This window comes from Suricata suricatta, chromosome 11 (assembly GCF_006229205.1).
Source record: "Suricata suricatta isolate VVHF042 chromosome 11, meerkat_22Aug2017_6uvM2_HiC, whole genome shotgun sequence".
NCBI classification, from domain to species: domain Eukaryota; kingdom Metazoa; phylum Chordata; class Mammalia; order Carnivora; family Herpestidae; genus Suricata; species Suricata suricatta.
The window spans coordinates 59073305-59144654 of NC_043710.1; the positions used below are offsets into that span (position 1 = coordinate 59073305).

The 71350-nt window shown below is 41.6% G+C and overlaps 3 protein-coding genes and 1 pseudogene across 6 annotated transcripts; 1 reads left to right on the forward strand and 3 right to left on the reverse strand.

Annotated features, from left to right (window-relative positions):
* Nucleotides 1-6832: 6832 nt before the first annotated feature.
* Nucleotides 6833-9669, forward strand: THRSP (thyroid hormone responsive). Its single transcript, XM_029914869.1, has 2 exons — nucleotides 6833-7431; nucleotides 9004-9669. Exon 1 carries the CDS (start codon nucleotides 6960-6962, stop codon nucleotides 7410-7412), a length of 453 nt encoding a protein of 150 aa, XP_029770729.1. The 5' UTR covers nucleotides 6833-6959; the 3' UTR covers nucleotides 7413-7431; nucleotides 9004-9669.
* A 1511-nt stretch (nucleotides 9670-11180) lies between these two features.
* On the reverse strand, nucleotides 11181-19964 carry NDUFC2 (NADH:ubiquinone oxidoreductase subunit C2). Its single transcript, XM_029915114.1, has 3 exons — nucleotides 19626-19964; nucleotides 13650-13793; nucleotides 11181-11361 (listed from the first exon to the last, which is right to left on the reverse strand). Exons 1-3 carry the CDS (start codon nucleotides 19792-19794, stop codon nucleotides 11312-11314), a joined length of 363 nt encoding a protein of 120 aa, XP_029770974.1. The 5' UTR covers nucleotides 19795-19964; the 3' UTR covers nucleotides 11181-11311.
* A 7883-nt stretch (nucleotides 19965-27847) lies between these two features.
* ALG8 (ALG8 alpha-1,3-glucosyltransferase) lies at nucleotides 27848-55000 on the reverse strand. 4 transcript variants are annotated; one of them, XM_029914495.1, is made up of 13 exons: nucleotides 54875-55000; nucleotides 51079-51157; nucleotides 45174-45367; nucleotides 42274-42383; nucleotides 41199-41266; nucleotides 38546-38672; nucleotides 38184-38236; nucleotides 36608-36728; nucleotides 33843-33982; nucleotides 31975-32114; nucleotides 30577-30674; nucleotides 30182-30254; nucleotides 27848-28478 (listed from the first exon to the last, which is right to left on the reverse strand). In XM_029914495.1, the coding sequence occupies exons 1-13, from the start codon at nucleotides 54967-54969 to the stop codon at nucleotides 28247-28249; spliced, it is 1530 nt and encodes a 509-aa protein (XP_029770355.1). In that variant the 5' UTR covers nucleotides 54970-55000; the 3' UTR covers nucleotides 27848-28246. The 4 variants fall into 4 exon arrangements, with proteins under 4 accessions (XP_029770355.1, XP_029770354.1, XP_029770356.1 ...); XM_029914494.1 differs by having other exon boundaries at nucleotides 38184-38287; XM_029914497.1 differs by lacking the exon at nucleotides 30182-30254 and having other exon boundaries at nucleotides 28284-28478; nucleotides 38184-38287.
* A 12978-nt stretch (nucleotides 55001-67978) lies between these two features.
* LOC115272807 lies at nucleotides 67979-68138 on the reverse strand (annotated as a pseudogene).
* Between the last annotated feature and the right edge of the window lie 3212 nt (nucleotides 68139-71350).

Consider the following 71350-nt stretch of genomic DNA (forward strand, 5'->3'; position numbering starts at 1 on the left):
CAGTTTTCATTTATGCATTCTTTCAGTCAACAAAGGAAACTTTCTTAAGCTCCTGGGGCCCTAGGGTCACAAGGAAGGGTTCAACCACCTTCTTGCCTCAGGGGATCCCAGGTAGAAAAGAGACAGACAGGTTTTCTATATAAGTATCTAGTCTTATCTGGTCACAGAATTTTTAAATATAGCCCTATTGTAAATGATATATATGACCTTTTAGGGAAGTGAACAATACATAATTAGAAGTATAAGGCAGAGCCTCAGTTTTCTCATCAATAAAGGAAAGGTTGGGTGCATGATCGCTATACTACGTCCAGCTCTGACAATCCAGACTTGGACTCACTAGGGAGCACTTTGGCCTCTGCCTGTTACTCAGGGAGCCCAGAAGCCCTTAGGCTGATCCCAAGCTAGTTGCATCAGCTAGAGGAAGGACTAGGTCTTCCCAGAACTGAGGGAGGGGTATGACAGGGAAGAAGTTGGGAGTGGAGGCTGGATGAGAAGATCTGCCAGTTTCCTGGGTCTCCTCAGGCAGCCATCCACAGGGTGCGTTTGGAACAGTGGGGTTTGTGATGGATTCCCCCAAACTGCAGAGATGCCTGTATGGGTCTCTTGGGGTGACCTGAGGACTCCAGAGAAGGGACCCTTGCTGCTCCCTCAAATGGCTTTTTCTTAGCTGGTCATTTGACTCTTGTTGCCTTAAAACCCTCCATTCAAGGGGAGCCTGGGTGGCTCAGTCGGTTAAGTGTCTGACTAGGTTTGGGGTCAGGATCCCACGGTTTTGTAAGTTTGAGCCCCACACCAGGCTCTTCGCTGGCAATGCAGAGCCTGCTTGGGATTCTCTCTCACTCTCTCTCTCTCTCTTTCTCTTTCTCTCTCCCTCTCTCTCCCCTACTCATTCTGTCTCTCTCCAAATAAATAAATAAACCTAAAAAAATAAAAAAATAAATAAAACCAGCCCTCCATTCAAAAGATAGTGGGAGTTTTTCTGGTTGGTTGTTTTTGGTTATTTTTTGCTTGAAAGTCTCTACTTTCGATTTTCCAGTTAGTAAACCGAGGCCCAGAGAGGTGGAGTGACTTGCTTAAAGTTACCCAGTGAGTCAGTTGTGCCTTTATGATCAGTCGCACTGGCTGTTCCCTCTGCCTGGGAGATAGATCCTCCAGAAGCTGAGAACCTTCAGGTCCCAGCACAGATATTTTTCCTTCCCCAGGGTAATAACCATGTGTGGAGTGAATGCTTGACACCCTGGCCACAGACAGCCGCTGGGGATCTCGTTGAAATGCAGTTTCTAATCCTGTAGGTCCTGGGCAGGGCCTGAGAATCTGCATTCCTGATGAACTCCTTGGTGATTAGATGCTGCTAGTCGGCTGACCACGCTTGTAGTCAGAAGCAAGGCTCTAGTTTATTTCTAGTACATGTCACAATTTAGGATTATATTTATCTGTGCGTATATTCGTTGTGACTTTCTTTGCACTAGACATAAACTTCTTGTGGCTTTCTCCCCGCTAGATACAAAGTGCCTGAGTGAAGTGCTGTGTCTGCCTTGTTCCTTGTTTTATCCCCAGGCCCAGAGCAGTGAGGGCAGAGTAAGCTCTTAATATATGAGGTCCCCTGGGTGACAGAGGGAGCCGGGTTCTGGAGAGCAGGAGGCCAACTGCTTTCCCTGCCTCCCTGTGGCACCCTAGGGAATAGGAATTCAGGTACCGGGGGTAGGGGAATAGCACAGTTCTTGGCTCTTCAACCCTCGTGTTCCCCAATAGATCAGGTCTGAAGTAACAATGCAAAGAAAAGCAGCCTGAGGCCCATAGATATCAGATAATGATAATGATGATGATGATGATGTGTGTGTATAAAAGTCATTTTGGGGGTCCCTGGATGGCTCAATCAGTATAGCATCCAGCTCTTGATTTTGACTCAGGTCATGACCTCACAGTTTATGGGTTTGAGCCCCACTCATAGTGGAGAGCTTGCTTGGAATTCTCTCTCTCTTGCTGTCCCTCCCCCACTTGCATGAGCATATTCTCTTTCTCTCTCAAAATAAATAAACTTAAAAAAAAAGAGTCATTTTTAGAACTAGAAAACTTGGGGGCGCCTGACTGGTTCAGTCAGAGAAGCATGCAACTCTTGGTCTCAGTCGTGAGTTCAAGCTGCCTGTTGGGGGCAGAGATTACTCAATAAGTAAACTTAGAAAACCCATCAGCCTAGAAAACTTGTTGCAACCATAGTCTGAGTCCATTCTGTTACTGCATGGGCTCACGTCCAGCCAGGGTTACTTGGACACTGGCAGTCCCAGAGCACAGCATGATCATCTTACCCCTTGTACCACATTCACACGGTGTTCCTGGCCTGGGCTTTGGGGACCTTGAGCCATCCATCTGGGGTAATCAGCTTATCCAACTTGAGACATTCAGTTACCTTGAGGATGAGGCCACTGGCAGCTTTCAGAGGCCATGCCTCAGTTTCCCCACCTGAGACCAGGGAAGAGGGAGAGGGAGAAAGGAAGACTGGGGAGACTCTGTGACACTTGAGGTCTAGTCCAGCTTCTGATACCTCTCTCCTCTCCATGGACAGGACTTCCACACCTGCAGCAGCCCAGCTCAACCAGATAATCTCCCAGCCCTGGGATCCGGCATCTTGAGAGCAAGGACACTTGAGTCCAATGGACCTGGCGGATGCAATGCCACCTCTCCTGCCATACTAAAACCCCTGAAAAGACCCCATGTCCCTTCTTTCCTGCCTCCTTCCTTTCTGCTCCCCACTCCTAGAACTTTTCTGAGTTTCTCCTACCCCCCAGATCCTGTCTCTCTGTTCTCTAACTGGAGATGCTGGGGAGCCACTATTTCAGCAACATTTCATCCAGGGGCTTCCATCTGCCAGGTAGACCTGGAGGCAGCCTCAGAGTGTAGCTTGCTGTCTGGACAACGCTGGCTGTGTGGACCCTCCTCTTCCTTCCCAGGGCCCCTTGTATGGTCTGCACTTACTCACCCGCATGGCTCATTTGTTCTCCCAATTACCAATTTGTTCACTTTCTCCTTTTTTCACTAACACCCATTTGCTCACTTACGCATGCACGCATGTGGCACTCACTTGGTCCTTCTGGGCCAGGTCCAGGAATGCATCTGGAAACAGACTGGCCCAAGATGGGATTAGGACACAAACAGCAGAGGCAGAGTGACACAGAGGGGCATGGGAGCTCTGTGCTCAGGTGGAATCCCCCAAAGTCTGAGCTGGAGAGGCTAAGCCTCCTTATTGAAGAGGTGGGAGGAGGCCCAGGGAGGCCTCAGTTGGCCCCAGGCCCCTTGCAGGGCACTTCTGACCTGCCCACCATGCCAGGGCCAGCTCCCCCAGCTCTGACCACATCACAGTTTCCAGTTTTGAGTCGGGGACCCCAGGGCTGGGGTCAAAACACAAGAACTAAAGCAGGCTAATGCCCTTAGGGACCTGGACATGGGTTCAGAAGGAGTCACACAACGTGGGCCGGAAGGCCCTTCCTTGCAGAGAGCTCCCAACCCTTCATTTTACAGCTGTGGATCCTGGAGCGCAGGCAGCCCGCTTACAAGTGGCCCCAAACCCAAACCACAGTGGCCAGGCTCCTGGTCTTTGGCTGTACCCACTGCTCAGTCATCCTGGGTGTTTGAACACAAAGGAAGCCCATTTTTCTGAGGAGAAAACATTTAAAGAATGGGTTTTCCAATAAAGGGCAAAAAAAACCAACAACAACAAAAAACCCAGCAAAACTTTTAGAGCTGGAAGTGAATTAATCAAATATTTACTTAAGCACCCTGTTAACATTAAATTCTTTCACTTCCTTGATTAATTTAGAAAACTTGCTCTTTTCTACTCATCGTGTAGGATACAGCTTTATGCAAATTATTCACCCCCCTGCCTGGTGGAGGTAATAGTGGGCTCGTGTGTCCTGCTAAGAGTTTTGTTTGCAGTAAAGTATGGGGAATGCAGCCTGGATGATGAAGTCTGTCAGGACAGGAGAGTGGCATACCACCCCTTCCCTGAGGAGGGATTCTGGAAAGAAGCCTCAATGTTCGCACCCGCCGTAGCCGCAGCTGCTCAGGCTCACTCCCCTCCAGAGTCCTCGCTACTGCCTCCTGTTAAGCCAGGGACCCCGTTTTTCAAGGCGACTGGACATTATGACCAGTGGCCCTAGAATGTAGCAAGAAGTGAATCTTGTTTTAAAATTTATTTTCTAAAATTTATTTATTTATCTTAGAGAGAGAGAGAGAAGAAGCAGGGAAGGGGCAGAGAGAGAAAGAGAGGGAGACACAGAATCCAAAGCAGGTTCCAGGCTCTGAGTTGTCAGCACAGAGCCTGACATGGGACTCAAACTCACAAACTGCGACATCATGACCTGAGCTGAAGTCAGACGCTTAACTGACTGAGCCACCCAAGCGCCCCCACAAGAAATGAATCTAATAGTCATTAATCAGCTAGTATCTACTGAGCATTTGCAGTTCTGGGCCCTGGGACAGGTGCACAATGAACGGAAATGTATGTCGGAGAATGGAGGCATGAAAGGGAGGTTGGGGGAGTAGAAACGAGTGTAACAGAAGTGCAAGGAGGCAGTGTAAATTTATTGGGGTCTTGCAATATGCCAGATATTTCATAAGCATCGTCTGCAACATTCATAGTGACCTGTGAGGAGGAGTTATTACTCATCTCAACTCCCCCTTGCTTAAGATCTGATAATGTGTATTCTTAGGCTGATTACTTTATGCCCATATGCCTCAATTTCCTCAACTGCAAATGGGGAACTCCTACCACATGTCATTGTTGGGAGGATTGAGTTCTGTTCTAAGCACTTTGCTTAGAAAAGCAAGCCCTCAATCAATGTCATCATGATTACACCATAAGAGAAAGCTGAGGCTCAGAGAGGAGCAGTGACTAGTCCAGGGCCACACAGCCTGGGAAGGAAGAGCAGGCTTACGTTCTCTGTTCCACTCCACAATCTGTGATACCGAGAAGGTTAAAGTGGAAGCTTTGTCCTTCGCAGCAACCCTTTGGCTTGGACTTGGCTGCCCTCTCTGCCCTGGAGAAGCAAGGCCTCCTGTCCAATGCAGGATGACCCCAGGTTCCCTGTGGCTGTGTGCATGGCTAAGTGCCCAGAAAGGACATTTGGAGAGAGGGATGATCTTGGTTTTCCTCTGAGGGCTGGAGAGCTGGGCCGAGCCTCATCTTGTCAGGTCTGAGCACTCGGTCAAGTACCCTTCCCTGTTTGAAAAGAGGGCTACCAATGTTTTTCTGCCTCATAGAGCTGCCATGGGGATTGAGCAAGTTAAAGATTGGGAAATGGTGTTTCACACAACCTTGTTGTGCTAACAGAAGCATAGTGAAGGAGGGCAACTTCGGAGTGGGATGGGGTGAATACTATAATTTAATGGGGAGAGGCTAAAAGCAGGTAGAATTCAGTTCAAAATAAAGATGACCTTTCTTGTGGCTCTGGCCATAGGTGTGGGAGGGCGTGGGCAAGTGGAGCCAAGAGAGTGAGTTAAGAGAGTGCGGAGGGGGCTCCCACCCTGGGGTAGGGGCGAGGGTGGCTGAGGTAAGACAGATCCCCTCCCTATGCTCTCCTCCTCTCTCCCCATTGCTAGGGCAGAAGTACCTAACAGATCTTTCCACCCAAGGTGGTGTTGTGAGCAGGTAGCTGAACCAGAAGTTGGAAGGTCTTGTTCTCCATTTGATTCCGATACTTACTTTCTGCACTACTTGAGCCTCTCTTTGGGCCTCAATTTTCCTAGTTATCTCATAAATAAATAGAGCAAATACAGTGTGTCAACTGCAATAATGTGGTTTTGCAAAGGATCATTGTCCTCCAAGACTGCTGGTCAAAGGACTAGGTTGGTGGTGAAGAGGAAGCATTGTAACTGGTGGAATTGTAGGTTAAAGTTGAGAGGCACCTGCATTCATCTAGCAACTGCACAGATAATGCATCTGGGAACTGTGCTTTGTGGTTTGCAGAGCATTTCATTGGCTTTATCTTATTTAATCCTCACAACACCTCAAATTTACAGATAAGGATATGGGCCCATTTAACTTATACAACTTCTTCAACCTCATACAGTGGTCTAGAGCGCTGACTGGACGTGGGAGAGAAGTGGTCCTGGGCTGGTATCCCAGCTCTAATGGGGCCATGGACAAGTTACTTTAATTTAGTGCAGAACTTGATGTGAAGTAAGTTTTCAATAAGTGTTAACTGGCAAACAACCAGAAAGCCCAGCTGGGAAGTTGCAGGATTGGGCTTCTGGCTCCTATGTCACTGCTCTTTGCCCCATTCTGAGCTGTTTCATTTCATAACTCTTTTCTCTAGTTTATTTAGCAGCTGAGGCACCACAGGTTGAACAAGTGAACTGTGCAAGAGGAGGCAGGCAGTGAAGGGGCACCTGGGTGGCTCAGTTGGTTTAGTGTCCAACTTCAGCTCAGGTCATGATCTCGTGGTTTATGGGTTTGAGCCCTGTGCTGGGCTCTGTGCTGACAGCTCAGAGCCTGGAGCCTGCTTTGGATTCTCTGTCTCTCTGCCCCTTCCCCACTTACTCTCTGTCTCTCAAAAATAAACGTTAAGAAAAATTAAAAAAAAAAAAAAGGAGGCAGGCAGTGAAGGGGCAGCTTGGTCTCAGATAACCCGAAAGAACTCATGACTGCGCTGAGGTCAAGCACACTGGTTGCCAAAGGGAAAAGCTTCCCTTTAACAAGCGAGCCGAGCTGATGAAGGAGGAGGCAGCTCCTGCTGAGGCAGTTACAGAGTGCTGAAATGACAGACAGAGAGCTGGCGGGTCTGTCTCTGGGCAGATGGATCGCCTGATGTAGACGTTGGTGCCCAAGCCCAGGGATTGGTCTAAAACAGGTTTGTGTTGACCCACTGGCATCCTGTCAAACTGCTGTCACCTCCAGACATAAATAAAGTCTCCACATAGTGCTGGGGCAGTCTGCTGGACTCGGCGTGGAAGCAGCAGCCATCATGCAGGTGCAAACCAAGCACTACCCCCGGAACTGCCTGCTGACAGTCATGGACCGGTACTCGGCCGCGGTGCGCAACATGGAGCAGATGGTGATGTTCCCCAGCCTCCTGCAGGACGTGCCGTTTAGTGTGCATGGGCACCAGGCCCAGGGGGGGGCCCCCGATCTCTACAACTACTTCACCATGCTCAAGGCCATCCGCATGGATGTGGACCATGGGCTGCTGCCCCGAGAAGAGTGGAGGTCCAAGGTGGCAGATGACAAGGCCAGTGAGGCTGAGAATGAAGCTGCAATGACAGAGGAGGATGAAAAGGAGAAGATCTTGGGGCAGCTGGACCTGGAAGCCCAGCTCCACCTGCATTTTTCCAGCCTTCATCACATCCTCACCCACCTTACACTGAAAGCTGAGGAGGTGATGAGGACATACCAGAAGATAATAGAACAGGACAAGTAGGCCTCAGACTCTAGGGAAGGTAATGGTGGCTCCGTTGGTGGGCATGAGTCCACTGAGGGATATTCCAGGGGAGATGAGCTGGAGCAGTGCACAAGCCAGTGGGATGGGGAGAGCCTGGGTCTCAGACAGGCACCCTCACTGCAGGGTAGGGAGGCCATGACCTGGGAGGGCTCAAGGCCAGGCCTGTCTTACTCTCTGCACCCAGAATTGATAAGTTAATGGACATGAACTGCATGGTGATAACAGGAAAGGTGGCCTGTGAATGCATACCTTATGTGCACATATGTGTGTTTGTGCATGGGTGCATTTACTAGTAAGTATGTGAATGCTTGGGTTAACAGCTCTGATTCAAGTTCTGACTCTCAGTAAGGCCTTGGTTTCACTAGCTCGCTTCTCTGGGTTTCCATTTCTTCACTGAATATTAACAGTATTAGTAAAAATAACTACTGCCACTTGAATAGTTTTATAGTTTAAAAATCACTTGCATATGAGGCACCTGCATAGCTCAGTCGGTTGAGCCTCTGACTCTTGATTTTGGCTCATGTCATGATCCCAGTGTCGTGGGACCGAGCCCCATGTAGGGCTTCACACTAGGTGTGGAGCCTGGTTGGGATTCCCTCTCTCTCTTTCTCAGCCCTTCCCCCTGATGGCACTCTACCCCTCACCCTCTTTCTCTCTCAAATTAAAAAAAAAAAATCACTTCCATGTCAATTTTCTAATGGAACTAGCAATTCCTTTTACAGATGAAAAAACTGGGGGCCTGAGAAGTAAAAAGAGTCCTGGTTACTCATGAAATGAATGAACTCTGGCTGAACTCAAATCCAGTTCCCTTCCTCTGTGCTAGTGGATTGACCGAGCACTTTAGAGCCCTGCAGCCAGGGCTGGAGAGAAACGCTCTCTATGTGTGTCAACTATACTTTAATTAAAACAAACAAACAAACAAACAAACAAACAAAAACAGGGGCACCTACGTGGCTCAGTCAGTTAAGCCTCCAACTTTGGCTCAAGTCATGATCTCATGGTTGGTGGGTTTGAGCCCCCACATCAGGCTCTGTGCTGACATGGAGCCTGGAGCTTGCTTTGGGTTCTGTCTCTGTCTCTCTCTGCCCCTTCCTCCCTCCCTCTCTCTCTCTTTCTCTCTCAAAAATAAACAAACACACACACACACACAAACCTAGAACAAAAATTCAGCTTCTTAGTATCAACTTCAGCAACAAAAAAGAAACCGCACCCCTTGACCAACCCAACTCCTTCAAAGACCAGAGCAGCCATCCTGCACCATGTCTGAGCACACTGTAGCCTGATTTTTGTGGAGGCTATGTGGTACAGCAGAGGTTAAATATCTGGGCCCTGGTTTTGGTTCTACCACTGACTCTGTATTACCCCAGACAACTTCATCTGTCCGCATTGCAGTTCCGCTGTGAGTAAAATGTGGAGGTGCTACCTGTCACCGCAGCTTGATAACCTGGCTCTTACGGTGCTACTGCATTGCCAGATTTCCCTACAGTAAGGAGCTGCTGCATTATTTTTCCTACCTCAATAGGTGCATTGTATGAATTTATACTGACTTTAAAATTTCGGCTCTCCACAGATCCCTTTTAATGGCAGAGGGCAGACTCTGTGATGAGGATACGGAATAGCTCATTAAGCTTTGATGCAGATCAGAGGGGCCTGGACCTGCAGCTGGAAGCAAAGGCGACTTGGTTCTTTGGGATGCTTCCCTCCCTCCCTCTGAGCACCGGCTTGTGGACTTGGCACCAGGCCACCTTTAGGATGCTTGTTGTTATTCACAGCTCCCCTCACCCTCTTACCAGCTCATGGGGGTGGCCAGTGTTTCATGAGGGGCTAGATATTACCTGGCCAGTGTGGTATGGTAGAAAGGATGTAGGTTTTAGCATCTGACCAACTGAAATTCACATCCTTTCTCTGGGCTGTCATTCACCACGTGATCTTGGATGTTATTTAACCCATTGGAGCCTAAATTTCCTCATTTATAACATGGGATACTATTACCTCACAAGATAGTTATGGAAATTAAATAAGATGATGAATCAAAAGCACCTGGCATGTGAGTGCTATTATAGGTTGACTTTCTCCCACCCTTCCTATGTGTTTGCTCTAACCCTAGCTTTTTACCCTCCAGAACTAAGGGTAGCAATTCCCTTGGGATGAATGGCTCACACCCTTGTACCTGCCAAGCACAAGTGAACTATAAAATGTGTGTTGCAGTAGCAATAAAAAAAAACCCCAAAACTTTGTACTTGTATATCTCTTCATTAGCTTTAAAATTTATTTTATTTTATATTTGAGAGAGAGAAGAGAATGAGTGGGGGAGGGGCAGAGAGATGGAGACAGAATCTGAAGCCGGCTCCAGGCTCCGAGCTGTCAGCACAGACTGATGTGGGGCTCAGGCTCATGAGCAGTGAGATCATGACCTGAAGTCGGACACTTAACCAACTGAGCCACCCAGGTATCCCTATCTTCATTAGCTTCTAAAGTTATTTCTCAGACATCATTTCATTTTTAATAAGTGAGACCCAGGAGAACAGATGTAGCTCATCTGATTTTTTCCAGAAACCATGCACTTATATTCATTCTAATTTGAAATAATATATTAAGAAGTAATTTTATTAATCTTCCAAAACTAATCTGATTATAAAATCTGAGCTTTGAAGGAAAGACATTTTGGATAAACATTTGGACATGGGAAGTCATGAAGGATAACTTCATTCCAGTTAGGCAGGGTTTTTACTTTTAATCGCATCAAGCTCTGCTGTAGACAGTGTTAGCTGCTGAGCCTATTTTCTCCAGGGTGAGCACTAGCAAAGACTCCTTTGCAGGATGTGTTCAGTTCTGGTCTTCGGTCTCCTTCTAAACCACCCTCTATAGTGTTGCAGAGAACCCAGAAATACAAACCTGACTGTGCTATCCCACTAAAAAGCCTTTAGTGACTTCCTAGTACCTATAGACTCAAGCCTAAATTATTCTGCAAATTCAGAAAACCCTCCAGCATCTGGCTTATTTTGCTTTGTCCCAGCACTGGGAATGGGCAAGCTTTTTCTGTAATAGGCCATATATTAAATAGTTCAGCCTCTGCAGGCCATAAGGTGTCTGTCACAATGACTCAGCTCTGCCATTAGAGCACGGAAGCAGCCACAGACAGGTCAACAAATAAGCAGGGCTGTATTCCCATGAAATGTTCTGGAAGTGGACAACATCTGGTCCACAGGTTAGTATGCAAACTCATTTTACTTTTTGTTTTGAGAGAGAACAAGAGAATTTGAAGCAGAGTCCACACCTGGCACGGAGCCTAACATGGGGGTGGGGGGGTCCATCTCATGACCATTAGATCATGGCCTGAGCCAAAATCAAGTCAGCAATGCTTAACTGACTCAACCACCCAGATGTCCCTAAATTCCATTAAAATATATTTTTTTAATGTTTATTTATGTTTGAGAGAAAGAGAGAGAGAGAGAGAGAGAGAGAGAGAGAGAGAGAGAGAGAAGTGGGGGAGGGGCAGAGAAAGAGACACTGAATCTGAAGCAGGCCCCAGGCTCTGAGCCCAGCACAGAGCCCAATACGGGGCTCACACCCATGATCTGCAAGATCATGACCTGAACCGAAGTTGGATGCTTAACTGACTGAGTGACCCAGGCGCCCCACCTAAACTCCATTTTAAACCTGCCAGATGTCTTCTTAAAATTGGGTGAATGGAAACTGACCATTCTCTGATGAATTGTTTTCCTTATGACAAAAAGGAGCCAAAAGTGTTCATGAATACCATTTTAATCTTAAAGTGTTAACATACAGATTAACATAAACTTCAGATATGGAAACATGTTTCACAAAATTCAGAAATAACTGGTATCAATGAAACCAAAGTAAGCATTTTGGAGACTTCAACGCACTGGATGGAATTCTTCAAGACATTCACCGTAAGTTTTCTTATCTATAAAAGGAAAGATCACAAAAAAATTTATTTTTAAATTAGGTTTTATTTTTATTAAAAAAATGTTTTTAAATGTTTATTTTTGAGAGACAGAGCACACATGGGGGAGGGGCAGACAGAGAGGGAGACATTGAATCTGAAGCAGGCTCCAGGCTCTGAGCTGTCAGCACAGAGACCAATGTAGGGCTTGAACCCACAAACCGTGAGATCATGACCTGAGCCTAAGTCAGACACTTAACCAATTAAGTCACCCAGAAGCCTCTTAAATTGCTTTAAAAATTGTATTTCCTAAAGAAAAGTTAACACTTAATATTCTTATGTTCTTATCCTCAATCATAGCTTGGCAATCCCTGAGACTGTGGTGACATCCATATGGCTGCCTAGAGGGACAAAGAGCTGCCAGGAGGGTCCTGGCTGAAGGGGTAAAGAAGGAATAAACAGGGAGGAGCACAGGTCAGCTGGAGGACCCGGAGTCAAGGTGGTCAAGCTTTCCTTGTCCCTGCTGTCAGCACAGGAGGCTCTCAGCACACCTGCCCCTGATCTGCTGCTTAGAGACAGAAGGAGTCTATAAGGAGTGAGTGTAAACAGAAGGCAATGAGCCAGAGGCTTGGGAACGAGGACTGCTTTGCCACTGGGTCTCAGTTAGGAATCACTATTCCCAAGATTCCAACGCTAACATGCAACAGTTTTGCACACTTCCCTTCAATAAATCCATTATTCATAGCTTGTACTCTAGCCTTTGAATTCTTCATCGCTAAAGACAGCGATACCTTTCTGATCCACCATGAACATCACATACGTGACTGAAGGCTATGGGAATATTCAACAGAGTAATAAAATTTTAGAGCTAAATAGGACCTTAGAGACCATCATTCAGTATAATGAAATTTAAATGCTTAATATTACACATTTATGTGAATATGTAAATCTCTAAATGTCTATTTAAAATCTATAGAAGTTCAAAATTTTTCTACATTTGTTCATTCATTCACATATGTACACGTCTGTATTATGTATGTGTATGTAAAATACAAACAAGACAACAGTTATATTACGATCATATTCACAGTTGAAGAGTGATAAGTAGAGTGTGCTGAGGAAATTCTTGTCTGTAGCTGGACCAAAGCTTCTTTAAGATGATGAGTCTTAGGCTGGATTTGCTAGGTGAACAAGTAAAAATGGAGGAAGAGGACAATCAAGAAGGTACAGAGTGTACAAAGTGATACAGGGCAGATTTAGGACACAGCATTTCACAAGGCAGGAGATGAGGCGGGTTTTCGTGTAGATAAGATCAGCTATTATTTATTGCTTACTAGTACAGGCTTTGTCCTGGAGGCTGGGGAAACAAAGACGAAGCTACAGTCTAGTGAGGGAGACAGACGTGCGCGTGTTATGTGGCAGATAAAAGGTATGGGCAAAGTCTTCCTAGCAGGCAATTAGCTCAGCCTGGGGAAATAAGCCCTCCTAACGAGTCTGGATTTTGTCTGGTACACAATGGGTAGCTACTGTACACAATGCCTATTATGCACACCCACATTTATCCAGAGACACGATCTTCAGAAAGATTGAGGCAGAGGTGAGCTGGAAGCAAGTGTAAGAGTTCAAGCAAAAGATCACGAGGGCATGAACCGGTGTAGTGGCAGTAGGAAGTAGAATGGTGAGACTTGAGGGTGAATGAGAGATCAGAGAAAGACTGGGAGATACTTCCCAGGCTTCCGGCTGGGGTCGCCAGGTAGACAGCAGTGGCACTCACCGATACAGAATACAGAGCATGAGTCTGCACAGGCAGAGGGGACATAAAATCTGCCTGCTGTCTAGGGACACAGAGGTACTCAGCTAGAAATTGGATAAACAAATTAAAGAGAATTCGAATCCACAGGCAATGATGTGAGAGTCAACAGAATATTAAAGATACCTGAGGCCACGGGCATGTATAAGATTAACCAGGGAAAATGATACAGGGTAAGAGGTTCACTATAGGTAACTTGAAATACCTTTTTCTTAAAATTTTTTTTAATGTTTATTTTTGAGAGAGAGAGACAGACAGACAAACAGACAGAGTGTGGGTAGGCGAAGGGCAGACAGAGAGGCAAACACAAAATCCAAAGCAGGTTGCAGGCTCTGAGCTGTTAGCACAGAGCCCGATGCAGGGCTTGAACCCATGAACCATGAGATCATGAAGTCAGATGCCTAACTGACTGAGCTGCCCTGGCTCCCCTGAAATACCTTTTTTCAAAAAATAATAAATAGACAGATAGATAGATAGATAGATTAAATAAATGAAATACCTTTATCAGGAAAATCCTCTGGATGTGATTTTACATATGCAAACATATCATGGTCCTTCACAGCATACATATAGTCTTGACGTTTTAAAAGATAATATCCAATAAAGACAAAAGAAGTAACATACAGAAGCTGGCGATGTAAACCTGAAATGCAAACAATAAATTCCAAAGAAAGCAAAAACCCATCAATGTGTATTTAAAATCACAGCTTTGCAGTTCAGATATATAATTTATTGTATTTCTTCCACCATTCTTAAAAAAAAAAAAAAAAAAAAAAAGACTTTTCTACATGTCTCTTTGGCAAAAACACCCTTGACCCTGACATATCTTCCTAAAGAAATCTAGCAATTATGAAAACCAACATTAAATCTACAAACATAACTATTGATAGAATCGACGTTTATTTATTCATTGACTTATTTACGCAAAACAAACTCAAGAATTTTAAAATTTAGGTTTTATAAGTTTCTTCATGGGAAAAGGTGGATTAAGTACAAAAATCCTGAAGATCTAAACTAACTTGTATTCCAGGACTTGTTCAGGATGTGATGTGACAGAGATGAAATCCTTTATAAATGCTCAGAAAGCAGTTTGGTTTGTCTCCATAAACCAATTAATATTTGCATATGCCCTGGTTACCAAAGCAGCCAGATACACGATCAATTCTCTTCTTACCTTCTAATTTTGTACCATGTGTATGATTACCACTCAAAAATCAGATTTAAAAAATCATCCTATTATAATGAGACTGGAGAGGATCAAATCATGTGATCTAGGGAAAGTCAAAATTTAAAGTCTGAAGGGGAGATCCAAAGGTCTGAACCTCATACACAGAAATATCTTTTAAAAAAGGCTAACTGCAGGTTTGAGTTTGCCAGCCCTCTTCTTATCCCACACATATTCCTTCGAAGAATTCGTTTATTCCTATAGTCTTACTTACTGTCCACATTCTGGTGACCTGTAAGTATGTCCGACTCAGATACCCAAGGTGAATAACAGATATATCCAAATGTTGGAGAGGTGTGTTCACCTGAACACCCACCAAATGAACTTCCTTCCTTCCCATTCACCTCTTATGAGACCATTCGCGCAGCAAATGAGTCCTGGGTAACCATAGTAATCATCCCCTTCTCTTACCCTCTTCCCCCATAGCCAGTCACTGAGTCCTGTCAATTCTACATTGGGATTATTTCCTTGCCTCACTTCAGGGAACTCCATGTCTTATTCACACTAACTGGTCTCCCTTTCATCTCATTTTCCATGCTGCACTTATCCAGCCTGTGTCCTGTCACTAGAGGAATTTTAACTAAAATATGAACCTAGTTTGTCGCCCCCTCTCCTTCAATTATACCCAACAGGAGACCAAACTCCTGGATAACGACCTCCCAGACCTTTCACGAACTCACTCTTCCATCTTTATCTGACATTCCAGATATGCACACTGTGCTCCAGCAACACTGGACTGCTTTTATTTTTATTTATTTATTTTAAAATTAAGTTTTAGAGGTGGGGAGGGGCAGAGAAAGAGAATCCCAAGCAAGTTCTTTACCATCAGTGCAGAGCCCAATGTGGGCTCAAACTCGCCAACCATGAGATTACGACCTGAGCAGAAATCAAGAGACAGACGCTTAACCAACTGAGCCACCTTGACGCCCCATTATACTGAACTACTTTTCTTTTTAACTTTATTTATTTTTGAGAGAAGCTGGGCTTCTCTCAAATATTTAATTGAGAAGCAGGTCTTGAACCCACAAACTGAGAACATGACCTGAGCTGAAGTAGGATGCTCAACAGACTGAGCCACCCAGGCTCCCCAATACTGAACTACTTTTAATTCCTCACACCACCCACTGGTTATTTCTCTGTCCAGATACCCTATGCCCTCATCCTTCAAGATTCAATTCAGACATCACTTCTGCTAAGAAGTCATCCCAGAACTTTCCTTAACAGGGTTAAAACAGGGTGAACGCCTCTCTACTAATATATAAAGTGCTATATAAATTATTTCCACCTACTACCATGCAAAGCCAATGTTTAATTCATTTTTATGGACTGGCCTATAGACAGCACTTAATATTTAATAAATGGATAAATGGTCTTGGGGAAGTCAATTTACTACCCTAAAACAAAGATGATACCTGGCCTACCGTTCTTGTGGCAGTATTCTATCAACCAAAAGAAAATGCGTGTAAACACATTTTGGAAAATGTTTAAAACAATAAAAATGTAAAATAGTACTATGATCTGGGATTGGAGAGGGTTCGGGCTCTTTGGCATTCTCCCCAACCCCAAACAGCCATCACTGCCCCAGTGGCCACCTGCCATGTGGCAAACCAAAGCATGCTGAGGTCTACGTGCCACTGGAAAACACGGACGTAAAGGTCTAGACTCTCTATGCGTACACATATCCCTCATAGAAAAAGACGCCCTGAATGTTTCAGATGGTGAGGTTAGTGTGCCAGCCCTTAAGGGCATGCTTTGGCTCCTTCCCAAATCTCTTCTCGTCCTCTCAGCGGTGGGCCCCTTCCCACCACATGCGCAGCCCCTCCACAATCATTTTCCCTCTCTTTATTAAGTGAATCTAAACTTGGAAGCTGTGGTGCTCTTTGCAGAACACCATTAACTACTGATACATTAAACTAGAGATCAATAAATATACTTAACTTTGTGGGCTACATTTAGATACCAACTGACTGTAAATTTAGGGCAAGTAAGTGGTAACTACCATCAGTGGTTTAGAACTTGAGACAGGAGAAAAGCTTAAGCAAAAATTCTATTTAATACGTTCTGCAACCTTGAAAAAGATCTGCACAATGCCAGATACTTTCCATGGCTGTAGTTTGAAAATCCACCATATCTTTCTCCTTCCCTACTCCTCTGTCCCACCTGTTACTCAACATGCATAAACTTATACCAACCATTTGGCCTTTTACATGGATATGCTTCTTTGATTTGTGAGTCTTTAGAAGGCTGGGACCATGTTTTAGACTTCCTTGTAACCTACAAATATTTATTTATTCAATAAATACTTATTGGCTACTACTGTATGACAGTCATTAAACTAGACAAACACAATGTGCTTCAGTAAATGCTGCTGAGAGCTATTTCAATAAAGTTCTCAAGACCGAGGAAACCTGGGAAACTCAGGAGCTCTGACCCCCAGCCCCTAGGTTAAGGGCTTTATACATCATCTCATCTAGCTCTCGCAGCCAAACAGATAGATATTATCTCTATTTCATATGTAAGGAAACTAAAGTAACCTCCCCAGAACTGAATGGCTAGTAGGAAGGAGGTGGTGTCAAACCCAAAATCACGTGCTCTTGACCACTATGCTCCTCCTCTGGAACAGTATGTCTCCAATCTGTACTTCCTTTGTGCTCCCAAAGTGCTCACCTACTTCTATGAAAACACATGATCTGTCAGGCCTAGACCCATAATGGACTATTCGCTTGTCTGACTTGACTAGGAGCTCTTCAAGGGTTGGGACGGTATTCCCCACACCATCTACCCAGTATGTAACACTTCCTGGCAGAGAGAAAGACCTTAGTAAATGCTCAACAAACAAATATACAGTAAGCTGTTTGAATAATAACAGCTAAGGAATAGAAACTTTTGTCTAGTACCTTCTGTGAGCCAGGCATTCTATACAATCACCTTTAGTTCTCACAACAAATAGGCAAAGATTAATTACTCTCATTTTACAGATGGAGAAACTTTGCCTCTGAATGGCCTGGCCAAGTGACTTGTCCAAACTAACACATAGGAAAGAGTGGAGCAAGGCCATTGAGTTTCAAAGTGCAGCTCTGACAGGCTGGGGGGCAAGTGTGGAGTGGTGATGAAAAGGGAGAAAACCTCATCTCCCCAGAGGCAGAAATAGACAAAGACCACTCCTTTTTGGGGAGGAGGGACAGGTCTAAGGGAGATGGGATTTCAATACTAGTTGAGCACCGGAAATGCTAAGATTTGGTGAGCTGAAAGCTGGCCTTCAGGCGTGACAGACTGCTGGAAGGTGGCACAAAGAGGAACAAGTGAGGTGATTCCTGGTTGCCTGAACTACTCACTGAATTAGCTTTCTTAACTGATCTCCTAGGCTCTAATCAGTGCGTTGCAACTGACAAAGGTGACCTTCCTTTTAAAACACAAGGCCTGGTGTCTCTGGGAAGCCCAGTGGGATAAGCATCTGACTCTCGATTTTGGCTCAGGTCATGTTTTCCAGGGTTCCTGATTTTGAGCTCTACGTTGAAGCTCTACTCTGACTGCCAGGGACCTGCTTGGGATTCTCTCCCTGCCCCGCAGCCCGCCCCGTCCCTCCCCCACTCATGTGCATTCTCTCTCTCTCAAATAAATATTTAAAAGGAGAAGACACACACACAGACACACACACACACACACACACACACACACACACACACACAAGGCCTGAGGGACCTGGCTGGCTCAGTTCGTAGAGCATTCTGACTCTTAATGTCACAGTTACGAGTTCAAGCCCACTGTTGGGCATGGAGCCTACTTAAAAACAAAACACAAAACACAAAGCCTGCTTACTGCTTACCCCATCCCCCAACAGCTCTCCAAAGCTAAAGAGGTTCCTGTCTGCTGTGCCATGATATACTTAAATCTCCTTCTTACCCTTATTATCCTACTCTATACACTCAATCATCAAACTGTTCTCCATTCAGAGGCCCTTACCTCCATTTACTGCTACTAGCTTCACAAAGGCCTGAAAGACTCTCTCCTAGAATCTGATAAATCAAAGCTAAGTTCAAAGACACCTCTTCCAAAGCTTCCCTCCTCTCTTCCCTTTGGAAATCCACTGCCCTTAGCCCAGCTACTGTGTCAGCCATTGTCTGAAGGGAGACCAATGACACACTACTAGCAAACACAGCCCAGTGGTTTATCCTCTCCTACTCAAAGGGGGTCTCTAGACCAGTAGCATCAGCAGTATCTGGGAGTTTGTTAACATCAGGCTTCTCCCCAGACCTGCTAACTCAGAATCCACATTTTAAAAAGATTCCCCAGGTTATTAGTATGTACAATTAGCTTGAGATGCAATAGTTTCTCTCTCTCTCTTTTTTAAGATTTTTTTATGTTTATTTATTTTTGAGAGAGAGAGAGAGAGAGAGAGAGAGAGTGAGAGTTGAGTGGGGGAGAGGCAGAGAGAGAGGGAGACACAGAATCCAAAGCAGGTTCCAGGATCTCAACTGTCAGCACAGAGCCTGACGGCAGGGCTCGAACTCACAAACCGCGAGATCATGCCCTGAGCCGATGTTGGCTGCTTAACCGACCAAGCCACCCAGGTGCCCCGAGAAAAACTAGTTTCGAATATAGACTTGAAGTCTAAAAACAGGCTACTCAGGGCACCTGGGTGGCTAAGTCGGTTAAGTGTCCGACTTCAGCTCTGGTCATGATCTCCTCGTTTGTGGTTCGAGCCCCACAGGGAGCTCTTTGCTGACACTTCAGGCCTGGAGCCTGTTTCAGATTCTCTCTCTCTCAAAAATAAATAAAACATTAAAAAAAAATTAAAAACAGGCTACGTAACAATCATATGACCTTGGGCAAGCTGCGTTAACCCCTCTAAAGCTCTATTCCCTCACTACAGGTAATACCTCTCTAAAAAGTATTTTGAGAATTTAATGCTATAATGCACGTAGTGTCAGTAGTGCATGGCACAAAGGGTACATTCTCGCACACACCAAAGCGCGAACTGAGAGAGAACCTGGCAGTCCAGTCCTGGGTTCTCCACAGACTCCTTGTGGGGCTTGGGTTTCACTGTCCTCAGTTCTTAGGTCCAAATAACACTATGGCCCTATTGGGTTCTGAAGCTCACCGGACACGGATGCCCCAGGTAGGCGAGGCGGGGCCTGTTAGGTGAAAAGGCCCGGAAAAGCGAAAGCACCTTGAGCAGTCTGTGGGGGAACCACTCACAGCCCTGCGACCCCCTCTCCTCCCAGCCGATCTCGCCCGCGCAGCCCTCACCGGCAGTCATCACCGGCCTCCGCCGGATCGCGTTATCAATCAGGCCGGAGCAGTAGCCCAAGAAACCCATGTAGACGAGCCGCGGGTCGGTCAGCTTGGGCGGGGGGAGGCTCCGGGCCTCATCCGGCAGGAACTGTAAGGGCACTCGGCCCGGCCGTCCGCTCATCATGGTGAGGCCGTTCCCACTGGAGGCCTAGCCTCGGAGCGCCAACTACAAAGAAAACCACCAGGACCACTGCCTCGGCCCAAGCCGCGAGGTTTCCCGTCCGTGAACCCGGCTGAAGGGCATGGCGCAGGCCGGTACGGCGCCCAGACGCTTCCCCGTGCGCGCTGCTGCACAGACCCCGCACACGAAGTTCCGGGTTACTAAATGGCCCGTGCTGCTTGCGCTCCCGCTGGGGAGAATTCTGGCTGGTGGGGTTTCCGGGTCTTGGTACCGCGGGGTCTAGGATACACCAAACGAGCAGAACTGGAAGTGGATACTGGTTTTTTTCGCTCAACCTCCCCGCCCCACGAATTGCCTCTCTCTCCCCCGCCCCTGAATAGTGCTTTAGGCCGAATTTATCTTTGTAGATCGTTCTAAGTAACGTAATTAATCTAAATCTCATAAAAGTTAGTTTCATTTGCTGGATTTCCTCTTGTTCAGAGGTACACCTTCCAAAGCCTCAAATTAAGGTCCAGCCAGCAACAAAGAATTCAGAGAACACCAGGATTGGATCATTTAGCCAAACTCTTGAAATTAAGCTTGGGTGGCAGCACCCTAAAATTTTTCATACTGAGTCTTGAGGTCCTTGCACGTGGCTGAAGGAAAAGGTGTTCCCTACAGGTCTGAGGAAAGAGAGAAGGAATTTATAGCAATCTGCAAAGTAATTGTCCAGTCTCTGCTTCCCTACCTCCAGCAATGGGGAGCTTCTACCTTTGAACAGCTCTCTTTCGAAAACCCTTCCGGATTTGAGTGACAGTGCCTTATTTTTGTGTTCATTCATTAGTGAGATCAACATTTTACCTACATAAATGCTGATTAAACCAGAGGTTAATGCAAAGGTATATGTATCAAAGGTATTGAGCTCCAAAGTGGAAGAATTAAAAGAATGATTAAAGGATGGACCTTTTGTCCCTATAAAAAGCACTCCCAGATCTATAATATTTCAAGTTAAGATTTCCGTAGGTAATGTATATTGGGAGTTTCCTGCAAGGCAGGAAATGTTTCAAAGTTTCACATTCTTTGATCCAGTAATTACAAAGCTGGAAATCAGTCTTATGAAAATAGAATGACATATAATAAAGCTGTTTTACAATTTTTTAAAAGATGTTTTATTTTTGATACAGAGAAAGACAGAGCATGAGAGGGGCAGGGGCAGAGAGAGAAGGAGACACGGAACCAGAAGCAGGCTCCAGGCTCTGAGCTAGCTGTCAGCACAGAGCCCGAGGCAGGGCTCGAACCCACCAATGTGAGATCTGACCTGAGCCGAAGTCGGAGGCTTAACCAACTGAGCCACCCAGGTGACCCTGTTTTACAATTTTTTTAAAAAAAACCAGTGTTTATTTTTAAAACTACATCAAAAGAAGGAAAACCACTAAAAACTTTCCATTGTAAGATTATGTAAATTTTGAATACTAGATGAACTCTTGGGCAAACACTTAAAAATATTTAAATGATATTTATACATTCTTCTCCCCCACATTCTTCTAAGTCCAATTTGGAAAAGGAACAAATACCCATATTCTACCACCCAGAATTAACAACCATTAATATTTTGTCATATTTATTTTTAACTTTTTTTTAAAGGAAATAAAACTCTATAAATAAAGACTAAGTCCCCTCTCTCTTCCTCCCCAGAGGACCACTATCATGAGTTTAGTGTATATAGGTCCAATTCACTTTTTATATTTTTACATATGTTAAATATCGGTATGTGTTTTTTTACCCAAATAGTATAATTCATTGTTCCTCTTTTCTCTCACTTTTATCATTCCATGTAATGATTCATTTGCTTTTTTGTTTTGTTTTGTTTTAATTTTTTTTTTTTTGAGACAGAGACAGAGCATGAGCGGGAGAGGGGCAGGGAGAGAGAGGGAGACACAGAATCTGAAACAGGCTCCAGGCTCTGAACTGCCAGCACAGAACCCTATGTGGGGCTCGAACCCATGGATTGGGAGATCATAACCGAAGTCAAAGTCGGTCACTCAGCCTACTGAGCCACCCAGGCGCCCCAATTCATTTGTTTTTTGAAAGTTTACTAATTTATTTTGAGAGAGAGAGTGCACGGGCAAGCAGGGGAGGGGCAGAGAGATGGAGAGAGAGAATCCCAAGAACGGAGCCTGACATGGGGCTTGATCTCACCAACCAGGAGAACATGACCTGAGCCAAAATCAAAAGTGGAATGCTTAACCAACTGAGATACCCAGGCACCCCTAACTCATCCCTTTTGGCTACTGTATAACATTTCATCATATAAACATGTCACATTTAATTTATCCATTACCCTTTTGATGGATATTTAGATTGCTTTCAATTTCTTGAATGTCTATACTCTAAGCCTATACTCTAGTGTCCAGAGAAACTTGATTACATGTACTAGGACTAGGAGATGTACAAGAATATTTGCAGGAGTAGGGGCACCTGAGTGTCTCAGTCAGTTAAGTGTCTGACTTTGGCTCAGGTCATGATCTCATGGTTCATGGGTTCAAGCCCCGCATAGGATAGCTCAGAGCCTAGAGCCTGGAGCCTGCTTCAGGTTCTGTGTCTCCTTCTCTCTCTGCCCCTCCCTCCACTCATGCTCTGTCCCTCTCTCTCTGTCCCTCTCTGTCCCTCTCTCTCTGAAGTCGGTGCTTAACTGACTGAGCCACCCAGTGCCCCTAATATTCAACCAATTTTTAAATGCACATAACTTTCAACTCAAAAACCACTTCTAGAAATTTAATCCTATAATATGTGCAATCTTAGCACACGTGCAAAGAAGTATCAATATTTATTGCAGTATTTACACTAGCATATATACTGGAAACAACTTAAAGGTCCATTAAGAGAAAACTTCTTAAATAAATTATGGTCAATCTATGCAATGGATACCTTAATGGACAGACTTGAAAATAGCCCCCAATTATCTCTGCCTCCTGGTACTTGTGCCCAGTGTAATCCCCTCCCCTTTAGTGTGGGTGGGACATGTGACTTCCTTCTAATATACAGAATGGGGTAAAGGTGGCAGGAGGTCACTTCCATGATTACATCACATAACATATCTGTCTTGCTAGCAGACTCTCTCCCTTGCTGACTTTGATGTCTGCTTCTCTGTTGTGAGTTACCTTACGGAAAGGCTTACATAGCAAGGAACTGAGGGTCACCTCCACCCAACAATCAGCAAGAAACTGAGGCCGTCAGTTCAACAACCCACAAAGAACTGCATTCTGCCAAAAACTGTGAGTATGAAAGCAGATCCGTCCCTAGTCAAACCTTGAGATGAGAACATAGCTCCAAGGTGTCACTAAAGCCTGTGAGATACCCCAAAGCAGAGGACCAATAAGCTCGGCCTGGATTCCTGACCTACAATTTTGAGATAAGAGATATCCTTTTTTCAGGCACAAAGTTTATTATGCAGCAACAGATAACTGATACAGATATGCTGCTATTAAAAGCATGATGTATAGGGCACCTGGGTGGCTCAATCGGTTAAGCATCCGGCTTCCTCGGGTCATGATCTCACGGTTCCTGGGTTCGAGCCTCGCGTCGGCTCTGAGCTGACAGCTAGCTCAGAGCCTGGAGCCTGCTTTGGATTCTGTGACTCTCTCTCTCTCTGACCCTCCCCTGCTCACACTGTCTTTGTCTCTCAAAAATAAATAAAAAACATAAAAAAAAATTTAAAGCATGATGTAATTTTATATATACTGATGATGGAATGAGCTCCAAAATATATTAAGGAAGAAAAAAGCAAGGTCATAACAATGTGTGGAATGGTATTGTTTGTACGCATATAAACACTTGTTGATGCATAGAATATGTCTGGTATCTCTGGAATGATATAAGATATTGATAGCAATGGTTGTCCTGTTGGCAGGGGAACTGGGTGGCTGGGGACTTCTTGAATTTTGCTCCATGTATATGAACATGCAATTCAGAAAATTTTAAACCCTTTTGTTCCCATAGTACTCAAAATAAAAATTTAATTTCTTACAATGGCCTAAAAGACCCTGCATGACTTGGGCCTTACCTACTTCTCCAACTTCAGCCCATGCCACTTGTTCTGGCTTTCAGGACACTCCAATCACTGGAATATAAATTCCTTGAAGGCATTTATTTACCTTATGATCTCTAGCACCTAGCATAATAAAAAATACTCAGTAGGAATCCAGTGAATATTTTTTGTAATTTTTTAAAGTTTTATTTTGAGAGAGAGAGAACACAAGCATACACATCCGTGGGGGAGGAGCAGAGAGAGGGAGAGAGAATCCCAAGCAAACTCCTCACTGTCCACCTAGAGCCCAATGTAGGACTTGCTCTCACCAGCCGTGAGATCATGATATGAGCCAAAATCAAGAGTTGGATGCTTAACCGACTAAGCCACCCAGGTGCTCCAGTGAATTTTTTTTGAAGAAATAATAAATAAATTTGATTCCCAAAGTTTTAGGAAGGGTAAAAGAGGTAATGCCTGAAAGAGTACTTGACACTCAACAAGGCGACACAACATGGGATTGCCCCTTTGTGTATTACTTGAAAGCCTGTTGTAATGGGCATAGGACCTCATTATATCCCTCCAGAGACTGACTCATACAAGTCAGAGGAAGAAAAATATTAATTCAGCATTAAATGCCCTAAGAAGCATGGGAGGAGCTGTTTTATGAAGTGGCGAATGCTTCCATAATGCCCATTGTCAGGAAAACTGTTAAAAATGTGCCCTGAGTTACCCTCTGAGAGCCTTTCTAGGATCCTAGAGTTCTATGATTCTGTACATAGGTATATTTTGGGTCCTGTCCTTTCCATAGGAAACAGGTGTATTGTTTTTTTAAAAATATTTTTTATAGTTTACTTATTTTGAGAGAGTGAGCATGAGTGGGGGAGGGGCAGAGAGGAAGGGAGAGAGAATCCAAAGCAGGCTCCACACTGTCAGCATGAAGCCCGATGTGGGGCCCGATCTCATGGACCATGAGATCATGACCTGAGCCAAAGTCAGACACTTAAACTGACTTAGCCACCCAGGTGCCCCTATTGTTTTTATTTCTGACTCCTGGTACCAAATCAAACAAAAAAATTTGGCACATTTATCAATCTTTCTATTAAACGGGGATGCTGAATATGGGACTTCATTGTGAGATACTAATGGCTGTACTGATTCAAGTTTTTGAGGTTTTAAGTTTGTTCTAATCTCAGCTGCCATTAACACAGTAGCCTGTTTCTTTGAAGCACAAGAAATGGGATAGAGGGGTCAAAAGATTCGCTTTTTACCAGTCATGATGGAAATGTAATTTCATCAAACTACCATAGAGTAGTTTTTCAAAGGCCATATTTTATTGGAATGTGTTTCTGCTCCATTAACTGCAAACAGCCACGTAGACTATATGCAGGGGGCAGTTCTCTGACACTGAAGGGCTTCCTTCAGGAAGAGTAGCTTCGGGTAGAGGTGATTGACAAGGACACCATCCCAGGGTCAGGCTGGAAAGGCAGGGCATCTTCCTGGGAGCCCACTGCTGGTGGTGGCTCTACTCCCCTGCCTGGCTAAAGATACTGGGTCCAACAGTACCAAGTCCCTGTCATCTTTCTTTTCTTTTATCTTGTTAAGTCTTGGCACACTGCATATAAACAGCAGGTAAAAAAGGAGTTATTTATATGTGCTATTTAAATTTTGATGGTAACCTTAGCTTGCTCTTGACTTTACTTAATTCTAGATTTCAAAACATTCTGAAACAGCACTTTGGTTTATTTAGGAACTGCTGAAACCTAGGAATTTCTTGTTGAAAACCGGCCATATCTTGCAAAGTTTAAATATAGAAATACAAAGTATAGTACTTGGGAGAGTCCTGGGCCATAGGCAGGAGTGTGGGTTCTACTCTGTGTGGCACCAACAAGATATTCCTGTCTCTGGAGCAATTTCCTTCCTGGTAACATAAGAAGTTGAATTGCTTTATATTTTATATATATATTTATTTTGAGAGAGAGAAAGAGAGACAGCACAAGCAGGGGGAGGGGCAGAGAGAGAGGAGAGGGAATCCTAAGCAGGCTCCGTGCTGTCAGTAAGGAAATCAACATTGGGCTCAGTCAATCCCATGAGCCATGAGATCATGACCTGGGCCAAAATCAAGAGTTGGAGGCTCAATGAACTGAGCTACCCCAGGTGCCCCTTGAGGTTGAGTTGATTTAAGGAACCTCAATTTGGACTTTGAACTCTTTGGTCAAACAAAAATTTATGCAAAAACTAATATATGAAATAGATTAAAGAATAGTTGCTTCAGTGGAAGATGGGACAGGGCCCAGAGCCTCTGAGGCAACTCTCAAGAACATTCCAGGCTCTCCAGAACATCCTGGAAATCTCTGCACCACATAAGCTCTTCCAGTTCTGACATCGCAGAACAATCTACAAAGTACAATTAAATTTGGCTTTGTTGAGAGACATCCAAATTCAACTTCTAATTTCTTTTACTTTTTTTTTCTTTTTTGCTTGCACATCAGTTGGCCAAGATGTGAACTACACTGAGTCTCTCGCATTAATGCTGATATTAGTAAATACTTAGATTTTATTTTTTTTAAAGATTTTTTATGTTTATTATTGAGACAGAGACAGAGCATGAGTGGGGGAGGGGCAGAGAGAGAGGGAGACATAGAATCCAAAGCAGGCTCCAGGCTTTCAGCTGTCAGCACAGAGCTCGAATCCATAAAGTGTGAGATCATGACCTGAAGTTGGATGTCCAACCGACTGAGCCACCCAGGCGCCCCAACACTTAAATTTTAATCATGGCCTGTGTGGTATGCTTCATTCATTCAACTGTGCCAAAAACTGGGGCAATTAAGACAAGTGTGGTCTCTGCTCTCAAACTGCTAGTACTTCCTGGGGAAAAGAGATGAACGAGTTAATATTAGATGTAGACTCCCCAGCACGGGAGCACACACATGGTGAGGGTCCTCAGCTCTGGGGGATGGGGAAAGAAGGATGAGGCAGAGGAAAGGTATATTCATAAGAATATCAAGTGATATTTATTAAAGATCCATGTGTCAGGCTGCAGTCTAAATTTTTCGTGATTTTAGAGACAAGGGCGTTGAGGCAAAGGATGGCTAAATAACTTGGCTACAGATAAAAAATGACGGAGGCAGGATTTACTATCAGGCCGTGTGACTCCAGGGCCTCTATTCTTGATCACTACACTGTTCTACCTGCATATTCATACATAGGGTAGCGGTTAAGTTTAATCTTGACGAAGTATGTACAATCAGATGACAGGGTAGGAAAGTCAGCCAGGAGAGAGGAAGCAGAATGGATGAAAGGAAGGAGAGGCACAAAGCGGCATGGCACACTGGCAATTTGCAGCTGTTAGGACAGCTGGAACCTGAACCGCAAAGGGGACTGTGGGGAGGAAAATAGGCCAGAGGGGCCATGCTTCTTTGGCAAAATCTCCATCTTTATTTCCATAATGAGACTCAAAAGAAGTTTCAGAAAGTTGAGTGGACTTAAGGGATGGGATAGCTGGATTAGCATCCCAGGATGCCACTGAACTTGGACTCTGATCCTAGAGGATAAGGGGTAAATAACATGTGTGGAAAGTCCTGGTGTTGGCTAGATAAATGTTGGCTGAATTTGACTGTGCAGCAGATATTAGCCAACTGGGGACCTGGATAAAAAGGGTGTATGAAGGATTCTTCCAGAAGAGAGAGGACAAGGCCAGAATGTAAAAACCACTTAAGATTGTTCATATGATGAATGTTTAAGAAGTGGCAGACTTATTAAAACTGCAGAGTATGCTGTTAGAATAAGTGAGCTGTACAAGATGTCCTTAACTCAGTGCGAGCGTAGATGTGGTTTACGGCCTCCGCTGACAGGCCAAACCAGTTCATTAAATATTCCCCCCTGGCTTTGTGAGTATTGTCACTGTATAATTTCAATGGAAAAAAACCAAAAACCACCACCAACAAAAACCGTCTCCTGGAACAAGGTGTACAGAATGGGGACAGAACACCATCTGCTTATGTGCACACGCCAGTAGGAAAGTACAGGAGCGGATAATGATCCAGAACATTCTTGTTCAGAAATAAAAAATGGCATTTTATTTCTATTTCCCTTAGCACATGATTCTAATTTGCTTTATAGCTCGACAATGGTCATCGCAGGCTACGAATAATCATGGTGTTGGTAGACTCCCTGCTTGCTGTGAGCACGCACAGCAGTCGGAATGATCTCAGACGACTTGATCAGGGCAAGGCGAGATTTGTTTCAAATGTGCTTCATTGCTTACACAGGATAAGTGGCTTCTCACCATGGTGACAATCACGTTGCTAGGCTGGGCAAGGCCAAGTTTAGAAGAATGGTCTTCCAAACAACTATTGAATTGAATGGTTCGTGCCACCAGCAACTTTCTTCAAGTTCTGATTAATTTCCCATGAAATAATTGCTTGGACTACATCCAAGCAGTTCCTTTATTCATTGTTTCTTTGTCTTGCCGGAAGGAGGGTCAGTCAACACCGAAACATACAGTTTGAACCAAGCATATGTGATGCCCGCTGCACAATACACTGAGGTCAGTAACAAAGGGATAAAGGGGTACTTCAGCTTCCAGGAGGTGAAAGGGAATACAAATTCACAGAAGACTTCCAGAGGCCCCAAGCCAAGGAGGTAGAACATTTCCAACCAATTAAAAAGAGGTTTTTCTCTTCTGAAGACAAAAGGAGAGAAAAGTCTCATTTTAAACAAGTCATCCTGGTTTAGCACACATTTCTCAGCCAAAGCCACACGACTGGCTCCTGATGTGAACGACAGCCGAAGCCAGAGCATGCAATTTCACATTTAGAAAAAACGGATGATGATATACCATTGCATTAGCTCAGCAATCCAAATTCACCTACCTGTCATCTACCTCTGCTGTCGCCTCGATGAAGCCGCTGAGAGAAGGAGCTATGCAGCTGGGAGAGGAAAGGGAGCTGGATGCTGTGACACTGATGTAAGAACACGCTACACGATAGGTAACTGATGGTTTTCAAGATGCTTTTGTTTTGGTAAAGTAACATACAACTTGCTACGTGACCATTTTTAAGCATACTATTCAGTACTGGTCAGTGTATTGACAGTGTTGCGCTACTGTCACCACTATCACCTCAAAACATCTTCATCACCCCAATAGAATCTCTGGAAACATCAGGCAATAATCACACCCCATTCCTCCCCCTGCACCCCTGCTCTGTAACCTCTAATGTACTTTTTGTCTCTATGAACTTGCCTATTCTACGACATTTATACAGTATTTGTCCTTATACAGTACCTGGCTTATTTCACTTAGCCTAAGTTTTCAAGGTTCATCCATCTTGTGGCACACATCAGAACTAACTTCCTCTTTCTGGGTAACCAATACTCCAATGTCTGTATGCACCACCTTTGGTTTAGCCATTCATCGTTGAAGGACATTTGGGCTGTTCCCACCTTTTGGCTACAGTGAGTAAAGCCGCAATGGACACTGGTGTACAAATACCTGTCTGAGTCCCTGCTTTCAGTTCTTTTGGGTATATATGAAGAGTGGAATTGCTGGGTCATATGGTAAGAGCTGAGTTGTAATATAATTAAGTATATGAGGCTTATGGACACAATCAAAGATGAATCATAAAGAAGCTTTAAAAACCATATGGATAACATTATATTAAGTTTAGAAGAGAAAAAAAATTCCACCCATAATTCTGTAAAAAGCATTTTAACACATATTTATTAAGAAAATGTTTTTTGAAATTTGTTTTATTATTTTGAGAGACAAAGAGCAAGCAGGGGAGGGGCAGAGAGAGAGGAAGAAAGAGACTCTCAAGAAGATTCTGTACTGTCAGTGTACAGCCCATGGAGGGCTTGAACCCACAAACCGTTGAGATCATGACCTGAGCTGAAACCAAGAGTCAGACGCTTAACTGACTAACCCACCCAGGCGCCCTGACATATATTTTAGCTTTATGCATCTATATTTATGTGGTTTTATTCATAATGCATACTTTACATTCCAATATTTAGTTTTAATATAAGGTTTTAATTTAAGCTAGGCATCCCTCCTCAAATAGTCCTTCAATTAAAGACATGAACTATGTTGTCACATCAGAGTGATGGGATTATGGGTAATTTGTCCCTAAAAAAATTCTATCAGCTTTTTGGGCTCAGGTCATGATCTCACGGTTTACAGGTTTGAGCCCTGCATCAGGCTTTCTGCTGTTAGTGTGGAGCCTGCTTCAGATCCTCTGATCCCTCTATCTCTGCACCTCCCCTGCTTGCACACTCTCTCTCTCAAAAATGAACATTAAAGACATTTTTTTAAAGTCATAACTGACCATTTAGGAATAAACATTTCACAGAGCAAACATAATTTTAAATGTACTTTTTTTGGATTACCTGAACAGAGTCTTCAGTGAGGAAATACTATAGATGGTAAATAGTAGCATGAGTAAGATTTTAATGGGAAGCTCTGTTAAAAGAATACAAAATAAATACAGATGATAATTTAGTTGATGGGAGAATGATATATGATACTCAAGGCAATATAATAAGCACACTGGCACAGCTATATAGTGCTAGCAATGCTTTTGAGCTTAACAAATGAGATGTCATCTTTGTGACATCTAAAGATACTGAAGATTAGGGACAATTAGAGGCTTTATTAGAGCATGGAGGAGCTCTCTCCTTCCAAGAGATTTTAAGGTTATTTAAATGAGATATACTGATCTCTAGGCCCTGATGAAAAGGGCCAGGCAATCAAATTTCTCTTTCTAAAATAAAAAGCTGTTTACCTGGTGCAGTGAAGAGCAGAGGGAAGAGGGAATAATGTCCTGTTGTGGTCAGAATCAGAAAAATTGAAGCATCTCCTGCTTTCCCCACAGACAGAAGGCTAAAAATAAAAATTCTTATAATAATTCCTTAAAACAACTGAAACTTATACTTGCAGACAGCTTGAATAAACGGCACTGATTATTATTTCTAGAACTGGCTAAAGCATAAGCTAACATACTGATCTCTGCTACAAGTCTAATTTAACGGAGAACATTAATTTAGTGGGAAAACTTAAGCAATCGGTAGAAGAATGTACCACACTGAATTGGGGAGTATTCAAGAAGAGTCTTGCTTCCCTGAGTAACTGCCTTCCCCACAGAAAGGGATATGGTGGGACCGGGAGCTGCCTGGTGGTGGTAGCCAAGGAGACAGGCCTTGGGAGTTTAATTTCCAACCCTGGAGCTCTTCCCTCAGGCAGTGCCCCAGGCCTGATGGTGCTTATAGGAGTTCTAATTAAAGTTATTAGAAGTTTTGCTCTATTTCTTAATTTGGAAACTCTAGTTGCCGAATGAATCCAGATAAGCCATATACTGACAGGACAAATCTGCTTTAGCTCCCTTCAGAGCTTAATGATTTCTCTCAGGATCTAAGAAAAATCTCAAGGAAAAAAAAGGTTAATTCTAATACCATCTATCTATCTATTGGATTTTAATTATATGCAAAAAGGACACTACTGCATTTTTTTTAAAGCATGGTACAGTGAAAAGATCATAGAAATCAGCATCACAACATTCAGGTTTAAGTCCTAACCGTGCTACCTGCTAGCTGTGTGGCTTTGGATAAGTCACTTAAACTCTCTGAGCCCCAATTTCTGTAGACTTTAAGACAGGGGATGGTATCCATTTATCCAAATTACCTTAAAGGTTGCTGTGAGGCTCAAAAGAAAAAAAATACAAAAAGAAAAAAACCACCAAATCCCGGATCCCCCTGCCAAAAGACAGCCCAACAACAGTTCTGCAAAATGTAAGGTGCTGTACAAATACTAAATTTTACTCCACAATGGACTTGATCATTACTCTAACAACACTTAACAGGAAACCATGGAATCTTATTTTCACTGATGCGATGACACCAAAGCCTATGCTTTTCTGTACCATGCTGCCATTTGATATCCAGATCTAACAGCCTTGTATCATGGTTCTTAATCGCTCTAGTACCCTTGACAAAAAACTGCAGTAACTATGTGTGCAATTTCACAGGTCCAGCGATCCCAAGTTAAGCATCTCTGGCCTGTCCTAGTATAGATCTGTTCCTGTACATCTTTGCCTTTGCCTACCTCACTGAGCATGTCAAATGGAAAACAACAGGGTCATTACAAAATCTGCCAGAAATGCCGGCTGACTGAGTCATGTACTTACCTCATCGGGAGAACTGCGAGGAGTATGGCTTTTTCATGGACATGCCACCCAAACAGGAAGGAGCTCAAGGCACAAAGAATTAGGCATCGCAGAAAGCCTCTGGGCCCTTGGGGTTTAAACCAAAGACAGAAAACAGAGGGCTAGAAACAACAGGCAAAAATAAAGCTTCAGTATCATTCAAAATAGGCTTTACAGAAAGTGTTTAGGTGAATACAATTTATATCGTCTCTGCAAACTAGTACATCTTAGACTATTCTCCCTTACACCGGGTAACTCATCACCTTGTGAACACGCCACCAGAAGTTAAAAAGAAACTACTCAGGGAGACCCTGGATGGCTCAGTCAGTTAAGTGTCTGACTCCTGATTTCAGCTCAGGGCATGATCTCATGGTTGTGAAACCAAGCCCCACATCAGGCTCTGTGCTCACAGCGTGGAGACTGCGTGGAATATTCTCTCTCTCTCTCTCTCTCTCTCTCTCTCTCTCTCCCTCCCTCCCTCCCTCTCCCTCTCCCTCTACCCCTCCCTGGCTTGTGCATGCTCCCTCTCAAAATAACAAAAAACAAAAATCTGCTCCAAAAAGAAGGATTTTGGAAATACATACTTAACTCATTTATATTACTTTTGTTCAGGGCGCCTGGGAAGCGTGCGTTGGTGGTATAGTGGTGAGCATAGCTGCCTTCCAGGGTGCCTGGGTGGCTCAGTCAGTTGAGTGTTTGACTCTTGGTTTTGGCTCAGGTCATGATCTTGCAGTTTCATGAATCTGAGCCCTGCATTGGGCTCTGTGCATGGGGAATGCTTGGGATTCTCTGTTTCCCTCTCTCTCTGCCCCTCCCCTGCTCATGGTCTGTCTCTCTCAAAACAAATAAATAAACTTAAAAAATAAATTCTGTTCATCAGAATTAATAATGAATGATAAAATTAAGTTCTAGCATATCCAGTATAACCCCCTGTCACATCTTCAGAATTAATGAATTAGTAGATACTGAACCTATCACGTCAAACTACAGAAGTTCAAAAACATTTTGAGGCTAATAATAAATTAGATTTTACCATGTTAATAAATACATACCCAGCTTTGTGGGCTGGATTGTAATTTATAATAAAACTATGGCCATCCATAGACAGCTTATGAGGCTGACGTTTTAGGAAGTTTTAGTCAGTTAGAACATGGGAACAAGTAGGCCAGCAGAGCTTAATTACCCATCAGCACTGCCACTTAATTAAGCAGGGTCAGGTGCCTTACTAGGCTTGATCATTTAGAAACCAAAATTAAAGTTGAGTATAATTAAAGTAGGATTGAGTTATTTATATTGAATGCTATTAAAATTATATCATGAACTTGAGAGCATCATGATCACTAACAAAGAAAAACAGCTATGAACGAAGCCTCTAACAGCATCTGAGTCACGTTAGATTCAACGTTTGATGCTCAAGTGGGCACTGTTGACTCTCTTAACTCATTGTTGTCATCAAGACAAAATATCCAGGCAGTCCAGGCAACTTTGGATTTTTGACGAGTTAGCCATGGATGAAAACAACAACTGAAACCTGGATGTTCCCACTACACACATTTTCCACTTTCTCCACTTCCAGTCCTCGGCCCCTCCTCTCTGGGCTTTTCTTTTTTCCTCATCAGATGGGCTAACAGTCACTGCCAGGATCTTTCTCACAGAGGTTCTACTAGTCATCTTTCCTTGAGGTGTTCAAAGTTACTCTAAGAATTGCTATGAAACACCTCAGTCTGCAGCAGGATGACGGCCATGGTATTTGTCCTATAGCTGGAAGAACCTGATAGATGAAATTAACCAGCCACACAAAAGAAAAGCAGAGAAAACTCCAGAAATGAGTACTGTGGGTGAACTCTTACCAATATGGCAATCAGAGTGCAGATGAGGGTGGCCAAGGGAGTCACTGAGGGAAGGACTGTGTGTTGGAACTGCTGAACCAAACCACTTGTCATTGAGGCCTTGGGAATTTTGTTGGAATCAAGAAGTTTCAATTCCAAACCTACGGAATAAATAGATACTTGGTTTTATTTTTATCAATATTTTGCCAACCAACTCCTTGAGAAAAAAAATCTACTAAATCTTATTGCTGCTTCAAGGTTGAGCTGTATTAACTCAGCTCTGTACTATTCTACCTAAAAGGCCTCTGATCTGGAGACTATATGATGCAAAGCAGCTCTTTGCACTGGAACAGGGAATTCATGCAGACATCATGGACATCAACCTGCTCTCACCTCTAAAATGAAGCAGGGTTTTAAAATGCAAGTATGACCATATCACACCCCAGCTTGGAACCCTTCATTGCCTATAAAGTCATGTTCCCAAGTGTGGCATGGACTGTCTTCCACGATCTAGCCCCTTCCTCTCCAACCTCATCTCCTCTGCTTGATTAAGTGTGGCTTGGGCACAATGAATTGACATAGCACTCTCCACACTCGTCCCCTTAGCTGAGAACGGCCTAGTCACTTCTCTAATTTAACTCCTATTCACTCTCTCATCTGACTGAGCTTTTAAATAAAAAAGAAGAGCTGACTTTCTTGTGGGCTAGATACACACATATGGACCTTGTACATGTCTCTATCTAGTGTTCACCCCATAGCCCTATATCTGTTTATGCACTCATTTCCTCCACTATATTGTATTTCTTAAAGGCAGAAATGATGATAACTCCATTTTTATCTCCAGCACACAAGTATTCAAAGAATACTTATTAGATGAAACAACTCTGAGGATGATGATGAAAATCCCATCCCATAAAGCTAGTAGGCCAGCCAAGGACAGTCTGAGCACAGCCCTGTCTAATACCACTGAAAATCAGTAAAATGTGAGAAGGTGTCCACTGCTAAAATATTTTGTATTCATTAACCTTTTTCCTTTTCTTTTTTTTTAAACATTTATTTAGTTTTGAGAGACAGAGTGAGACAGAGTGTGAATGGGAGAGGGGCAGAGAGGGAGACACAGAATCCAAAGCAGGCTCCAGGCTTGCTTTTAGCACAGAGCCCGATGCGGGGCTCAAACCCACGAACTGTAAGATCCTGACCTGAGCTGAAGTTGGACACTTAACTGGCTGAGCCACCCAGGTGCCCCCATTTTCCTTTTCTCTTTAGTCTGTTGAGTCTCTCTTAAAGCTAATGCCACTGACTGAGACATCTTTGAGGAGACAGATATGTAAGATAATGTACAGCCTCATTTCCGCACTCAGACAAGGACAGTGACCCTTCTACCTCATACCATGCTGGTTATTTAAGGTTTCCGAAATATAAATGGTAAGAAATTCATTTTAAGAGTCCTTGGACATCAAGGCTGGATCATAGTGGGTGAGGGATAATACTAAATTATAATTTCCTGTAGTGTGCACCAAAACAGTAATAGCAGCTAGTTGTGCCAAGAGCTTTCAGACCCGTGAGGCACAGAGCGACGTGTGACTTGTCCAAAGTCACACAAGTGACAGGTGGTAGAATTAAACACAAGTCTGTCTGGCTTCAAAGCCCCTGCTACTAACAACCTAGCATTTCTTTCTTACTGCATGTTTCTCACAACATGGTGCATGGGTATAGTCACTTACATTATCCTCTTACTACAGTCAGTAGAAGAATCAAGTGACTTGATCAATGCCATACAGTCACTCATTTATGCAAGTGGCCTCCAACCAAGTCCTCAGAGTTTAGATCAGGAGTTGGCAAACTCTAGCCTGTGATTTATTTTTGCACAGCATGAAGCTATGAAGAGTTTTTATATTTTTAAAGGTTGTAAAACAAACAGACAAAAACACCTTATGTGATCTGCCAAGGCTAAACTATTTACTATGTGGCCCATTTTAAGACAAATCTTACTGACCCTTCTCTTGATCCTACCATTTCCCATCAAGGCTAGGCTATATAACTGTTATTCCAGAGTGAATTATTTTCAGTAAAACCATCTTAAAGATATACATTATTATTATTCTTTTAATCACAACCCAAACTTAAAAGCCTAGCCTAGGTTTCCATTTCTTTTCATCTCATGCACGGCTATCATTTTTTTTTTTACTGATAAAACACCTAGAGTTACAGCTTACACATTCTTCTTCCCTTCTGCACATATTTAAGTTTAAAAGCAGGGTTAACTGCTGAATAACACTTTACTCAAGGCAAAAATTACTTTTTAAAAATGTCTAAATAGGGGTACTGGGTGGCTCAGTTGGTTAAGCATCCGATTTTGGCTCAGGTCATGATCTCGCAGTTTGTGTGTTCGGGCCCCGCGTCAGGCTCTGTGCTGACAGCTAGCTCAGAGCCTGGAGCCTGTCTTCAGAGTCTGTGTCTCCCTCTCTTTGACCCTCCCCTGTTTGCACTGTCTCTATCTGTCTCTTAATAAAATAAAAAATAAATTAAAATGTCTAAATATTCTTTTCTTTTTTCCAAAGGAAAGGATCATCCCTGTTGGCACAAACAGCTTTTATGAGGAACACAGTACTGCACTGAAGCCTCAGTCCCTAGAACTGCTCCCCTGTTGATTCTGAAAGCTGAAATACACGGCCAGAGAACAAACAGTTCAGCCACATTTAAAACACAAAGCAGGATTTTCCATCTTTCAGTGTAACTCATCCTTTACAAATCTATTGTCTGAGTAAGAAGGCTGGCTACTATACCGAGGACGGAGAGCACTTTGTCCAAAGTATTGTACAAAGCCCAGAAGTTTGGAGCCCAATATGCATGGCAGAGACCCCTCTTGAAAGGGAAGAGTCGGGACAAGACTTGAGGCAGTTGGTTCTGTAGAAAAGAGATTAAACAGTGACCAATCTTTTCCAAATGCAACAAGTGAACTAAGGAACCATCTGTGACATAGTGTGTAGAAAGTTCCAGTTCTTGTTCCTTGGAGTAGTTGTGTGATCTTGGGCAGTTCACAGAACCTCCTCCTGTCTAACCTCCTCCTCTGTTAGGTGGGACAAGATAGGCTGAATACCAGTCCAGTACTGTTAAAACAAGGGAAGAATTTACGAGGTGCAAAGGAGGATATAGAGTACGGCCTATCTAAGACTAACGAAGACTAGGAGACCCCAGGGTGAGGGGAAAATGGGGAAAATGAAAAATACTCATTGAACATCTATAATATTCTAAGCACTTTGAATGTTTCTTGTCAGTGAGTGACCACGCAACACCATTAGTACTGATTTTGGAGTTACAAATAAATTATCGCAAGTAAGCGAATTAGCAAATAAGGAAGTCTGCGAACAATGATCATCAATTCTGTGTGCGAGTGTGTGTGTCTACATGTGTGAGAGACATACAGTTAAACATATAAATACACAGGTACGTATTTGAATATGAACCAAAGTGTCTGAAAGAATACCATCCTGTCTTCGAGGAGTCATACTGGTGAAGAATAAAAATTGATTTGCTTCTTTTATACATTCTTGGTTTTATTATTTTCTTTTCCTAAATAACAACAGCAGCAACAACAAAATGTAGGGGCCCATTCAGCCAAAAGGCCTGTTGAGGTCCCGCTGTAAGTCACCAAGAGGAACGCGCATATCTCCAGCTTGTCTGGAAAGTGTGACCCTGGTGCAAGTGAGGTCCCTCAGTTGAGGATCGGGATTGAGTCGCTCTCCTGGGAGACTGAGCATACAGTGTCATATGGCTTGTTGGGTCCTGCTTCCCTTTGTTTTAGAGAATGTGTGCATGACCTCTTGATCATGATGGATTAGAGACTGGAGTTAGTTTTCTATGACGTTTAATTAGTTTCGGTGAGTGGGCAAATTTTCTGATTGAAACTCCCTTCCTGGTCAGGGGCACTTTACCCGTAAATCATCATGTTCACCTTTACAGAAAAATAGCCCTGTCATAAGTTTCGGTTAATAGTACTACTATATACATAAAACAAACCCCTGCTGATGAATTTTGAGTGATGAATTATGTTTTTTTGATCTGTATTGTACCTCGTTTCTGTTTTGATTTTCTGTTTTCTCTACCGTGAAAATAATAATTTTTTTCTGGAAGTTACAAACAATGTAATCATTAGAAGAATGATGTAATCACCTATGGTATATAAAGATCCTAAGGATCACAGTAAAGTGCAATCTTGCCACCATTCACTTTGTCTGTGTTCTTCCTTATAGATACTTCGCTGACACCAACTCCCTACTCAGGGACCCTTAGACTCTGGTGTGTGGGCTGGTCCCCCACAACAAAAGACATGTATTAATTAAAAAAAAAAAGAAGACTTACCATGGCTAGGAAGGGACCCAGTGAAAGAGCAGAAACTAAAAAAACAATCAGTCCTAGAGAAAGAAGACGGACAAAGCTGAAACTGTTCCATCGGACAGACCCATCTACAAAAAAGGAACATCCCCGTTACTGGGAGCATGGAAAACCGTAACTTATACAATGTGCTAAAACCAGAAGTAACCCCTGATAGTACACCAGCCTTCATGGTGTGACAAAGAGCACAGAAAAGTCAGAATGGTCAAGGGTTTATAGGATCAATAAATGAGAGATATCTGTTGTGCCTCATAAAATCCCCTTATGAAGCAAGCTACCAAGTCACGGAAAAAGAAAAGAAAGGTTTCATTATTATCACTAAAACTTGCCTGGTTTATTTGCAGTGAAACAGTAAGACCGTAGCAGGTATGTCCCATAAGCCGGTGCGACATAGAGGTAGATGTGCTTGAAGTGGAGGAGAACAGCAAAGAGAAATGCTCCTTCCATATGCCTTTTCTAGGAGATTTAAAAGGGAAATACCACTTTAAAATTCAGGGTAAACTAAATATAGTAATGTAACATCCTGGTTGGATCCTGGAACAGAAAAATAACATTAGTGGAGAAACTGGGGAAATCTGAGTGCAGTACCAATGGTGGTTTTTTAGTCTTTTTTGTTTTTTAAGTTTTAATTTTAATTCCAGTTAGTTACCCATACAGTGTTATACTGGTTTTAGGTATACAGTAGTGTTTGTTTAGTCTTGGTGAAAGAATGAACTATGAAAGTGTCATAGTTATGTAAGATGTGACATGAGGGGAAAACAGGTGAGGGGCACTCTCTGTACTGTCTTTGTAACTTTTCTGTAAACCTATTTTTAAAAATTAAGTGTCTTAAAAAATTTTTAAAAACCCTGGAGATTGGCTGCATAACAATGCAAATATATTTAAAACAATACTGGACTGTACACTAAAAAACGGTTAAGATAGTTAATTTTATGTGCATTTCAACACAATTTAAAAATACGTATTTTAAAATTTACTGACATGCTTAATGAATGAAATATTACATTTGGGATAGGTTTCAAAATAATCCTGTGCATGTGTGTGTGTGTGTGTGTGTGTAGATCACTGCACTATTTTCTCTACTTTTGCGTATGATTTAAATTTGCTATAATAAAAAGTTTTTAAATTTCAGGTGAATATTCTACATGCAGTATAAGGAGAAAACAGGTAAGTGATTCTAGTTAGTTTTTAGACTGAGCCTAGTTCATTACTGCAACAAACATTTATTCAATACTAAGCTTGATACTACAGTATAGAGCACATTATCATAAGAACACACTCCAATTCTCCTTAAAGACCTGAAGCCCAGGGAAGTCGATCACCCTCACCCCCCTTACAGCTTTACAACAGCTGGAGCTGATTTCCAGGGAGGACCTGGGGATGAGAGCATGAAGGAATACATATGATGTTACCTACCAAAGAGCCACTTAAATCCGGTATTACAGATCGGGTAACGCAGAGTACTATCAGGCTGAAGGCACCAAGTACGGTACTTGATCCTAACAAACTACCCACAAGAGCTAAAGGTGTTCTGATTTTAAAAAATTTTTTTAAAATCCCCAAGCTGCGGGGCGCCTGGGTGGCTCAGTCGGTTAAGCCTCCAACTTCGGCTCAGGTCAGATCTCATGTTCGTGGGTTCGAGCCCCGCATCAGGCTCTGTGCTGACAGCTAGCTCAGAGCCTGGAGCCTGCTTCGTGTTCCGTGCCTCCTTCTCTCTCTGCCCCTCCCCCTCTCATGCTCTGTCTCTGTATCAAAAATAAATAAAACATTAAAAAAAAAAGACTTATAAAAAAAATAAATAAAATCCCCAAGCTGACTATAACTAAATAAATCTGAATTCCACCAACCTCACAGGAATTTTGGGATCAAATGAGATAATGTTCCTGCAGTTCAGCAAGGAAGCTGACAAAGGGACCAGGAAAGGCCGGGTTCCTTCTCTCACTGTCTCATCAGGGTGTGCTCCAGAACAGATGAGTGAGGAACGATAAGGAAAAATAATGGGTTGCTTCCAGATCTCTCATCACCAATTTTTCAATTTAAGATTCTGAAGTCTAGCTGGTTCTATAGCTAAACTTTATTTGTTCAACCATCATTCACTGAATGCCAAGTATGCTCTATGTGCTATGTGGCTTTTTATGGTTAAAAGACAAAAACTCATCCAGACATTTACAGGTGACAACGAACTTTAACGCAGATTATCAAATTTGATCTTTCCAAAGTCCCTGTGAGGTAGCGAGCCCCCATTTTACAAATAAGAATATAACAAGGGGTACATTTTATTTTATGGATGCAAAAACTGAAGCTGAGGGAGTTAACTGACTTGCTTTGGGTTAACGGTTCCCAAACCTGTCAATCAAAATTCCCTATAAATTTCTAAACCCCAGTGCTAAGGATTCTGATCCAGTATTCAGAGAGGTGGCCCCAAAATCTGAACGTCTGATTTCTTCCTCTATAAAGAGGAGGAAAATAATGACAATATGATAGAATAGTTGTGAGGTTTATTCAATAGAATATTATATATAATGTACTTATCCCAAAGTAGCCAATGTATTTGTGTGAGCCCTGTCTGAGTCAGTTTATTCAGGCCAGTCAGGATTTCAACTTGTCTTCTGATTCCAAATCCCATACTTTCTATTACACTATGCTGTATACTTCTGACGGTGAAACCCCACCATCAGTTATCATGTTGTAAAAATTGGAGATTTCATTCCTAGGTAAATGATTCCAACCACATACAGCAACTCAAGTTTATTTCAGGCCTGCCACCCTCTAACAAGTTTCCAGAGTCTATGCATAAAAGGAAGAAAATTATTGTCAAAAGAAAAGATAGGATTTATGAGAAGTACTCAATAGAAGTATCTATCGTGCTTGACAATTCAACACTGTTCATCAAATAAGTCTACCCAGCACCCAATACATTGTTGCCTTTCAAAGCTCAAAGTCAGACTTGAGGGGGAAAATCTAATCCTATTTTGTATTTACCTGAAATAATCGTGCAATTGAGAGTAGCATTAATCCAAATAAAAAGCCATTGTACTGGAAATGAATATCTGGACTTAGGTTAAGGAAAGACAACAGAGGATACCAAATTTAAATTGAACTGTGCCAGCAGATGGAGTATAAAAATGCAAATGCTTTCCTAACAGGTAAACTAAAGACAAAAATATTTCTCCCAGTTGGAACTTCTCATAAATGTGTTTTCTATAAACAGGCTCAAATCTCAGACAAAAAATGTATATAGTGCCAATGATTATATAGGGTTTTAAAAAATTACGTTTAAGAAGAAAACCAGGAAACTTTCCCATGTTTTTTCTACCTTAAAGATCCAGTAGCTACAGGGCAGGGAGTTTTTTGAATTAGGGATGAGAAAGGAACGTACCTAACGGCTACTGGAGGCCCCTGGCCTGCAGCACCCCATCGTGTATAGTATATATACACAATCTTAATAAGCCTCACAACAAACCTTTGAGGACATCAGAGCTCAGAGCCATTAATCTACACATGGTCCAAGGCTACTCCAATGCCATAGCTAAGAGCTGAGTCCAAAGTCTGGGTGTTTTCCTCACCCAGAAATTGTAAAATATTAGGCTCCTATCATTAAGGTTTTAGTTTCATTCAAACCTCTTGGATTTAAGAACTTTGCCTGTTAACATATGTTAATCTAAGATGGTAGAAGAGCATGAAGGTCTATCCAGTTCCATATGTAACAATGAGATAGGCCTTTTCCTAGAAAAGGTATTTAGAATAATATGTTATAAAACTATGTAAGATATACGTATTTGATTAATCTAAAGACAGTTAACAAATCTTAGTATATTGTTTTACTGGTGATTTAACTGGTTCTTGAAGATCACCACTAGTTTTTCAGAAGTAAAGTGCTCTAAAAATCAGAGTCTGGTATAGCTGGAGAACTCACAGAAACCACAGTTTCTGTCCCACCCACACCCACTTTCAAAATCAACTCATATTTCAGAATTACCATTGAAGAAAAAATTACTCTTATACTTAGTATATATCAGAGTAAGTAAAGAAATAGTGCAGACAATGTCAAGGATACGGTCCACAATTAGCAACCCGAAGTTCCACAGCAGTAACACTGATAGAATAAACTTTGGCTTCTCTGTAAGTTCTTTACCTGCTTTTTTCCCATCAATGCATTTACAGCACCTGCAGTGGAACATCAGGAAGGAATCAGTAAGAGAGCTTTTATCTTCACTAGAACATCACAATACTATGAGAGAGTACACTCTGATACACTCAAAACACATTTTATTAGCTGTTCCTGATAAACTGTCCATGCTGCTCTGAACTGCTTAAAAAGGTGATGGCAGAAACAAAGACCTCAGAGTCAGTTTCATGTCTCTTTCTCAGCTATGCTGATTTGAAACAAAGTCTTCATTTAGTAAAATCAAAGATAAACAGCCACCATAAACTCCAAGGAAAGGATTTTGAAAATTGAGAAGGCATATACCATTTCAATCCTTAAGTGTAAAAATGCACACCATACCTGAAACTAATACAACAATGTAACAGTGTACAGCAACTATACTAAAATAAAGATGCAGACCAGAGTGATATGGTACTCTAAATTATATAGCATACCAGCCAAATTAAAAATAGAGCCATGAAGAGCCTCCGACTCTTGATTTTGGCTCAGGTCATGACTGACCTCACAGTCTGTGGGTTCGAGCCTGCACTGGGCTCTGTGCTGAGCACAGAGTCTGCTTGGGATTCAATCTTTCCCTCTCTCTCTGCCCTCCCTTATTCTCTCTCAAAAATAAATAAACATTTGAAAAAATAGAGCTGGAGCACCTGAGTGGCTCAGTTGGTTAAGTGTCCAGTGTTGGCTCAGGTCATGATCTCATAGTTCGTGAGTTTGAGCCCAACAGTGGGCTCTGTGCTGACAGCTCAGAGCCTGAAGCCTGCTTCAGATTCTGTGTGTGTGTGTGTGTGTGTGTGTGTGTGTGTGTGTGTGTGTGTGTGTCTCTCTTTCTGTCCCTCCCCTGCTCGTGCTCTGTTTCTCCCTCTCAAAAATAAAAATAAATAAATAAATCCTATCAGACCTAACATCCCCTTAAAAAAAAATAGAGCCACATACTCATAGCTCCTGTCTAAATAATTTTAAAAATACTTATTAAAAATGTATATCATTTAAAGGTCCAGATCTATTATTAAAGGACAATAGCAGATGACAAAAAATTATGATCCTATTTTTATTTTATAAAAATTATATTCAGGCGTAGAAACAAGGCTGAAATAATATGGACCAAAATGGTGATGATGATAGTTGTTAAGTGGAGGAGTACGGGTCACCTTTACTTTGTGTACATGCGCCATTTTCTGTTTTCCAAAATTTTGGCAAAGATGTTTAATCTTACAAAAAGGATTTTAAAAAATATGTTTGAGTATTGATAAATCCCCAAAACAGAAATCTAAGCCAAAAAAAAAAAAAAGACAATAAAGATGCAATTAAAGAGGGGTTAGCAAAAGGTGTTCTGCTTTTCTTTCATGGAGCCTGTTTCCTCATCAACGGAGATAGTAACTTTACAGGGTAATTGAAAAAATTAAGTAAGTTACTATCTACACTTTTTTATTTTAAAAATATAACTTACTGTCAAATTGGCTAACATACAGTGTGCAAAGTGTGCTCTCGGTTTTGGGGGTAGATTCCCGTGGTTCACGGCTATACTTTGTGCCTGATTCTGGGAACTGGCACATAGATCTCAACAATTTATATCTTATTTAACTGCTCCCTCTACGCTGCAGGTGGAAATGAACTCTACTCTCTCTTCTTTCTGCCTATATACCTCCTCTGGATGCTTCAATTCAAATATTTTGAATTTAAAAGAGTATATCACAAATCACCTTCTCTTCCAACTCTTGCTAGGTCAGAAACAGACTGAAAGTTAAGGTGTTAAGTGGGAATGACTCATTGAGAATTAGTAGGGGTTAAAATATTGTCAAGGGACTCCTTCCAAAATGGGGCAGGGGTTTAGTGTAGAGGGCCTTGCAAATAGAAATGATCCATTTATGACAAGGGTCATGAAGGGACACAGTTAATGGTCTGTCACATTATACCAGCATGCTTAATTATTAGGACAGAGTAAGAACCAACATTAGCCAAGAACTTACAACTTAGAAGTCACTGTGCAAGACATTATGTATATGTGTATTCAACTTAATTTATAAGTAAAAGATGCAAAGCATAAAAATATAAAACATAAACATAACTTAAAATTAGTGAAGAGCTAGGGTGCCTGAGTGGTTCAGTTGGTTAAGTGTCACGCTTTGGCTCAAGTCATGGTCTCACGGCTTGTGTGCTAAGAGCTCAGAGCCTGGAGCCTGCTTCAGATTCTGTGTCTCCCTCTCTTTCTGCCCATCCCCTGCTTGCACTGTTTCTCTAAAATGAATAAATATTAAAAAAAATTATTTTAGGTTAGTGAAGAGTCTTCATGAAGGAAAGAGTCCAGAAACAACAACTAAAAGCACTAAGGTTTCCTGAATTTACTGGAACAGACACTCCATTGGTGGTCAGCACAACAAAAATGTGTATATGAGTGTGTGTGATGTATGCTTGGGTGTGTATCCTAAAGAATAGGGTAGGTCACAGAAGCCTCTGAAGTCTGGATACAAGAAAGGAAAAAAAAGCATATGGACCCATTCTGAGCAGAAGTAGTCATGGAACTCTGCTTTAGATGACTTCTCAGAACACTCAAGATCTTTTTCTGCCTGTGCCTTGTAATCTCACCTTATTCCCATGGTCTTCCACAATATTTGGCTAGACTGCCTATTGTAATTACTCACTGTACAGTTTAAAACACAGTATCAGAGTTTGGGACTATTCTGGCATTTGCTATTATGTGAACTGTTTCCCCCAAAGGATGAACCAGTGAATATGACTTAATACTACATTATGTCCTCAACGCTTTCCACACAAAATGACACTCTCAGACTTACTCATGTACAGCATACACAAAGAGTGCATCTGTAAGGATGACAGAAAATCTCTGGAAAAGTAAGGTTCTTGTGCTGGAGTAGTTCAGGTTACGGACATTCAGCATCTCTTGATCAAAATATTTGGCAACATGTGACAGGGCATACTCAAACCATGCAAAAAAAGGGGGATAATCCAAGGTCCATTCTGAAGTTGCCTGTAAAAATCAAAAAGAGAACATATCCTAAATAATTGAATCAACAAAGTGGGTGTAAAGACTGAAAATCCTCATTCTCTAGTCTTTTACAAGCACATGAAATAAAATAGCATTCAAAATATGACCTAGGGGCGCCTGGCTGGCTCACTTGGAAGAGTGTTTGACTCTTGATTTTGGGGTCATGAGTTCAAGCCCCAGTATAGAGATTACTAAAAACAAAAACAAAACAAAAACTGTAAAAAAAAAAAAAGACTAAATTATAGAGTAATTCCTATGTAAGACTGAGCAGACCACCAAAACTTGGCTCCTAAGTTATTTAATATGGTCTTCAATTTTCCTTAAATGGAATTATTTTTCAAAGAAAATTAATGAAACTTGCAATAATAAACTTGGTTCTGACATAGGGCTATTCATCTAAATATTAAAAGGGAGCTTTGGTATTATAACAAATGCTTCACTAGCTTGGGTTCAAGTTCTGTCTCAGAGACTCAATTTCTCTCTATTTGTAAAATTGAGGTACTGTGAGGGTTGACAGAATACATATGAAACAGTTATAAATGATAAAATACAACACAAATGCTATTCATTTTTTGTTCCAATAGGTTATCAGACACTGAGGTTAAGAGAGCAAAAGTCACTCTTCACCCTTATTGTATTCTGAACTTTTAGTAAGTGCCTGATATATTAAGTATGAAATAATCATTAAATGAATGAGCAATCACTAATGAGTAAACGAAAATACAGATCACATGAAATAGTGTATGAGATACATAACGTCAGGATGTTATGTTTTGTTAGGTTACCCTAAGTCTCCGTTCCCTCACCCAAACAACAGGGATGGTAGTACCAACCTCATGGGTACTGCATTAAATTAAAAAAAATTTTTAATGTTTTATTTATTTTTGATACAGAGAGAGACAGAGCATAAGAGGGGGAGGGGCAGAGAGAGAAGGAGACACAGAATATAAAACAGGCTCCAGGCTCTGAGTTAGCTGTCAGCACAGAGCCTGGAGCCTGCTTCCAGTTCTGTGTCTCCTTCTCTCTGACCCTCCCCCTCTATGCTGTCTCTCTCTGTATCAAAAATAAATTAAAAACATTAAAAAAATTTTAATATGCATATGAAGTACTATTTAGATAGTACTAAACCAGAAACAAAGTGTCAGTAAATATTATTTATCATTTAAAAACTTATTACTATTACATAGTATGTCCCTAAAATTAAACCCAGACTTTGTTCCTCCAAGAGTTCCGATGCTAATGATAATCTCCCTACTCTGTATTTGTTGCTCTTTTCAATGGGAAACTCCTTTCCTTCTGGAATTGCACTGAGGGTTCCCTGGGTACTAACTGGGTGCTCATGGGAACTACTATTTAGGGTTGCTCTGTGATATGAGGTGAGAAAGACTCTGACAAACTACTTGTTAGCTCTTTTTTCACAGTAAGAATAAATGACAACTTTGGGTCCAGAGAAGAAGTAGCCTGTTTACTCCCCCTGCAGGCACCGACAGGTAGAAGCCTCAGCTCTAAAGCAAACCCAGAGGCTCTGAGTCTCTGTCTCTGAACCCACCCATTAAGTTCTCCTTTATGAAGGGGCACCTGGGTGGCTCAGTCTGTTAGGCGTCTGACTTCAGCTCAGGTCACGCAGAGCCTGGAGCCTGATTCAGATTCTGTGTCTCCCCCTCTCTCTGCCCCTCCCATGCTCATGCTCTGTCTCTCAATAATAAACAGATGCTAAAAAAAATTAAAACAAAAAAGTTCTCCTTTATGAAAAGTTCCTTCCCTAATCCCAAGTTTCTAATGTGGAGAGTAAACAAGATGAGCTATTAAACTGGATAAAGAAAAATGAGAAAATTCTATTTTTAAATTTCATCCTGTTTAATGTCTACTTGTAATAGTATATTAACAAGGCAGTACTTTTATAATTTATAAATAAACTCACACGGAGTAGTAAACGATCAAAATGTTTTCTTGCAGGGTGCCTGGGTGGCTCAGTCGGTTAAGTGTCCAACTCTTGATTTTGGCTCAGGTCATGATCTCACAGTTTGTGAGTTGGAGATCCACACTGGGCTCTGCATAGTGCAGAGCCTGCTTGGAATTCTCTCACTCTCCCCCGACCCCTCCTCCCTTGTGTGTGTTCTCTGTCTCTCAAAATAAATAAATAAACTTAAAAAATTGTTTTCTTGCTAGGGTACAGACATTTAGGAAACAAGTTTAGAAATTACTGCTCCGTGTAACTCCAAGAAAGTCAACATCAACTTAGGCTTTATTAACATCTGCAGTTCCCAGCTGCAGTTTCTATGTCAGAGTTCATTCTATCCTGAAAGAGCCATTGATCTATAGAAGTGTAAAAGGTTTTCTCCTACTTTATCTTATTGACACATTTATTACTTTAAATAAAAGGGAGAGTAGGAAAAGCATTGAAAAAAACTGGGAGGTGCTGCCTGGGAGATGGCCATTTTTCCAAAACAAAGTGTCCCTGTCGTTTCTTTGCTAATCTCAATCCCATACCACTCAGCGGCTCTCTACATACTGCTCCTCTTTCCCACACAAAGACTTTTCAAATCTAGCTCAGAAGGTTCTCTTGACCTCAGGGATTTCCATCTGGGAACATTTTCTTACCTCAACAGCTTCTGGGATAGTTAAGTTATTAGCTATCATTTTCTCCCAAGTAAACAGTTCCATCACTTAACTAACACTTGGCAGAGGTGAACTAAAATCTGGGTCTCCTGACTCCAAATCCATTAGCTCGGTAAGCTACTACTCAAAGCTGTAGAGAGCAAGATGGAGTCACTCATGTCAAGCAGCATGATAAGCAGCCAAGGGCATTGCAACTAAGACCAGATATCATGAAACCAGCACAGGCTGACAGCTCCTAGAACTGATAACCAGCAGAACCAGAAAAAGCCTGCAAAGACCCACTGACCCTTTCACTGTACTTAACGTCTGGAGAGTCTGACTGTTTGCTGCAAAAGTCCTTCCTTTTTAAAGGAGCTTAATCAGTTTCGGGTCTTTGCAGGCTTCCTCTGGTTCTGCTGGTTATCAGTTCTAGGAGTTGTCAGCCTGTGCTGGTGTCATGATATCTGGTCTTGGGGGCAACACCCTTGGCTGCTTACCATACCGTTGACATGAGTGACTCTATCTTGCTCTCAACAAGAGTTATTTCTTCAGATATAGAAACATCCAACTTCAGGGTGCCTGGGTGGCTCTGCTGGTTAAATCATCAGACTCTTGATTTTGACTCAGGTCATGATCTCAAGGTTTGAGAGTTTGAGCACCATGTTGGGTTTCTTGTTAACAGAACTGAAGCCTGCTTGGATTCTGTCTCTCCCGTTCTCTCTGCCCCTCTCCTGCTCATGTGTGTGCATGCATGTGTTCTCTATCTCTCAAAATAAACAAACTTTAAAGAAAAAAAAAAAAAGAAACATCCAACTTCTTCATATGAAGATCCAAAACAACTGTGTTCACTCCACGAATATTTATTGGGAGTCTCTTTGGTGTCTTTCCCAAACAGTCGACCAATCAATCTAGGCTGAAGCCAGAGCAGAAAGGTAGGTTAGAAGTCAAAGTTAGGCAGTCCACTGCTCACATGTCCACTCTACTTCCACGGCAGAGAGACTCTGCCAGACCGACCTCATGTGCCTCTCTAGCCCTATTTCCTCCTGTGAGGCTGTTCTCTCATACAGTCAAGCCTTGCCCACAACTGAGTTTTGCTCCTTGTTGGCTCTTGGGATTATCTTTGAGGAGAGCAGTAAGAACAAAGAAGTATACCATTACTAGAATACTTTTTTTTCTTTAGTAAGCTCTGTGCCCAATGCGGAGGTTGAACTCACAACCCTGAAATCAAGAGGTGGTGAAGGTTATAGGAATAAATGAGAGAGAACATCCAGAAAGAATTATAGAATTGAAATTCTGTACCACAAAGAGAACCCTAGAGAGTACCAGCTGTTTAAAGGGTGTACAGATGAGGGAGAGTTAACAAAGGAGACAAGGAAGGAACGATCGGACACAAAGGGAAGACAGAGGGCTGCCTTTTTATTTACAGTCGAGGGGTCATGATACGAATAATTTTAACTATTAATAACTCTTAATAATGTTTACTAAGCACTTCTGTTCCAAGCACTGTGCTAAGTATTATAAGCATTATATTCATTTCCCTCTAATATGCATTATCATTAAATAGCTATGGATGTTGAGGCTTTGAGAGGTCAAGCCGTTTGCCCATGGTCCCTCAGCATGGGTGTTAGGTGGCAGAGCTGAAAGTCACAAAGAGGCGGTCTGGAACCACAGCCTAAGCTCTTGACCACTAGGCCACACAAAATGTCTTCTAATGGATATACATACATGCAAACTGAAATACTTTATACTAAAGTAATTACTTAAAGATCCTTAGCATTCCTATCCAATACTTATGTTATTATGTGAGAAGGAACTTTGTCCCTTAGGTCAATTTTTTTTTATGTATAATCTTTATTTATTTTTTTAATTTAAAAATTTTATTTATTTTTTTTACTTTATAAAGTTTCATATTTTTTTTAACATATGCAATTATTTTCCATCATTTACAATACAGTAGTTGCAATGACACGCAAAACAGAAAAGCAAAGTAAAAAATCAAAACACCAACTTCTGTTTCATGTAATTAGACTTATACAGAAATTAGAAGGTTAAGTAACAACTAGTTAATCACCTAATTTCACAGCTATCTGAAGTGGCAATGGTTATATAGCAGCTTATCTATGATACATTCAAGATAAATGATACAATATATTACTTGTTCATAGGCTACAACACAGCCTGCTTAATACCTTTCCTTAAATTCCACCTCTATACTACAATATGCTTGAGGTCCATGCAAAAAAGTAGCTACCTTTTATGTAGGGAATGGATGATTAAGTCTTTGGTGTTGTAAAAGCAACTTCATTTAAACATAACCACCCCCACCACCAAAGAAAAGAAGAGGAAAAAAAAAAAGTAAAGAAAATAATAAGGGAAAAGCCCAAGACACACTTCCTATGAGGTCAATTGTTCTTAAACTTTTTTGCTACAAAGGACTATTCTGATCTGGCAACAAATACAGAAACACAAAACGCAACAAGGAATTGAGAGAAAACCTTACAGATTGTCTTAAAAAAACCTTTTTGCAGCAGAGTGCTATTTTTGATCAAGATACTTCTGAACTGATGTCAGTTTTTCATGAAATATCATATGCAACTTAGTAATTCGTATCAGAAATAAAAATACATAGTTTTTATACATAATAGAAGAGAATGGTTTGTATATTACCAGAAGCCTATATATCCCCCTAGATTATTCCTTTTTACATAAATACTGGGGAGATAGGATCTCAGAAAAAATTCATTCCAAATCTTTATGTGCCAGATGAGAAACTAAGGCTCAGAGAAATGAAATCTATTTTCTATGTTGTCACAGAGCCAGGCCTGGAATCTAATTTTTCCTCTTTCCCAACCCTAAATTTTTTCAAAAGGGGTGTGGCAAATATTATAATTTCTAATTTATTGTTTGGAAACTCATTTTGAAGTACAGGGATTCCCTAATAGTGCCAGAGAACAGAACTGAGGAAAAAGCACAATTTTTATAAAGATTAATGAAAGCTATAATCACATAGAAAACTTTTAATATCAGTAAGACTTACATGATTTCACATATCATTGTAAAAGACAAGACACCAAAAAAGTGAAAATTAAACTTACCTCATAATACCACTGTGATACTGGCAAACTGTGAGTGATAGCAAGCCAGTTTCGGTGTACTTCAAAATCTGTGGAATGGCTGCTCAAAATAATCAGATGAGTAAAATGAGATTTTGTCACATTTATCAATTTCACATTTCTAAAATTATGCTTTTAAGTGGGCCAACACACCGATATAGCCACAGCTTATGATCCTATAAAAACACAAACAGGCATTACATAATCCTGAAACACCTCACTTATCTGAAGGCCAGATGTCCTTCTGGAAAAGTTGGGCATCTACAAGTAAGTGAAAAGGTTCTTGGGAGTTATCTAAAGGGCTGACCAAAAGCCCATACTCTTTCTTAAGGGAGGCCCTCTGGCTATTGCTCAGAGGTACCTTACTCTTGTTCACAAAGAATTCTAACAATATTTGTTATCTGGAAAATGCTTCATACACAAGCTACATCTTCAAGGATGAGTAGGAGTTCATCAGACTTTTCCCTTTTCATCAGGGAAAAGGCCTCTGCCCTGCCTTTCCCATGTCTCCCAATTCTTCACTATGTATAAATACAGTCAAGAATCTCCTCTGCAGGGGAAGAAACATTTTCTCTCCTACCTTTCTAAGTTCTGTAGCTGGTCTAAGAATTAAACTGACATAAGACAGATTAATAGGAAGGGGAAAAAAAGCGCCAATTTTAATAATATAGGTATATATGGAAGCCCCAAAAGATACAAGAAAGGCATGAGGCTTAGACAGTGGCCAAATGATTAAAGTTTATATACTGCCCTGAACTAAGGACAGGGATATGGGCCTGGGGCTTCAAATGAGGGGAAGGCAATTCAAGTAAGAAGATGATGTTTGGTGCACAAAGGTTGCCCTGCCAGCAGATAAGTCTCTCAGGGGGAAAAGTGATCTTTGTAACAGCTCTCTTTCTGGTACAGGCCCCCTTTCTTTTGTAAATTTTCCGTATAAAAAGGAAAACTTACAAATCTTATAAAAAGGGTAACTTCTACTGTTTTCAGAGCTTCTCCTGTCTACAGTTCCTCCAAATAATCAGCCCCAGATAATCCTTATCCAAAGAGACATATTTTTTGGCACATTTTCTGTGCCTTTCTCCCCTCTTTAGAGTAATTTTTTTCCCATTTGTCTACTGCTGTATTTTCCTTCTATGTCTTGAACAGCACCCGATATACAGATGGGCTCAACACATTCCTGCTGAGTTAACCACTCATCAAAGCCAATGAGTTAATCAGCAAAACCTGATTAACACTTCCCACCATTTTATACAACGTTTCCAGTGACGGCTATCTCCTGAGTTTCCTAGTCAACTTTCATGGCTTTCCATTCTAATATTCACAAAGTAAACGCAGATGTTCCCCATATTTAGTTCTTGTTCCTCTTTTTTGCAACTTATTCTACATTTGGCAATCTTATTCATTCTTATTGCTTCCAATATTAACTGTATAATGATGACTTCCAAACCACAGTACAAACTTGATCTCTTTCCTGAGTTCTAGAAACAGACATCTCCAAATTCCTGGGGACAATGTCCCCTTAATATCCTATGGATTCCTCAAAATCACAATTCAAAATTTATCTCATGACTAGCATTTTAAAGTATATTCAGTACTCAACAGAAATACATTTACATATATTTATCAAAAGCCATGTACAAGGCAGGTCTTCAGGCCTCCAATTACATGTCAATTTCTGAGACTTTCTTGACACCCAATCTAAGTAAGTCTCCCTAAGCTAGTCCCCTTATAGAATACCATTCTTTTCCTTTATAATACTTTTTAAAAAATGGATTTATCTGTTTAATATAGGGATATAACATTCTGTCAATACTAGGTACCATAAAATGTAAACACAATTACTTGTCATCAACCTGGACATTCCTTCACAGATTGAGAGTGGCTTTGTTCAGTTACCATTTGCATATAGTGCAGAGAAAGGTCTTCATATTATTAGCACTATATATATAAGAGGTCCAAATTACAGGAGAGACAGATAAAGTTTGAGTTCTTTAAACATTTGTTAAACTAAGTTTTGTAGTAATGGCCAGGTTTATCTTCTTTCACTAACCATATTCCCTGTTCAGCACATTAAAACAACAGCACAGTGAAGTGCATGATGAAATAAAAGAATTCTGATACACTAGAAAACAGTGCTCAGTGACACATATGTTCTATTGATATGATTAAACATTTGATCATACAGTACCTTTCTACAGGATGACTGGCTAATTTCCTTCATAACACTTAACACAAGTGTAGTTGTGTAATCACGTATTTACTTTGGTTTGTTTCTGGAACTGTTATCCTACTAAACTATACTCTTTATAGGGTTAGCGATCATATCCATTTTGTCCTCCCCTGTAGTGTTAGCCTAGCTGGTATATAAAAAGCAGTTAACAAACACTTTATTGACTATATTTACATTTATCCTGTTAATACTGTAATGCTGTAACCCTTCCCTCTCACATCCCAGGGTTTTACAGTTTGAGAAACAGAATATTAATTACAACTATATACATTCTTAATCCTGGACTAACAGCGGTATTCAAAGTAACAACCTTTAAGTAACTAATGCAAGAAACATCACTTTTATATACACAGATTTACAGTTAAAAAAAAGAATTCCCTTTCACTCTGACTTGAAAGGAATTTCTTACATTTTACAAAGATTTTTTCCAATTTGCTTTTAAGATGGAGAGATGTTGCTTATTTATTTTCAGTTACACAGAATGTTCAACTGACCAACTCCTTTTTCTAAGTCCCTGGAAGTTATGTTGCTAAACCTACACACATTTCATTTTTTATACAATTACACAGACACATCAGTATAATGAACACTCTATACATATAGTTCTTCCATACCCAACAGGATATAACCAAGAACTTGAACCAAACAATACCAGTAAACCAAAACCTAAATTGGGAAGGGGTAGGGAGATATGGAGGGAAGGGAGACAAGGAATGATAGGATAAATGATAGGACAAGAGTTAGGAAGGATGAACAGATGGTGGAAGCTAATATTATATTGAGTACCCCCGGTATACTCATTACTTGGTGGATGCTTCCTAACTGGTTTCCATGCTTTCAGTCTTGCCGCCCCTATTTTTCAAACAGCAATCTAACCCTGTGTGATCTGGCCACTGCCCACCTCATCCTGTGCCATTCTCCTCCTCCCATAATGCTCTTCAGCCACAACGGTCACCTTCTGTTCCCAGAATGCTCTGAGTTTTTTCCTACCACAGGGCTTTTACATTTATTCATTCCTATGCTTGAATTGATTTTTACACATCTTATTCTCTTTCATACTTCAAATTTTAACTCAAACATCACCTCCTAAAATAGGGGTAAAGTCTTGACCTGTCTTAGTCGCTCTCTTTCTTTTATACATCCTATCAATCTGAAACATTCGTTTTTGTCTGCCTGCCCCCACTAATCTATCGAGGGCAAGAACCGGAAATGTTTTTCTCACCACTGTATCTCCACCACCTGGTGCCTAGTCCAGCAGACAACTGTTAAATACAGCTGAACCAATAGTGGAGGTGGGTGTTCTTAATCTGCATATTAAGGACGAGGACCCAAGGCTTAAAAACATTTAGTCAGCGCCAAGCCTGAACCCAGCTATCCAGGGCTGTGATCTAGTTCTCAGGTCAAGTAACAATAAATCGGCAGAGCGGGAACCTTAGCAAATGTATAGCGGCGCCCACATGAGCGCTCAAAGTTCCCTTTCCTCCTCCCACCCGCGGGCATCCACGTTTCTCTCTCCCGCTCTGACCAACCGCGGTGCGGGTCCCTTACTAGGTGGGGATGAGAAGGCATTTGAGGAGAGTCACTCCGAGCGCCAAAGCCGAAAACCAATTACCACCGCCCATCGTAAGTCGGAGAGCTGCCATTACTGCGGCTCCCCACGCTTTCAACCAACTGGATCCGCATCCGGGATCCCGCGCATGCGGGGAAGGCCGTCTGAGGCGGCGCCGAGGCCGCTGCGCGCATGCGCTCCCCAAGTCCGGCGGTAGTACTTCGTGGCTCTGTCCTTTAAAACTCCCGCTAACTGTTCTTTCACCGCCCCTTCTCACTCCGGGGCTCGGCTGGGCGTGACAGCGTCTGCGCGGGTTTCTTACGGTGACCACTTAAGTTTCTTTAGGTCCTTCATACTTACCTTTAAATGTTGCTGGGTGTCTGTTCTGGCGTTTCCTGTAATTTGCCTGGAAAACCTGGCGTTGGGGTACCTAAGCGAGAAAGGACTATCTCTTGCCCTGGAGACGTAGTGGAGGAGACAGCATTGTAACCCGAAGTTACTATAGACAAAAGCGCCTCAGAGTACTGGAGGTGCCTAATTAATGCACCTGAACAGAAATATTAGCTCCAGGTAGAGAATGGTGTGAGCAAAGATACAAAGGTGGAAAACGTCCGTGCGGAGCTAGGCTCTTGTTGCGGCACCTGCCGGAGTGGAACCTATTCTGGAAACAGGCTAGAGTCTATGCTCGTCACATAATGTATAAATAACTTGGGGGATCTTGTGAAGATTCGAATTCTGATTTAGTAGGCCTAACAAACTCCTAGATCGTGCCAGTGCTGCTGGGCATGGGCCATAAGGGCCAAGGCACGGGGTATGGAGTTAGTTTTATTGCGTAATGTACTGTCTGATCTTGGACACGTAACTAATCTCTCTAAACCTCAGTTTCCTGTTCTGTAAATAGATTAAAATGGTGTCTACCTCATAAAGCGGCTGAGAGTATTGAATGAGACTGCACGTAAATAGCTCTGTATGGTGCCAGGATAGAATAAAGGCTCAATAATGTTTCAGAGAAGTTAAATACCTTGCTGAAAGATGCACAGGATGTAGGTAACACTGTCATTCTCCTCATGGGAGCTTATGCCCTCCTACATTTTCAAATGCTACCCACTTGAATATGACCTTAAATGTAGACCTGAACCCCGCTCTCTTCTTTCACCTCCAGACCCCTATATCCAATTGGCTAACTGAGCTCTCTTAGATGTTTTAAAGGCAACCTGCATTAGTTTCCTATTCTTGCTGTAACAAATTACCACAAACTTAAAGCATAAGCTTAAAACAGGACGAATTTATTCTCCTACAGTTCTGGAAGTCAAAAGTCTAAAATCAATCTGAGTAGGCTAAAGTCAAAGTGTCATTGGTTCCTTCTGGAGGCTCTGAGGGGAGAATCTGTTTTCTTTTAGCTTCTAGAAGTTGCTTGAGTCCCTTGGCTCCTTCATCACATCTGTAACCTCTTCCTTCTATTGTCACATCTAGTGCTTTTCTGGGGTCAAATCTCCCTGTGCTTCCGTCTTGTAAGGACACATGTGATTACATCTAGGGCCCACCTGGATATTCTAAGATAATCTCCTTGTCTCAATATTTAATCATTTTTGCAGAGTTCCTTTTGCCATATGCATTAATATTCACAGGTTTCAGGGATTCACTTTACCATAGAACTCAAGTTCAGTATTCCCCAAACTGAACTCATTATGTTGTGATATTATCCAGTCAGAATATCAACCATCCAGTTGTTCACTTCCCCTGCCCTGTACCTGCAAACTCACTGAGAGTTGACTAACTCAACATCCATTCCTAATCCTCTTTTCCCTTCTCCACTTTTTTCAAAGGGCATAGAAAAGCTAAACAGCTGATCTTCCCGCTTCCCTGGCAACTAGAAGTGGCCTGATGACACAGTTATGTCTGCTGGGGGAGACATAAGGTTTTCCCTTCCTGATAAAAGAGACTGTTCTCTTGAATTTTGCCCCTTTTCCCAATTCTTCCTGCCTTGGACTTGATCATGAAGCATGGAACTGGATTTAGCTGTGAGGAAAAAGAGCTTCATGTTGGCCCTGGACTAAGTGAACTGCTATACAAATCCCCCCTTACTTCTGGAATTCTTACTATCTTTTTGTTGTCTCAGGAAACTTCTTATCTGAGGAGAGGTCCACACACATACATGTACACAACACTCTGTGTTTAAGCCACTGTTGGTCAGGTTGTCTGCTCATTCCACGGAAGTATTTCTAACTGCTATTGCCAATTGCCAATTCCTGTCTTTTGAACTTCATATCTCTCACATGCATCCCCTCCTCTGAAACCTTCTTCAGACCTCACTGGTCTGCTTTTAGGCTCTGGCACATGCATGTTCTCTCCTGTCATCATGCCTTTATGCATTCTCTTCCTTCATCTGGAATATTTTTCCTTCTCCCTACTAAAAAACAAAATTCAACTCATTAAATTTTATTTTATTTTTTAATACTTTATTGTCAAATTGGTTTCCATTAAATTTTATTTTTTTATGTGTGTTTATTTTTTGGAGAGAGAGAGAGCAGGGGAGGGGCAGAGAGAGAAGGAGACAGAGGATCTGAAGTGGGCTCCACGATGACAGCAGAGAGCCCAAAGCGGAGCTTGAACCCACAAACTGAGATCATGACCTGATCTGAAGTTGAACACATAACTAACTGAGCCACCCAGGTGCCCCTCAATTCAGTAAATTATTAAGCTCTTATACAGTGATTCATGAATCAAGCAGCAGCATCCAATCTAGCAGACTGAAAAGAGGTCTAAAGAGTTGTATGAAATGACTTTCAGAGGCAAGTGGGAGCAGGAATCAGAAGTTGTACTAGGCAAAAAAAAGTAGGTTGGTTATTGCTAGGTTACTTTCCTTCAGGGGATGGCATGGGTCTAGCAGGCAGATTACCTAACTAGTGCTGATTAGGCAATTGCTGATTTACTAGTTTCAGATTCTATTTCTGGGAGAGCTGACTCTAATAAGTCCTGGTTTGGTGATGTGGGGCTTCGCATAAGTGACTCCATTTTGGGCCTGCTGTCTCGTTTTTAACATACTTTTAGGCTACTTAACTATCAATCCATTAGCTCCCAGATCAAACACCACTTCCCCAGGGAAGTCTTCCCTGGCCTTTTGTCCTACCCTGTGCACCAGTCAGCTGACTGCAGTTCTACATTTATTTGCATGATTACTTAATTCCCCTACTAGGAATTCACTCCAAGGGGCCAGAGAGCTTGTCTGTTTTTACTCACCATTGTAGCAACAGCATCTGGCACAATCTATGGGCCTAGTAGTTGTTGAATGGTGTGTGTCTGAAACAGGATTCTACCTTGAGCTTCTCCTATCCCTGAGTCCCTCCTTTCCCCTCTGTGGTACCCCAGAATGAATAGATCTTGAGCATAGGGAGAAATTGCTGAAAAGGGCCAATCTCAGTTTCCTAAGGGTCTTCAGGCTGGAAAACCCAATCTGGCCTCTCCTTTCTAAAGAGTTAATTTCTGTTCTCAGTGCTGGTGCAGTCTGAAAGTTCTCTCGACCACCATAACAAACTTCTCTCTCAAGAGGGTGCTCAGATTTTGATTATCCCACAGACCATATCAGCTCTGTGGATTCTGAGTGCCTAGAGACTTTTAAATTTTTTAATATTTTATTTCTTTTCATTATAATAAGTGTACTCTTTTAAAAAATTTTTTAAAGTTCCTTTATTTTAGAAAGTGCGTGCAAGTGGTGGAGAGGGGCAGAGGGAGATAGAGAATCTTAAGAAGGCTCCATGCTCAGTGCAGAGCCCAACGGAGGACTCAATCCCATGACCCTGGGATCATGACTTGAGCTGAATCAAGAGTGGGATGTCCAACTAACAGAGCCATCCAGGCACCCCAATAAAGGTACTCTTTAGCCCCCAGCCCCAAGCCCATCTCCCCCTGGTAACCATAAGTTTGTTCTCTATAGTTAAAAGTCTGTTTCTTAGTGTTTCTTTCTCTCGCCTCTCTCTTTTTCCCATTGCTCATTTTTTCTTTTTCTTTTCCTTTTTGTGAGAGAGAGGGGAGAGTGCGTGTGAAAGTGCAGGGGAGGGGCAGAGAGAGAGGGACACAGAGGATTTGAAGCAGGCTCTGTGCTGACAGCAGAGAGCCTGATATGGGGCTTGAACCTATAAACCATGAGATCATGACCTGAACCAAAGTCCATCATTTTTTTTCTTAAAGTCCACATCTTAATGAGGTCATATGGTATTTGTCTTTCTCCGGCTAATTTATTTTGTTCAAAATTATACTCTCTAGATCTAGCCATGTTGTTGCAGACAGCAAAATTTCATTTTTTAAATGGCTGAATAACATTCCATTATATTTGTATCACATCTTCTTTATCCATTTATCTATCAGTGGACACTTGGGCTGCTTCCATGGTTTGGCTGTTGTAAATAATGCTGCAATAAACATAGGGTTGTATGTATCCTTTTGAATTAATTAGTGTTTTTGTATTTTTTGGGTAAATACTGGTAGTGTGATTCCTAGATTGTAGGGTAGTTCTATTTTTAACTTTTTGAGGAACCTTCATACTGTTTTCCATAGTAAGTGCTCCAGTTTGCATTCCCACCAACTGTGCATGAGGGTTCCTTTTGCTCCACATCCTGGCCAATACTTATTGTCTCTTGTGTTATTGATTTTAGCCATTCTGACAGGTGTGAAGAAGTGATATCTCATTGTAGTTTTGATTTGCATTTTCCTGATGATGAATGGTGTTGAGCATCTATTCATGTGTCTGCTGGCCATCTGTATGTCTTCTTTGGAGAAATGTCTATCATGTCTATTGCCCATTTTAAAAATTGGGTTGTTTCTTGGGGTATTAAGTTGTATCAATTCTTTATATAGCTTGGATACTAAGCCTTTATTGGATATGTTGATAACAAACATCTTCTCCCATTCTTGAAGTTACCTTTTAGTTTTGTTGATTGTTTCCTTTACTGTGCAGAAGCTTTTTGCTTTGATGTAGTCAATAGTTTAGTTTTGCTTTTATTTCCCTTGCCTAAAGAGACATATCTAGAAAAATGTTGTGATAGCTGATGTTAGATTGCTGCCTATACCCTCTTCAAGGATTTTTATGGCTTCAGGCCTCACATTTAGGTCTTTAATCCATTTTGAGTTTATTTTTGTGTATGGTGAAGAAAGTAGTCCGGTTTCCTTCTTTTGCATGTGGCTGCCCAGTTTTCCCAACACCATTTGTTCAAGAGACTCCTTTTGCCATTGTATATTCATTCTTCTTTGTTGAAGATTAATTGACCATATAATTGTGGGGTTATTTCTGGGTTTCCTGTTCTATTCTATTGATCTGTGTGTCTATTTTAATTACTACTTCTTTGTGATGTAACTTGAAATCTGGAATTGTGATTCCTCCAGTTTTGTTTTTCTTTCTCAAGATTGGTTTGGCTATTTCAGGTCTTTTGTGGTTCCATACAAATTTTAGGATTTTATGTTCTAGTTCTGTGCAAAATGCTCTTGGTATTTTCATAGGGATTGTATTAAATCTGTAGGTTGTGCTGGGTAATATAGACATTTTAATAATATCTGTTCTTCTGATTCATGAGCATGGAATGTCTATTTCTTTCCGTCATCTTTACTTTCTTTCATCAGTGTTTTTTAGTTTTCAGAGTCCTGGTCTTTCACCTCTTTAGTAAGTTTATTTCTAGATGTTTTATTGTTTTTGGTGTGATTGTCAATAAATGGGATTTTTTCCTCATAATAATAGTGTATAGGAATGCAACAGATTTCTGTACATTGATTTTATATCCTGTGACTTTGATCAATTAATTTATCAGTTCTAGTAGTTTTTTGATGGAATCTTTAGGGTTTTCTATCTATAGTATCATGTCATCTGCAAACAGAGAGAGTTTTACTTTTTCCTTACCAGTTTGGGTGCACTTTTATTTCTTTATGTTGTCTAATTGATGTGGCTATGACTTCCAGTGCTATGTTAAATAAAAGTGGTGAAAGTGGGGGCAACTGGGTGGCTCAATCAGTTGAGCATCTGACTATTTAAGCTTAGATCATGATCTCATGGTAGTGGAATCGAGTCCCTTGTTGGGCTTTCTGCTAAGCGCAGGGCCTACTTGGGATTTTTTCCTCTTTCTCTCACTCTGCCCCACCCCTCCTTCTCAAAATAAATAAATAAGCTTTAAAAAATGGGGAAAAAAGTGGTCAAAGTGGACACTCTTGTTGTGTTCCTACCTTAGAGGGGGAAAAGCCCTCAGTTTTCCACTGTTGAGTATGATGTTGGCTGTAGGTTTTTCATATAAGATCTTTATTTTGTTGAGATATGCTCCCTCTAGACCTACTTTGCAGAGGTGTTTTTTTTTTTTTATCATGAATGGATGTACTTTGTCAAATGCTTTTTATGCATCTATTGAGATGATCATATGGTTTTTATTCTTTCTCTTATTGATGTGACATATCACATTGATTGTTTTGCAAATACTAAACTAAACTTGCATTCTGAGAATAAATCCAGTTTGAACGTGGTGTTTGATATTTTGAAATATATTGTTGGCTTCAGTTTGCCAATATTTTTTAAAGGATTTTTTCATCTATATTTATTAGAATCATTGGTCTGCAGTTCTTTTTTTTGGGGTGTCTTTATCTGGTTTTGGTGACAGGGTGATACTGGCCTCATAGAATGAATTGGAAGTTTTCCTTCCTCTTATATATTTTTTAAATAGTTTAAGAAGAATGGGTATTAACTCCCCCCTTTTTTGGTATTAATTCTTCTCTAAATGTTTGGTAGAATCTACCTGTGAAGCTAACAGTCCTGGACTTTTGTTTTTTGGGAGTTTTTTTTTATTACTAATTTGATTTCATTCCTGGTGATTGGTGTGTTCAAATTTTCTATTCCTGCTTTGGTTTTGGTAGATGATATATTTCTAGGAGTTTATTCATTTCTTCTAAGTTGTCCAATTTGTTGGCATATAGGTTTTCATAATATCTTGTTATAATTGTTTGTATTTCTGTGATGCTGGTTGTTATTTCTCCTATTTCATTAGTAATTTTGTTTATTTGGGTCCTCTCTCTCTCTCTGTTTTTAAAATTAGTCTTTCTCGAGGTCTATCAATTTTGTTGATCTTTTCAAAGAACTAGCTCTTGGTTTCATTGATCTGTTCAATTATGTGGGGGTTTTTGTTTGTTTTTATATCATCTATTTCTGATCTGATTTTTATTATTTCCTTTCATCTGCTGGTCTGGGTTTTGTTTGTTCTCTTTCTAGCTCCTTTAGGTATAAGGTAAGGTTGTTTATTTGAGATTTTTCTTGTTTTGTTTTAGGTAGGCTTGTGTTGATATAAACTTCCCTCTTAGAACTACTTTTGTTATATCCTCCAAATTTTGTACTGTTGTGTTTTCATTTTCATTTGTTCCCACGCAATTTTGATTTCTTGGACTTCTTGGTTGACCCATTCATTAGTTAATAGCATGTTATTTAACCTCCATATATTTGTGCTCTTTCCAGATTTTTTTCTTTTTCAGATTTTTTCTTGTGGTTAATATCTGGTTTCATAGTATTGTGGGAAAAAATGCAATGTACTCAAATTTGAGACTTGTTTTGTGGTCTAATATGTGATCTATTCTGGAAAATGTTCCATGCACACTGAAAAGAATATGTATTCTGTTTTAGGGTGGAATGTTTTGAATTATCCATTAAATCCATCTGATCTAGTGTGTCATTCAAAGCCACTGTTTCCTCATAGATTTTCTGTTTGAATGATCTGTCCATCAATATAAGTGGGGTATTAAAGTCTTCTACTATTATTGTATTACTATTGATTTTTTTTTATGTTTGTTATTAACTGTTTTATATATTTGGGTGCTTCCATGTTGGTTGCATAAATATTTGCAATTGTTATATCATCTTGTTGGATTGTCCTCTTTATTATATATTGTGTCCTTCTTTGTCTCTTGTTACAGTCTTTGTTTTAAAGTTTATTTTCGGATGCTTGGGTGGCTTAGTCTCTTAGGCGTCTGATTCTTGGTTTCAGTTCAGGTCATGAGCTCAGAGTTGTGAGATCTCACAACTGTGAGATTGAGCCCCACATGGGGCTCTGTGCTGGGTGTAAAGTCTGCTTGGGATTCTCTCTTTCTGCCCCTCCCCTGCTCGCTGCATGCTCTTCCTCTTTTTCTCTTTCTTTCTCTCTCTCAAAATAAATAAAATTAAAAAAAATATTTAAAGTTAATTTCATCTGATAAGTTTTGCTGCCCCAGCTTCTTTGAGCATCCGTTTGCGTGATAAATGTTTCTTCATGCCATCACTTTCAATCTGCAGGTGCCTTTTGGTCTGAAATGAGTTTCTTGTACACAGCATATAAATGCCTCTTGTTGGTTTTTTTTTTTTTAATTCACCCTGTGTTTTTATTGGAGTATTTAGTCCATTTACATTCAAAGTAATCATTGATGGATATGTATTTATTGCCATTTTGTTACTTGTTTTGTGGTTGTTTCTATAGATTTTCTCAGATTCCTTCTTCTCTTGTTCTCTTTCATGGTTTGTTTGCTTTCTTTAATGATATAGTTGGGTTTTTTCCTATTTATTATTTGCATATAATAAATCAAACCCTGGGTTTTGATTTGTGGTTACCATGGAGTTTGTATATAACATCTTCTGCATATAGCCGTCTATGTTAGGTTGATGGTTGCTTAAGTTTAAACCCATTCTTTACTCCTTTCTTTCCCACATTTAGGTATATGGGGTCATATTTTATGTATATCATTTTATTGTATGAATCGCTTGACTAATTTTTACAGAAATGCTTATTTTTACTGCTTTTGTGTTTTTCACTTTTCATACTCGCACTTATGTTCTTTCCTTTCCACTCAAAGAGTTCCCTTTAATATTTCTTGTAGGGATGGTTTAGTGGTCATGAACTCCTTCTAGTTTTGTCTGAGAAACTCCTTCTATTCTGAGCAATAGCCTTGTTGAATAGAGTGTTTTGGCTGCAGATGTTCTCTTTTAGCACTTTTACTATATCTTGTCACTACCTTGGCCTACAAAATGCAGATATTATTAAACTTGATGGAGCCTCTGAGTTCCCTCAGACTCTTCTCAATTTGCATAATTTCCTTTTCTCTCCTTTGCTACACTTGATTACTTTCTATTACTCTGTCTTCCAGGTCAGTTTATTCCTTAGCTTCATTTAATCTGCTATTACTTCCAATAACTATATTTTAATTCCATTTATTGTGTTCTTGATCTCTGATTGATTCTTTTTTATTTCTGTATTAAGGGTCTCACTGATGTCCCCCCTCTTTTCTCAAGTCTGATGAGTATTTTTATAAACATTACTTTAAATTTTCTATCAGACATATTATATCTGTCATACTTAGGTCTCTTGCTGTGGTTTGGTCCTGTTCTTTCATTTGGCACGTATTTCTCTGTCTCCTCATTTTGTCTGAGTTTCTGTGTCTGTTTCTGTGTGTTAGGAAAGTCAGCTACTTCTCTTGCTGTTAAAGATAACAGCCTTATGAAGAAGTAGTGCCCTGTAGTGCCCAGCGGTGTCCCCTGGATCCTAGTGCCTGACACTTCTGGGAGTGTCTCCTCTGTGTTTTGCATGTGCTTTGCTATTGAGTCTTAGTCTGTTTTTCCTTCAGTCCAGTTGTCTACAGAGGCTCTCTTTGCCTATTGTGGGCAGCAAAGTGTGCAGTGGTCTGCTTGCAAAACGAGGTGTGTTCCTGCTGCTGCCAGAACTGAGGTCCTGCCAAACACCTGGGTCAGGAGATATGGTGTTGGCAGGGTTTGCAGTGGTCTTCCTGGAGGAGAGGTCCACAGCACCAAGACTTGTCTGGGAAAGGCAGATCCAGTGAAGAGTGAGGTTGTGGGGGCAGTGTGGGCCCTCTGGTTCCTGCAGGTGGCAATTTATGCTGTGGAGTGGGGGAGGGAAATGGCACCTGCCAGCTCCTTTATTTCTGGAGGGGTTTCCTCATGATCCCTGACCCTCTGGTCTATGCTTTGAGATGAGCAAATCACTCTCCCTCCCATCTACCCCTGGCATTTTTCAAACTCCTGGTTCTATATTGTTTGTAGTGCTGTCCCTTTAAGGGAGGGGACTCTGTTTCCTTCCTAATGCCTTCCTGGCTCTCTCAGAGCTGATTTTTAAAATTTCAGGCTTTAAGTCCTACTGGTTTTAAGAACTCATGAAATTCAGTCCTCCTCTTATTTTCAAAGACAAATGTTACTGGGGTAACTCCTCCTCCCTGTTTATGGGCTCTGAGGTGTGAGAGGTGTGAGGCTCCCTCCCCATTGCTGATAGTCATGGTCTGTTTACTCAATGTAGCCTCTTATCTGCCCTTAGTTGTGGAGATCTTCTGCAGGCTTTGGGTCATTTTCTGGGTATTTACACTGATATGGGTGTTATCTAGTTGTAGCTGTACATCGAGGTGAGCTTAAGGTCCTCCTACTCCACCATCTTCCCAGCTGACCTCTTTTTTTTTTTTTTTTTTTTTTTGGTTTTTAATTTTTATATTTTTTTGGAACCCAAAACAAAGTTAATGATTAATCTAATAAATTATATATTTTTATACTTCAGGATGATTGTACATAGTGTCACTTGAAGGGTAGTTAAAATCAGAAAGAAAGAATCAAATTCCAAGTTTAAATATAAAAACGAACAGTATTACATTCAGGTATTCTCTAATCTATGTAACCAATTACCTCAAAACTTGGTGGCTTAACACAAGAAACATTATCTCATCGCTTCTGTGGTTAGGAATTCAAAAGTGGCTCTGCTGGGTGGTTCTAGCTTAGGATCCCCTGTGAGGTTGTAGTCAGGATGACGTTAAAGGCTGTGGTCTACTGAAGGCTTGACTGGAGCTGGAGGATACACTTCCAGCAGGCCTTAGTTCTTCCCCACATGGACCTTTCCTCAGGCTGTGTGAGTGTCCTCAGGACACAGCAACTAGCTGCTTCTAGAGAGAGGGATCCACAAACCAGCAAGGAGCCAGTCACGATACCTCTTGTGACCCAGTCTCTGAAGGTGCACATTGTCACTTCTGTCTTGTTAGAAGCTACCCACTAAATCCAGCCCACACTCAGAGGGCAGTTAGACCCCACCTCTTGAAGGGGGGAATATCAAAGAACTTGTTGACCTGTTTTAAAACTACCATAGATGCCTCAGCCATGTTCTTGGGATATTGGGAACATGATTATATCTAGATGAAAAAAAAGTCCCAGACTGTTGTGGGAGGGCCCTTCATTTATGTCTAGTTTGTCTTCCTTATCAGTGGTTGCCCCCCTCATGTTATGTTTCTGCCCAAAATGTGCAGGCTGTATATTAGGCTATGCATTTCAAGGGTGAGTCAGAACAAGAGTTACTTTGCCTAAGGACTCATGTATGCTGGCATCGTGCTGAGCATTTCTGTTCTTTTTATCTTCGTTACCATCCTTTAGGTACTATAATGATCTTCACTTTGCAGATGAGGAAACTGAGGCTCAGGGCAGTTAAATAACTTGCCAGGGACACTCAGTCATTTGAGGAGGTAGGTTTACATTCAGGACTGTCTAATTCTCCTGCCATCTAAATGTTTCTCACTTCCTGGAGCTCAAGATCTCCCAAAGCACACAACAATGGTCAATTGCTGGTAGAGTATGATAATTGCAGCAATTAGAGGTATATGCAAGGTGTAAAGGTGCACGAAGGAGGGAATAACCAAATCCCAGGCCTGGTGGTGCACCAGAGTCATCTTCTACAGTGTGAGTCTTCCTATCTCTAGGTAAAAGTTGAAGCTGTCATTCAGGCCTTCCTGTGGTGGCCCTTGCTGGCTGCTTCAGTTTCACTTCATCCCATGTCCTCCACTAAACCTATCCTAGCCACAGGGAACTTCTCATTCTTCTCTAGACGTACTGCACTCTTCATACATCTCTATCTATGCATCGGTCTTCTGCTTTCCAAAATGCCCTTTCTTCTAGCCTGACAAGTTCCCACAGCTCCTTCATGACCCATATCAAATAGTCTGAAATTTTTCCAAAGCACTTTTGGCAGGCTTCTTTTAGAGAATGTACTGGTAGCTTTTATAATTGTAGCCCCAATGGCAGCTAGGGCCTCCAAGATTCTTAAAAGCTAGGTAAAATTGACTTTGCCTAACCATTTCCTCCCAATTTGACAGCTTTGTGAGCTGAAGCCCTCCCTCATCCTTCTGCAGATTCTCTGACTTACATTTTCACATCACCTCTTTTCTCCTGGACTTCCTACTTCCTCGCCTGTGGCCTGTATTTTCACCTTGCAATCCAGCTGGAGAATTTTGCTCCTTCAGTGGTTTCCAGGCAAAATTTGCTTGCACAACAGTACTTATGAAAGCAGGGGGCTTTACTGAAGAGCGGGGTGAGGGGTGTTTCACACAGCAAATCTTTTAAAGTCCCTGGGAATCACCCTGGCCCTCTTCTGTCCTCTTTGGCTACTTGGCCATGGGGTGTTCCCCCCTCTTCCCTTTCCTGGTACAGAACCAGTCCCCTCATTTCTCTGATCAACCCGTACTCTCAGAAGCAACAAAGGGCTTCCAGAGCCTTTCTCAGGCAGAGCAGTTCTAGGGCACTTTCTCCTTATGGCTTCTCCTTCTGCCCGAGAGCTTTGCAAAGTGTTTTTCCAGACAAAGTCAAGTCCTTTCCAAAAAGGAATTCTGGAGATAGCAATTAGGATAATAGTTTCCCTAGCCCTTTACCTAACTGTGTGTTAAGGAGTGTTTTACCCATGGGTCTGAATCAGGTGTTATTTGGTTCATTTTTGGTTATCCCAGCTCCCTGCACAGGAGCCTTAATAACAGTTATTGAGTAAATGAATTGACGATTGATGAGAATGATTGATGGAAAAAATGGAATAAAAGAACAAAGAGATTGATGTTAATTTGATCCGATGATTCCTGGGACCTTTGCAGTGCAAAAGAAAGAGGCTGACTCAGGGTCTAAGCCCTATCTGTAGTTTCGGGGTTTCTTCTAACTTGCTGGGTCTCATGGGCAGGTGTCTTTTCCTCTCTGTACCTTGGCTGTAAGATGAGAAGGTGGCTTCTAATTATTCCTTTGTGTTCCACCAACCACACTTTGTTCTAATCCCCACCTGATATCTGAAGCTTCACACTGGGGACCTGGCTGGCCTGCTGGGTAGCTTATTATTAAAACCCACCTGCCTGGCTAAGAAGTGCTTTCAAGTTATTGCAGCAGCAGTGGAGTGGGGGATACTGGGAAAAGTTTTCAATTAGCGATAATCTCGCCTTGGATAAATCTCATTGGCTGTGATATTGCCACTGCACACGAGGCGATTTCAAAGCAGAAGGCCAACCTAGAATTGTTCCAGCCCATGGTTATTATTCAGCTTTGCCAGGTTTCCCCACCTGCACATTCCTCACCCTCCTCTAATGCCTTAGCAAGGTGGATGTTGAATGAGCTGCTTTTTATCCCTCCCCAGCTTTATGTATTAAATCCCATTAGTCCTTTCCTATTCCCGCCCGCAAGCAGGTGTGCTTGTGTGGGCACATGCACAAATACATCCTGCGTGCATGTGCACGCACCCGCTTCCTTAACCAGGCTTATTTTCTCTGGAATTTCCAAGAACTTTCTGTGGGATTTCTGAAGGAATTAAAGACCCCATGTCATATTCTTGGTGAGGCTTTGGTCATTGCTGCTTCTCCATTTTTTGGGGCCTTACAACTTGAGCTACCTGTCATGAATCCTCAGAGGCAAGAGTTTGTGAGAGCTAAATGATCAGTTTTCTTTTATTTCTAGTTCCCTGATGTCCCCAAGCCACGCTGCCAGCAACTTATATTTTTGAGTGCTAAAGGGTATCCAGTGCATTGTTTTCTATAATGTATCTTGTTGCTGCTGCCAGGACCCTTATTTCAGTTATCTTTGCTGTTAGGGGTTTTGGGATAACTTAAAAGAAGGCAAAAAACTATAACCCACAGAACCTTAGAATATTTGATTGGTGCCTAGCTCCATGTGAACCAGCACATGATTAATGACAATTATCCTATTATTAGCATGCATTTACCTATGCTAAACATCGAGCTAAATGTGATACAAAGATATCTCATTTATGTAAATGTTATGAGAACAGCATTGGATAGGTTAAGAAACTTGCTCAGGTGAGGCGCGTGGCTGGCTTAGTTGGTAGAGCATGCAACTCTTGATCTCAGGATTGTAAGTTTGAGCCCCATATTGGGTGTAGAGATTGCCTAAAAATAAAATATTAAAAAAAGAAAAGAAAAGAAACTTGCTTAGGTATCCATAGCTGGTGGGTTATAGAGCTGGGATTCACACTAGTTCACCAGATGTTAGTATCTGCGTTCCTAAGCACTAACACTACTTTTTTTCTCTCATAGCTCCTAATTTGATATTCTGAAGAATTATATAAGGAAAAAACCCCCCAAACCCAAAACCCCCTTTTCCATATTAGCCTCAGAGCTTTGTCCTTGACTTGGAAGTGTTTGCTCTTCCAACCTTGTCTTCATGAGTGCTCCATGCTCTGTGGAACTCTGACCATAAGCCCAGAAGAAAACAGACTTCATGGAGTATCTTAATGTTTGGATCCTTCCCCTTATCCACATCAGAAGATCGTACCAATATTAACATTATAGAAACCCTGGATATCAACTGGGAGAAAGATGAAAGGAAACTATTCTTTTATTAAAAAATTTTTTTAAAGCTTTTACTGTTATTATTTTACTATTTATTGTTGAGCAAGAGAGAGAGAGACAGAGCATGAATAGGGGAGGGGCAGAGAGACGGCGATACAGAATCTGAAGCAGACTCCAAGGTGTTAGCACAGAGCCTGATGTGGGGCTTGAACTCACAAGCCATGAGATTATGACCTGAGCTAAGGTTGGATGCTTAACTGACTGAACCACCCAGGTGCCCTGAAAGCAAGCTATTCTAAGAGCAGAAGGACAGCTGATTATCACCACATGAGGTGATTTAATTGGAAAAAAACATATATGACACTTTATGGACGATAACATTGTTAAATGTTGGCACACAGTGGAGGCACACAATGCAGGAGACCGAAGTCCAGAATAGCCTCCCAATTATGATTAAAGTCTTAAAGCATTTGTCTTAGCCTAGATTCTCCTGAAAGCACAGCTTGAGACATAGGCTTATATGTGAGGAGTTTGATTTGATATGGTTCTTCCAGGAAATAGGAGCAAAGGGAAAAGAGAATGAAACAGCAAATATAAGGATAAGATGTTGACTTGACCATTAAGTGCAACTGGTTACTCAAATATGGGACACTTTCTGAGAAGCTCTGTGAAATGCATTTAAGGACCATCTTGCTCAGGGAAGAAAGAGGCAAATAGTTATCTGTCAGCGTCTATTTCCCATTGGTCAGGAGTGTTAAGTTAATGTTAAGTGAAATGTTAAGTGAACTCCCACATTTATCTGTTGTGGCAGCACATTGAGGCTGGAAATGAGAGGCATGTGGCAGGCCTGAGGTCAGGCACTGCGAGGTTGCATCTACATGAAGGTAGCCATTGTGTACAATGGCTAGATCAAGAGATGAGACGGACACACTCTGCCCCTGACCCCCACCCCCTGGTCTTGCACCTGTAGACCCACTTAGGCCCTCCTCTAGTCCAAATGATCATAGAATCCTCTTCAGGGTGGCTGCTGGCTGTAATCTCTGTAACCACTTGATAATCTAAGAGAATTAGTGAAACAAATCTCAATTCCTACCACTGCAGTTGGTCCCAAAGCTGTAGACTGATACTCATCATTGTCTTCTACCATCCAGTCGAGATTTTCCTTACTCTTAGCCAGTACTTTGGCTGGTCTTGATTTCTTACTTGGTGGTGGTGGTTGGGGAGGCTATGACCTTTATCCTGGCAGTCCTTATCCTATAATTGCCTGTTCATCATTACACTGGGTTTGTTCCTGAGCTGCCTTTTAACTGAGCTTTAACAGAAAATTCTACCGAGGCACCTGGATGGCTCAGTCGGTTGAGCATCCAAGTTCAGCTCAGGTCATAATCTCATGGTTTGTGGGTTTGAGCCCCATGTCGAGTCCCATGACTGGCTTTGCACTGACAATGCAGAGCTGGCTTCAGATGCTCTCTCTCCCTCTCTCTCAGCCCCTTCCCTGCATGTTCTCTCTCTCAAAAATAAATAAACATCAAAAAAGAAAGAAAATTGTTTTTTGATTGAAACCAATTTATTTCTAAATTCCTAGAAGAGAAAAAGTCTGCAGATATATCTAATCTAAGCTATCCATGTACTTACCTAACTTTCTTTCTTCCTTTTCTTTTTCTTTTTCTTTCTTTCCTTTTTAATAGTTTATTACCAAGTTAGTTTCCATATAACACCCAGTGCTCTTCCCCACAAATGCCCGTCTCCATGACCATCACCCTCCTTCCCCTTCCCCCCTCCCTCTTCAGCCCTTGGTTCTCAGCATTCAAAAGTCTCTCATGATTTGCCTCACTCCCTCTCCCCAAGTCTTTCCCTCCTCCTTTCCCCTTCACATGGTCTGCTGTTAGGTTTCT

Excerpts from the sequence above, each read along its gene's own strand:
- THRSP (XM_029914869.1), top strand. The coding sequence starts at position 6,960 with ATGCAGGTGCAAACCAAGCACTACCCCCGGAACTGCCTGCTGACAGTC.
- NDUFC2 (XM_029915114.1), bottom strand. The coding sequence starts at position 19,794 with ATGATGAGCGGACGGCCGGGCCGAGTGCCCTTACAGTTCCTGCCGGAT. Across the intron at positions 13,794-19,625 it reads GAGGCCGGTGATGACTGCCG|GTTTACATCGCCAGCTTCTG; the intron begins GTGAGGGCTGCG and ends TTTGCATTTCAG. Across the intron at positions 11,362-13,649 it reads AGAGGATTTTCCTGATAAAG|ATAAGAAAACTTACGGTGAA; the intron begins GTATTTCATTTA and ends TTCCTTTTATAG.
- ALG8 (XM_029914494.1), bottom strand. The coding sequence starts at position 54,969 with ATGGCAGCTCTCCGACTTACGATGGGCGGTGGTAATTGGTTTTCGGCT. Across the intron at positions 51,158-54,874 it reads TGCCTTCTCATCCCCACCTA|CCATTCCACAGATTTTGAAG; the intron begins GTAAGGGACCCG and ends TATTTTGAGCAG. Across the intron at positions 38,673-41,198 it reads CAATTGCACGATTATTTCAG|AAAAGGCATATGGAAGGAGC; the intron begins GTAAATACAAAA and ends TAAATCTCCTAG.